General features: G+C 55.0%; 1 long non-coding RNA gene across 1 annotated transcript; it reads left to right on the top strand.

The window, feature by feature from the left end:
- Positions 1–52,144: 52,144 nt before the first annotated feature.
- On the top strand, positions 52,145–56,870 carry LOC140384947 (uncharacterized). Its single transcript, XR_011933238.1, has 3 exons — positions 52,145–52,260; positions 54,656–54,726; positions 56,563–56,870. It is a non-coding gene; the product is annotated as an uncharacterized lncRNA (long non-coding RNA).
- Positions 56,871–70,888: the final 14,018 nt, after the last annotated feature.

Here is a 70,888-nt window from a genome sequence, read left to right as displayed (position 1 = left end):
AAAGCTGTCCCAACCTACTTTCTGTTAGTCTTATGGTTCACACGGGTTAACACACAGAAATCAGGCTGAACATTATATTTGTTAAATCACATGCTGGAGGAATGCAATCCCGTCAGGGGTTTAAGAATCCTTATTAGGGATAAGGAAATGGGGGCAAAGAATCCTGAGAAATGGGTGCATGTGAAATTAACTTGACTCACACATGTCCATCAAGCTGCAGGACTCCAACTAGGTTTAGTTCATTGATAGAATGTCCTGACATTAGTTAAAGGCATTGTGGTAGTACCAGGTATTGCGGTACCTGAGAGGCTGATGACCATTGGTTAGACCCAGGAGTCTACCATTGGCTGTATTACGTAGCTCCGCCCTGAAGGCGGGGTATAAGAGATGGTGCCGTCCCAGCAGCCTTGACTTTCTGTACCGAAGCTGCTGGGGAAAAGGTTCTAGTAGATTAAAGCCTTCAGTTATTGGACCAGCCGTGCCCTGGTTGGATGTGTGGGGCGGGGCCCGGTGATTCCCCCACAGTGCATTGGGCTGGAGGGGGGGGGGTCAAGGGGGACTTCGTCTTGAGTGAAATTTATTGCGCATCAGGCATTTCAGGCCATCCATAATGTTTAATGCCAATTTAAAAACCTCTCGCGGGTGAGGTGGAGCAGAGCAAATTTGCTTCTTATTTATGTTGAGGCAGCTGATTGTTTATCAGACCATAAGACGCAGGAACAGAATTAGGCCACTCGGCCCATCGAGTCTGCTGCGCCATTCAATGGGATCATGGCTGAGCTGATCGAATCCTCAGCTCCACTTTCCCGCCTTATCCCCATAACCCTCGATTCCCTCACTGATTAAAAATCTGTCTGTCTCAGCCTTGAACAGACTTAACGACCCAGCCTCTACAGCTCTCTGCGGTAAGAATTCCACAGATTCACTCCCCTCAGAGAGGAAATTCCTCCTCATCCCTGTCTTAAATGGACAACCCCTTACTCTGAGATTGTGCCCTCTGGTCCTAGACTCTCCCACAAGAGGAAACATCCTCTCAGCATCGACCCTGACAACCCCCTGAGAATTTCATGGGCGCAATTTGACTAATAGCGAGCATATTTAGCAGCGTTTGCCAGTGCTCACAGCGCCGATAAGCTCAGCACCATTAAACGACACTCGGGTTCGATAGGGGGCCGCAGCGGGGAATACGTGGCCATGGCCATTTCCAGTGAGGAGCTCCGCTCGCCCAAATTCCCCAGTGTAGCGAGAGATTGGGCGCCATTTTAAATTGGCATCCCGATCTCTGGAGCCCTCAATGTGGCCCTTGACCCCCCCCCCCAGCCCAATGCACTGTGGGGGAATCACCGGGCCCCGCCTCACACATCCAACCAGAGCACGGCTGGTCCAATAACCACCGTGCAAAAACCAGGCTGGCACTTCCAGGGTGCCTAGGTGGCACCAGCAGTGCCAGGGCACCACCCTGCCCAAAGGGCTAGCACCTGGGGTCCTCCGATCTCCTGGGAGACCCCGGCGAGTGCCTTTCTGTCTAGTCCCCGTTTGTGGAGATCGGTAGTGAGCGGCGCTCGCCCAACATCTCCTCGGGGATAGATCCCAACGCCTCAGGTATCTCGGGAAACTGCATATTAGAGTGAGACTAGCTGCCTCGCTTCAATATGCAGATTTGCCAAAAGGTGATCCCGCCCATAATGGCCAGGATTATCATCGCAACGTTGCGAGCCCGGTAGTTCTTGGGAGTGGGGTCTCCTGGCTTCTATCAGCCATTCTGCGGCGTGGCAAGCTGCTTTCGGGCTCAGCATGGGTGTTCGATCGTACCTATATGTCTCAAAATGTCACCTCTCATTCTCCTAAACCCCATTGAGTACAGGCCAATCTATTCAACCCCTCATGAGAAAATCCCTCCATACCGGGTCGTGATCCTTCTCTGGGCTGCCTCCAGAATACCAGAATATCCTTCCTTAGATAAGGAATCAAAACCGATTCCAGTATTCCAGGTGTGGTCTAATTAGTGCCTTGTATAATATTAGCAGGACTCCCTATTTTTATACTCCATTGCCTTTGAAATAAAGGCCAACATTCCATTTGCCTCCCCTATTACCCGCTGAACTTGCATGCTAGCTTTTTGTGATATATTTTTAGAGACAATTGAACACATTTTCCATTGCTGGTTCTTTGAACATCAGTAATTATTTCAACAAAATCCTTCCAGACAATCTTTTTTAATTTGCCAAACTTGACTTCACACAGCGTCACCCACAAATTCAGGACATCCCAACATGCTTGACAATCAATTTTGTGTTTCTGAAGTACAGTCACTTTTATAATAAGAACATAAGAATTAGAAGCAGGAGTAGGCCATCTGGCCCCTCGAGCCTGCTCCGCCATTCAATGAGATCATGGCTGATCTTTTGTAGACTCAGCTCCACTTTCCGGCCCGAACACCATAACCCTTAATCCCTTTATTCTTCAAAAAACTATCTATCTTTATCTTAAAAACATTTAATGAAGGAGCCTCTACTGCTTCACTGGGCAAGGAATTCCATAGATTCACAACCCTTTGGGAGAAGAAGTTCCTCCTAAACTCAGTCCTAAATCTACTTCCCCTTATTTTGAGGCTATGCCCCCTAGTTCTGCTTTCACCCGCCAGTGGAAACAACCTGCCCGCATCTATCCTATCTATTCCCTTCATAATTTTAAATGTTTCTATAAGTTCCCCCCTCATCCTTCTAAATTCCAACGCATATAGTCCCAGTCTACTCAACCTCTCCTCGTAATCCAACCCCTTCAGCTCTGGGATTAACCTAGTGAATCTCCTCTGCACACCCTCCAGCGTCAGTACGTCCTTTCTCAAGTAAGGAGACCAAAACTGAACACACTACTCCAGGTGTGGCCTCACTAACACCTTATACAATTGCAGCAGAACCTCCCTAGTCCTAAACTCCATCCCTCTAGCAATGAAGGACAAAATTCCATTCGCCTTCTTAATGTGGGAAACACAGCAGCCAATCTGCACAAAGCAAGCCTCTACTATCAGCAAAGTGACAGTGAGAAGACAACTTTTCTTCTATTAATGTTGTTTGGGAGATAAACATTGATCAGGACATTGGGAAGAACTTCCCTGTTCCTAGGAGGAATAGTCAAATGTGACCATCTGTATCTCGCTGAGAGCCAGTGGCAGCGTCCCCAGTTGCCTCATCAAAAGGACACCCGCCTGGCAATACTCGCTGGAAGGTCACTCAGGATCTTGTGCTGAAGTCTTTGGAATGGAACTCAAACCCACAAGCTTCATGGCTCAAAATCAAGTGGGCCGCCAACTGATGCATCATGAAGGGACATTTAATTAGCTGCAGGCTTTATGTTTCGTAAGTGGCACAACAGCCACATGACTGGTGTAAAGAAGAACTGGCTGCTGCCTTGCTCTCCATGCCCAGGAACAGCCTGTTTTACAGGCAGGCTTCTTACCCAAGCAAGTCAAATAAGATCCATCAGCGAGGGAGATGGAGGTTCTTCGTTCTTTAGCTCATGTCACTGAAACCAGGTGCGATGGAAAGGCAAATCTCTTTAGTTAGAATTAGTGAAACTGCCAATTTTAAAGGGAGTTGAAGCAGTTTATTCCTGTTGCGGGGGAAGGAAATTAGAGCACAAGTGGTGACCAGACAAGTTGCCAGGGTAGGCAGCTGGAAACAAACTCCTCTGAAGGAAAGGACCTCGGAAGGAAAGGACCAGCACCTGGTGAATACTTTCAGATTTTGAAGTCAACCATTCAAGGGGTGACCTCAGGATGTGCTTCAAAGAACAAAGAACAAAGAAAAGTACAGCATAGGAACAGGCCCTTCAGCCCTCCAAGCCCGTGCCGACCATGCTGCCCGACTAAACTACAATCTTCTACACTTCCTGGGTCCGTATCCCTCTATTCCCATCCTATTCATGTATTTGTCAAGTTGCCACTTAAACGACACTATCGTCCCTGCTTCCACCACCTCCTCCGGCAGCGAGTCCCAGGCACTCTGTGTAAAAAACTTGCCTCGTACATCTCCTCTAAACCTTGCCCCTCGCACCTTAAACCTATGCCCCCTAGTAATTGACCCCTCTACCCTGGGAAAAAGCCTCTGACTATCCACTCTGTCTATGCCCCTCATAATTTTGTAGACCTCTATCAGGTCTCCCCTCAACCTCCTTTGTTCCAGTGAGAATAAACCAAGTTTATTCAACCGTTTTATTCCTCACGCATACTGTCGTGAAAATCTGAGGAGGGGTGGGGTGTGTGTGTGTGTGTGTGTGTTGGGGGGGGGTCACTTATCTGTTTCTGTCGCTGAACGGTGTATCCAACTGGTTTTCCCTCTCTCTCAGTTCTGATCAAGAGCCAATCGGACTCGAAACGTTCACTCTGTTTCTCTCCACCAGACAATGCCAGACCAGCTGAGTTTTTTTCCAGCATTCTCTGTTTGTAGCGGAAAGGAGTTAGTTTTTTTGGTATTAATCACTGGAGCTGGAAGCTAAATGAGGGAGTGACTCATCAGAAGCTCCCGATGAGAAACAGGTTCTTCAATCCGCCTGGACAGTGAGGAGCTACGAGGAGTCAGGTGGCTGAGGTAGAAAGAGGGACGAGGTCTTGAAAGCAAATTTTAGGGACCTTGGTCCGACGTTAATTAGCAGGATCTCAGAGTTAATCTTCAGGTGACTAACAGTGCTTGTGAATATAGGAATAGGAGGTTGGAGCTGATGAATGTGTAGCTGGAGAGATGGTGTACGAGGGGGGTATTCAGGTCCCTGGGGCATTGGGACTGGTGGGAGCTGTACAAGCCAGATGGTTTGCACCTCAATGGGGGCAGGACCAATATCCTTGCTGGGAGGTTTGCTAGTTCTGCTGGGGAGGGTTTGAACTAGTTTGGCAAGGGGATGGGGAGCTGACGGTTGACACAGTAGGGGCAAGATTAGAAATAATAATGGGAGGCACAAAATCAGAGTGAATCTGGAACAGATAGGAAATGAAAGCGAGAAGATCATACAATCCCTACAGTGCAGAATGAGGCCATTCGGCCCATCGAGTCCGCACGCCCTCCAAAAGAGGACCCTACCTAGGCCCACTCCTCCGTCCTATCCCTGTAACCCTACCTAGCATTTGGACACTAAGGGACACTTTAGCATGACCAATCCACCTAACCTTCACAGCTTTGGACTGTGGGAGGAAACCGGAGCACCCGGAGGAAACCCACGCAGACACGGGGAGAATGTGCAGACTCCGCACAGCCAGTCGTCCAAGGTCGGAATCGAACCCGGGTCACTGGCGCTGTGAGGCAGCAGTACTGACCACAATGCCACTGCGTGGCCCCAAAATAAAAAGAGAGTTCAGCACGTTCAAGGGTAAATGTGGCAACAGTTCCATTGGCTGCTCTCCTCTTGAGAACCGAGTGGTGGTGGTTTAACCTGAGGGTCACCACACCACAGGTGAGGGGCAATGTTGAGAAGGTGGGGCCTTCATGGATAACCTCAGCCGGTACGGGGATTGAACCCACACTGCTGGCATCGCTCTGCATCACAAACCAGCTCCAGCCAACTGAGCTCTGAAACCCACATGCTAAATATTTGAATGCAAGGAGCAAAGCAAATAAAGTGGACAAACCGAGGGCACAGATATAAATGTAGCTGTATGGTATCATAGCTATTAAAGATATACTGCTTAAAGAGGGACAGGAAAGGCAGCTCAACATTCCTGCTTGCCCGGTTTTCGGGCGAGGTGGAGAGAGGGATTGAAAGGGACGGGTGCGGCATCTTTGGTCAGAGAAGCAATTACAACTGTGAGGGGGGATGATCTGCGGGAAGGACCAGCAATTGAGGCCATATGGATTGAGTTTAGGAACAAAAAGGGGGACAGTCACACTACTGGGTGTGAGCTATAGACCAAGTAAACCATAGAGCAGTCAGCGGGAGATAGACAAACAAATACGTTGACACCTCTCTGAGAGGCGCAAAAACAATTGGATAGTCATAGTAGGGGATTTTAATCACCGCAATATTAACAGGGATAGTGAAAGGAATGGAAGAAACAGAATTTAGAAAATGAAGCTGGGCAGGTGGAAGAAGCGAAAGTGGGGGAGCATTTGGGCGACGGTGATCATAATTCAGTTTTAACATAATTATGGAAAGGGGCAAGGTTGGAGCAGGAGTTAAAGATCTAAATTGTGGTAAACCTAGTTTTCCAAAGCTGAGGAATGATTTGATAAAAGTGGGCTGGAAACAGTTACTTGAAGGTAAATCGTTGTAGAGCACTGGGAGACATTCAAAGGGGAGATTCAAGGGTAAACACGTTCCCACAAAGGAAAAGGGTGGGACAGCCCCATGTTCAGGCAGAGAAGAAAAGTGGAACACAGACGCCAAGAACTCAATAGTACAGAAAGCCAAGGGGAGGAGAGAAAGTGGACGGGTGCAAACAAAAAGGAAATTAGAAAAGCAAAGCGAAGGCATGAAATATATTGGCAAACAAAATCAAGGAGAACCCAAAGATATTTCAGCAATACATTAAGAGTGAGAGGAAAACTAAGGAAAGAGTAGGGCCAAAAATGACCGAAAGGTATCCTATGTGTGGAGACAAAGGATGCGGGTATGGTTCTTAATGAACACTTTGTATCTGCCTTCACAAAAGGAGGGGACATCAGGTGTTCTTGAGTTAAACAAAGGTAATTACGTTGACATGAGGACAGATTTGGCCCTCGGGGGCTGGGCAGGATGACTAAAAGGTCGGACAATTGATGAGCATTGGGAGTTGTTTAAGGAGATATTCAATTTATCCCAACTAAACTACATTCCAGTGAGGAAGAAAGATTGCAAGAGGGGAAAAAACATTCATGGCTAAGCAAGGAGGCTAAAGTTAACATAAAGACAAAAACAAAAACATAACATATTACAAAGGCCAGTGGCAGGGTGTAAAATTGGCAAACCTTTAAAGCTCAACAAAGAGTTACTAAAAAAATAATGAAAGAAGCAAAAGGTAAATTATGAAAGAAAAATAGTGCAAAATATAAAAAAGGAAAACAAAAACTTCTATAAGTATATACAAGGGAAGAGAGGAGCTAAAGTGAATGTTGGTCCCTTGGCGGATGAGACTGGGGAGTCAATAATGGGGAACACAGAAATGGCGGAGACGCTAAATCAATATTTTGCCTCAGTTTCACAGTGGAGGCTGTACCATCCCAATAGTAACGGGAAATGCAGAGGTAATAGAAAGGGAGGAACTTAGAAATCGATAGGGATAAAGTACAAAACAAACTATTGGGATTGAAGACAGACAAGTCCCCAGGGCCAGAGGGCCTACATCCTTGGGTCTTAATGGAAGTGGCAGCAGAGAGAGTGGATCCATTGGCTATAATATTCCAAAATTTCCTGGATTTGGGAAAGGATCCAGTGGATTGAAAAAAATGCTAATTTATTCAAAAAGGGAGGGAGGCACAACCTAGGAAATTACAGATCAGTTAGTTTAACATCTGTCATTGGGAAATGGTTAGAATCCATTATTAAGGAAGTTTATAACAGGACATCTAGAAAGTCAAATGTAATCCATCAGAGTCAGCATGTTTTTATGAAAGGTAAATATTGGTTGACTAATTTGCTGAAAGTTCTTTGAAGATGTAACAAGCCAAGTGGATAATGGACATCTTGTAGATGTAATGTATCTGGACTTCCAGAAGGCATTTGACGAGGTGTTGCACAAATGATTAATACACAAGGTAAGAACACATGGGATTAGGGGTAACTTATTAGCTTGGAAAGAAGCTGACGTACAGAAGACAGAGAGTCGGGATAAATGGACCTTTTTTAGGCAGGCAAAATGGGTTATCACAGGGTTCGTTCCTCGGATCGAGCGATTTACAATATACATGAATGACTTGGATGTAGGGATAGAAAGTACGATTGCCAAATTTGCAGATGACACTTAAATAGGTGGATCAGTAAATTGCAATGAGGAAATAAGAAATTTACAAATGGATACAGGTACGTTAGGTGAGTGGGACAAAATTTAGTAGATGGAGTTTAACGTGGATAAGTGTGAAGTTATTCATTTTGGTCGGAAAAATGGAAAGGCAACTTATTATTTAAATGTTGTAAAACTTCAGAGTGCTTCAGTGCCAAGGGATCAGGGTGTCCTTGTGCATGGATCGCAGAAAACTAGCAGGTACAGCAGGTAATGAGGAAGGAAAATGGGATTTTGGCCTTTATACCGAAAGGGATATAGTATTATGGGCAGCATGGTAGCACAGTGGTTAGCACAGTTGCTTCACAGCTCCAGGGTCCCAGGTTCGATTCCCGGCTTGGGTCACTGTCTGTGCAGAGTCTGCATGTTCTTCCCGTGTCTGCGTGGGTTTCCTCCGGCTGCTCCGGTTTCCTCCCACAGCCCAAAGCTGTGCTGGTCAGGTGGATTGGTCATGCTAAATTGCTCTTAGTGTCCAAAATGGTTGGGTGGGGTTACTGGGTTACGGGGATAGAGTAGAGGTGTGGTCTGAGGTGGGGTGCTCTTTCCAAGGTCTGTTGCAGACTCGATGGGCTGAATGACCTCCTTCTGCACTGTAAATTCTATGAATTCTGTGATTAAAAATAGGGAAGTGTTGCTGTAACTGTACAAGGCATTGGTGAGGCCGCATCAAGAGTATTGTGCACAGTTTTGGTCCCCTTACTTGAGGTGGGATGTAGTTGCATTAGGGCCAGTTCTGAGGAGGGTCACGAAGATTAATTCCAGAGATGAGGGGCTTGTTTTATGAGGAGAGATTGAGTAGTTTAGGCCTATACTCTCTCGAGTTTAGAAGAATGAGGGGAGAGCTAATTGAGGTATACAAGATGATAAAAGGTGTGAATAAAGTAGACCTGGAGTGGTTGCTTCCTCTTGTGGGGCAATCTAGAACGAGAGGTCATAGTGTCAGGATAAGGGGTAGCAGATTTAAAACGGAGATCCAGAGAAATTACTTCTTTCAAAGGATCATGAATCTGTGGAATTCACTGCCCTATAATGAAGTGGATGTTGGGAATTTGAATAAATTTAAGGAGGAGGGAGACTGATTTTGAATTAATAATGGTTTGAAGGGTTACGGAGAACGGGTAGAAAAGTGGAGTTAAGGCCGAGAGAAGCTCAGCCATGATCCTATTGACTGGCAGAATGGGCTGCATGGGCCGACCTGCGTAACCCTGCTCCTCGTTCTGATGTTCTTAAAAATTAATGGAATCAATTCTGAGGGACCTGCTTTCTAAACCATAAAAGGTTCCTGTAGCCCAGTGATTAGCACTGTTGCTTCACAGCACTAGGGTCCCAGGTTCGATTCCCGGCTTGGGTGGCCGTGCGGAGTCTGCACGGTCTCCCGTTTCTGCATGGGTTTGCTCCGCTTTGGATTTGGATTTGTTTATAGTCTACAAAATTATGAGGGGCATAGACAGAGTGGATAGTCAGAGGCTTTTCCCCAGGGTAGAGGGGTCAATTACTAGGGGGCATAGGTTTAAGGTGCGAGGGGCAAGGTTCAGAGGAGATGTACGAGGCAAGTTTTTGAAAAATGAAATGAAAATCGCTTATTGTCACGAGTAGGCTTCAAATGAAGTTACTGTGAAAAGCCCCTAGTCGCCACATTCCGGCGCCTGTTCGGGGCGGCTGGTACGGGAATCGAACCATGTTCAGGGAGGCTGGTACGGGAATTGAATCGTGCTGCTGGCCTGCCATGGTCTGCTTTAAAAGCCAGCTCTTTAGCCCAGCGAGCTAAACCAGCCCCGTTTTTTACGCAGAGGGTAGTGGGTGCCTGGAACTCGCTGCCGGAGGAGGTGGTGGAAGCAGGGACGATAGGGACATTTAAGGGGCATCTTGACAAATACATGAATAGGATGGGAATAGAGGGATACGGACCCAGGAAGTGTAAAAGATTGCAGTTTAGTTGGGCAGCATTATCGGCACGGGCTTGGAGGGCCGAAGGGCCTGTTCCTGTGCTGTACATTTCTTTGTTCTTTGTATGAATTAACCAAGGGCAGTCAGCATGAATTTGTTACGGGAAAGTCATGTCTGGCTAATTTGATTACATTTTTCAAGGACGTAATAAGGAGGGTTGATGAGGGTGGTGCAATTGATGTGGCCTACATGGATTTTTGCTACAATTTTGACAGGGTTCCACATGGCAGGTTTAAGATGTCACGTGGCCCGGGGAATCTGACACACTGGATACAAAATTGGTTCAGTGGCAGAAAAGAAAAGGCAATTGTTGATGGGTGTTTTTGAGTGCGGAAGGCTGTTTCCAGGGGGGTCGGACAGGGCTCAGTACTGGGTCTCCTGCTCTTTGTTGCATGTATTAACAATTTGGATGTAAATGTTGGGGAAATGGTCAAGAGGTTTGCAGGCGGCACAGAAACTGGCCTCGTTGTTGATAGCGGGAAGGATAAATGTTGATTGCAGGAAGATTTCAATGGGCTGGTCAGGTGGCAAATGGATGGCATGGTGACACAGTCATTGGCACTGCTGTCTCACAGTGCCAGGATTCAATTCTGGCCTTGGGTGACTGTGGTGAATGTGCTTCAGTTTCCTTCCACAGTCTCCAGATGTGCAGGTTAGGTGGATTGGCCAGTATTAATGTGCAGAGGTTACGGGGATAGGGCGGGGGAATGGGCCGAGGTAGTCGGAGGGTGGGTGCAGACGTGATGGACCCACTGGCTGACTCATTCTGCGCTGTAGGGATTTGATTCAATGTAATTCAACCCAGAGAATTGTGAGGTGATGCATTTGGGAAGGCTAAACAAGGTAATTTGTTCCACCAATAAATGGGAGGTAACTGAGAAGAATTGGGCAAGTGAGGGACCTTGGAGTTGATGTTTACAGATTCCTGAAGGTAGCAGGATAGGTCGATAAGGCGATTAAGAAGGAAAATGGAATCCTTTCATTTACTAGCCAAGGCTCAGGATATCAGAGTAGGAAGGTTACGCTGGAAATATATAAAACACTAGTTAGTTCACAACTTGAGTATTCTGTGCAGTTCTGGTCACCTCATTACACAGCAAGGGTGTAATTGCAGCAGGAAGGATACAGCGGAGATTTATAAGGATGTTGCTGGGATTGAAAAATTGCAGCTGTGAGGAAAGATTGGATTTGTTCTCCTTGGAACATAGGAGGCTGAGGGGAGGTTTGATTGAGATGTGCAACATTGTGAGGGGCCTGGAGGAAGTGGATGTGAATGGCCTATTTACCTTCACAGTGAGATGTCAGAGAATCATGGAACTTACCGTGCAGAAGGAGGCCATTTGACCCATCGAGTCTGCACCTGCTCTTGGAGAGGGCACCCAAACCCACGACTCCACGCTATCCTCGTAACACCTAACCTTTTTTGGGACACTAAGGGCAATTTATCACGGCCAATCCACCTAACCTGCACATCTTTAGACTGTGGGAGGAAACCGGAGCGCCCGGAGGAAACCCACGCACACACTGGGAGAACGTGCAGACTCCGCACAGACAGCGACCCAAGCCGGGAATCAAACCTTGGACCCTGGAGCTGTGAATCAACTGTGCTAACCACTGTGCTACCATGCAGCCCCGTCAGTAATGAAGGGGGAATAGATTTAAAGTGATTGGTATAAAGATTAGAGGGGAAGATGAGGAAAGATTTTTTTCACCCAGAGGTTCGTGGGAGTCTGGAACTTGCTGCCTGAAAGAGTAACAGAGGCAGGAACCCTCAGCTCATTGAAAAGGTGTCTGGATGGGCCCGTCACATACTGGGAGCTCTGCAGCTACGGACCAAATGTTGAACAGTAGGATGAAGCTGCGTGGCTCAATTTTTGGCCAACAGATGTGATGGGCCAATGGCCTTTTCTGTGGCGTAAACCTTCCAAGCCTCTGCTTCTTGGCCAAGCACACAGTGCTTCGGTCTCCCCTCTACCATGTTTCGTGATTGATTAAACTGTAATCATTGCTATTGACATCCTATTGCTTTGTATGCGTTGAAGTGCTTTCGCACAAATACACGAATCACTGTCAGGTCATGTTAATGATTTTATGAAGAAGCCCTTGTAATATTGTTACGACAGCAGCTGTTGACTGCCTTGCCTCATTATCAGACCACAGTGAAACAAATTGGACTAAAGTTGACAAGGCGAAAAAAAATAGCCCTTAATGATGATCCTTCTGGTACAAAAGCGACAGAAGCAGCTGTTTTCATTCTTTTAGTTGGCAGTGCTTTTTGCTTGATAATGTCACCTTTCACTCACAGTGCAGATATATCCTTTTCGTTCGGGCGAACCATCCATGACATATGGGCATAAAGAGGAGATTCCCCAAATATATACACTTCCATCGGTCCCAATCCACAAGAGAGCCCTCCTGAAACTCAATTGTCTTGAAATTCAGGAGAGTTCATTTTTGGGGCAGGCTTGATGGAGGATTGGGGAAGAAAATGAGGAGTGAATGAGTTCTGAGGCTCCCTGGATTTTAACCCTTGTACCTGAGAGCACCGCAGCTTGTTGGTGACGGCAGGAGAACAATTCGGGCAGCACTCAGCTAAGTGGGTCTGGCAGACAGCGATGAAGTGGGTGAGGCAAGATGGAGGTCAGGATCGGGTTGGATTGAGGGGTGGGGGGTGGGGGGGGGGGGGGGGGGGGGAACTTGAATTGTGGGTCCAGGGGGAGAGAGATTGGGAGCGAGGAGAAGATTTGGGGAACTGGGAACTTGGAGTTAGAAGTGTAATAGCTGTTATATTATTACTTGGGAGTAATATAAGTTACTCATTCGTTTATGCCGAGTTAAACTTAACTTTGATGATGAATACTCAAAGTCTTCCACTGATGACAAATTATTCATTGAGTAACTAATTAATTTACTTGTGATTCATTTCTTTAATACTTTTACTCGTAGTCAAATTAAACAAGATTGATTTAGATTAACAATGAATATAATACTCTACACTCTGTGCTTACTACACGTCTGTTCTCTAGCTACAACACACACGAAGAGAGCGGGATAACAGCTTGAGCTTGTTTATATACTCCCTGTTAGTGTTGCCCTCTAGTGATCTTCTGACTGTACTGACTGCACTGTGGTCAGTGGTCACTACAGTAACCAGCATGTGACATAGGGTGTGGGGTGATTGCTTTTCCCCTGCTCCTTGAGGAGTATTGGATCCCCCCGCTAGGGGGTGGGGGGGTTAGCTTACCCGTACTTCTATAAAAGGTTGGGCAGCAGACAGGAGAGAGAGTACCCAGTGAGGCTCTACTGTTACTCACGTATATAACTGTTGTAATACAAATGTTGTTTACTTTTACTGACTTTGGACTCCCCGAGCCTTGTTCAAAGAGGCACCACCAAATGGCAGTGGAGGTTAAACGTAGATGGAGGTTAAACGTAGATACGGGAAGAACAATCTTCAACCCGGTAGTCTCATTGCTAATTTTCCTTTGTTGTAGCTGATCCCAAGGACTGATTGGCCAGAGAGCAGTACACTGTGGTTGCCCTCCCAGGTGCTGTGAAAGATCCTGGGGCATTATTCTGAAGTAGAACAAGGGAGATCTCCCCAATATCTTGATGAATATTATGCATTAAATCAATATCATTAAAACAAATGATCGGGTGGTTGTCGTATTGCTGTTCGTTGGAGTGTGCTGTGGATAAACTGGCTGCGATTTCCTCCTCAACACAACATTGATGACACCCCAAATGTGGCTGCAGGAGGCTTTGTGGCGGAATGGGCAGCATCCGTACAGCTGGACATGAAGCTTCAGGTTTGAGTCCAACTCCACGACTGGTTGGCCAGGGAAGGGACATTCAACGTGGTTCAAAAAGGCTGATAATCGTCTCTGAAATCCTTCCCCCGCTGCTCCCAGAAGGGCAAATAAAACACAGCATTGCTTTGAAGATGTGCTGAAAATAAAAGTGGCTGCAAAGTGCTGAAGGACATCCGGGTGTAATGAAAGGCACCACGCAAATGCAAGGCTTCCTTTCTATTGATTGAAAAAAGTAGACATGTTATCGAAGCCTTTCATATTGCATTTTTCAGGACAGCTCGCAAGATACTACCAGCCAGAAGGGGCGATAAATAATGCACGTGTCTCTTTCCATGCAGTATAAATTGTTGTTCCCTTTTACCACCGGTGGATGTAAGGTGAAAAGCTTTGATAGCATGGGCGGGATTCTCCGGCGGTGTCCGTCTCGGACGGGATTCTCCAGCCGTGTCCATCTCGGGCGGGATTCTCCGGCCGTGTCCGTCTCGGGCAGGATTCTCCGGCCGTGTCCGTCTCGGGCGGGATTCTCCGGCCGTGTCCGTCTCGGGCGGGATTCTCCGGCCGTGTCCGTCTCGGGCGGGATTCTCCGGCCGTGTCCGTCTAGGGCGGGATTCTCCGGCCGTGTCCGTCTCGGGCGGGATTCTCCGGCCGTGTCCGTCTCGGGCGGGATTCTCCGGCCGTGTCCGTCTCGGACGGGATTCTCCGGCTGTGTCCGTCTCGGGCGGGATTCTCCGGCCGTGTCCGTCTCGGACGGGATTCTCCGGCCGTGTCCGTCTCGGACGGGATTCTCTGGCTGCGTCCGCCTCAGGCAGGATTCTCCAGCCGTGTCCATCTCGGGCGGGATTCTCCGGCCGTGTCCGCCTCGGGCGGGATTCTCCGGCCGTGTCCGTCTCGGGCAGGATTCTCCGGCCGGGTCCGTCTCGGACAGGATTCTCCGGCCGTGTCCGCCTCGGACGGGATTCTCCGGCCGTGTCCGTCTCGGACAGGATTCTCCGGCCGTGTCCGTCTCGGGCGGGATTCTCCGGCCGTGTCCGTCTCGGGCGGGATTCTCCGGCCGTGTCCGTCTCGGGCGGGATTCTCCGGCCGTGTCCGTCTCGGGCGGGATTCTCCGGCCGGATCCGTCTCGGGCGGGATTCTCCGGCCGGATCCGTCTCGGACAGGATTCTCCGGCCGTGTCCGTCTCGGGCAGGATTCTCCGGCCGTGTCCGTCTCGGACAGGATTCTCCGGCCGTGTCCGTCTCGGGCGGGATTCTCCGGCCGTGTCCACCTCGGACAGGATTCTCCGGCCGTGTCCGTCTCGGGCGGGATTCTCCGGCCGTGTCCACCTCGGACAGGATTCTCCGGCCGTGTCCGTCTCGGACAGGATTCTCCGGCCGTGTCCGTCTCGGGCGGGATTCACCGGCCGTGTCCGTCTCGGGCGGGATTCTCCGGCCGTGTCCGTCTCGGACAGGATTCTCCGGCCGTGTCCGTCTCGGACAGGATTCTCCGGCCGTGTCCGTCTCGGGCGGGATTCACCGGCCGTGTCCGTCTCGGGCGGGATTCTCCGGCCGTGTCCGTCTCGGACAGGATTCTCCGGCCGTGTCCGTCTCGGGCGGGATTCTCCGGCCGTGTCCGTCTCGGACAGGATTCACCGGCCGTGTCCGTCTCGGGCGGGATTCTCCGGCCGTGTCCGTCTCGGGCGGGATTCTCCGGCCGTGTCCGTCTCGGGCGGAATTCTCCGGCCGTGTCCGTCTCGGGCGGGATTCTCCGGCCGTGTCCGTCTCGGGCGGGATTCACCGGCCGTGTCCGTCTCGGGCGGGATTCACCGGCCGTGTCCGTCTCGGGCGGGATTCTCCGGCCGTGTCCGTCTCGGACAGGATTCTCCGGCCGTGTCCGTCTCGGGCGGGATTCTCCGGCCCTGTCCACCTCGGACAGGATTCTCCGGCCGTGTCCGTCTCGGGCAGGATTCTCCGGCCGTGTCCACCTCGGGCGGGATTCTCCGGCCGTGTCCGTCTCGGGCGGGATTCTCCGGCCGTGTCCGTCTCGGGCGGGATTCTCTGGCCGTGTCCGCCTCAGACGGTATTCTCCGGCCGTGTCCACCTCCGGCGGGATTCACCGGCCGTGTCCGTCCCGGGCGGGATTCTCTGGCAGTGTCCGTCTCGGATGGGATTCTCCGGCCGTGTCCACCTCGGGCAGGATTCTCCGGCCGTGTCCGTCTCGGACGGGATTCTCTGGCCGTGTCTGCCTCGGACAGGATTCTCCGGCCGTGTCCACCTCGGGCGGGATTCACCGGCCGTGTCCGTCCCGGGCGGGATTCTCCGGCCGTGTCCACTTAGGGCGGGATTCTCCGGCCGTGTCCACTTCGGGCGGGATTCTCCGGCCGTGTCCGTCTCGGGCAGGATTCTCCGGCCGTGTCCGCCTCGGACGGGATTCTCCGGCCGTGTCCGTCTCAGGCAGGATTCTCCGGCCGTGTCCACTTCGGGCGGGTTTTTCCGGCCGTGTCCGTCTCGGGCGGGATTCTCCGGCCGTGTCCGGCTCGGGCGGGATTCTCCGGCCGTGTCCGCCCCGGGCGGGATTCTCCGGCCGTGTCCGCCCTGGGCGGGATTCTCTGGCCGTGTCCGCCTCGGATGGGATTCTCCGGCCGTGTCCGCCCCGGGCGGGATTCTCCGGCCGTGTCCGCCCTGGGCGGGATTCTCCGGCCATGTCCGTCTCGGGCGGGATTCTCCGGCCGTGTCCGTCTCGGATGGGATTCTCCGGCCGTGTCCGTCTCGGGCAGGATTCTCCGGCCGTGTCCGTCTCGGACGGGATTCTCCGGCCGTGTCCACATCGGACAGGATTCTCCGGCCGTGTCCGCCTCGGACGGGATTCTCCGGCCGTGTCCGTCTCCAGTGGGATTCTCCGACCGTGTCCGTCTCGGTCGGGATTCTCCGGCCGTGTCCGGCTTGGGCGGGATCCTCCAGCCGTGTCCGTCTCGGACGGGATTCTCCGGCTGTGTCCGTCTCGGACGGGATTCTCCGGCCGTATCCGTCTCGGGCAGGATTCTCCGGCCGTGTCCGTCTCTGACAGGATTCTCCGGCCGTGTCCGTCTCGGACGAGATTCTCTGGCCGTGTCCGTCTCGGACAGGATTCTCCGGCCGTGTCCGTCTCGGACAGGATTCTCCAGCCGTGTCCGTCTCGGGCGGGATTCTCCAGCCGTGTCCGTCTCGGGCGGGATTCTCCGGCCGTGTCCACCTCGGGCGGGATTCATTGGCCGTGTCCACCTCGGACGGGATTCTCCGGCCGTGTCCGTCTCAGACAGGATTCTCCGGCCGTGTCCACCTCGGGCGGGATTCTCCGGCCGTGTCCATCTCGGGCGGGATTCTCCAGCCGTGTCCGTCCCGGGCGGGATTCTCCGGCCGTGTCCGCCTCGGATGGGATTCTCCGGCCGTGTCCACCTCGGGCGGGATTCTCCGGCCGTGTCCACCTCGGGCAGGATTCTCCGGCCGTGTCCGTCTCGGACGGGATTCTCTGGCCGTGTCTGCCTCGGACAGGATTCTCCGGCCGTGTCCACCTCGGGCGGGATTCACCGGCCGTGTCCGTCCCGGGCGGGATTCTCCGGCCGTGTCCACTTAGGGCGGGATTCTCCGGCCGTGTCCACTTCGGGCGGGATTCTCCGGCCGTGTACGTCTCGGGCAGGATTCTCCGGCCGTGTCCGCCTCGGACGGGATTCTCCGGCCGTGTCCGTCTCAGGCAGGATTCTCCGGCCGTGTCCACTTCGGGCGGGTTTTTCCGGCCGTGTCCGTCTCGGGCGGGATTCTCCGGCCGTGTCCGCCCCGGGCGGGATTCTCCGGCCGTGTCCGCCCTGGGCGGGATTCTCCGGCCGTGTCCGCCTCGGATGGGATTCTCCGGCCATGTCCGTCTCGGGCGGGATTCTCCGGCCGTGTCCGTCTCGGATGGGATTCTCCGGCCGTGTCCGTCTCGGGCAGGATTCTCCGGCCGTGTCCGTCTCGGACGGGATTCTCCGGCCGTGTCCGCCTCGGACGGGATTCTCCGGCCGTGTCCGTCTCCAGTGGGATTCTCCGACCGTGTCCGTCTCGGTCGGGATTCTCCGGCCGTGTCCGGCTTGGGCGGGATCCTCCAGCCGTGTCCGTCTCGGACGGGATTCTCCGGCTGTGTCCGTCTCGGACGGGATTCTCCGGCCGTATCCGTCTCGGGCGGGATTCTCCGGCCGTGTCCGTCTCTGACAGGATTCTCCGGCCGTGTCCGTCTCGGACGGGATTCTCTGGCCGTGTCCGTCTCGGACAGGATTCTCCGGCCGTGTCCGTCTCGGGCGGGATTCTCCAGCCGTGTCCGTCTCGGGCGGGATTCTCCAGCCGTGTCCGTCTCGGGCGGGATTCTCCGGCCGTGTCCACCTCGGGCGGGATTCATTGGCCGTGTCCACCTCGGACGGGATTCTCCGGCCGTGTCCGTCTCAGACAGGATTCTCCGGCCGTGTCCACCTCGGACGGGATTCTCCGGCCGTGTCCGTCTCTGACAGGATTCTCCGGCCGTGTCCGTCTCGGACGGGATTCTCTGGCCGTGTCCGTCTCGGACAGGATTCTCCGGCCGTGTCCGTCTCGGGCGGGATTCTCCAGCCGTGTCCGTCTCGGGCGGGATTCTCCAGCCGTGTCCGTCTCGGGCGGGATTCTCCGGCCGTGTCCACCTCGGGCGGGATTCATTGGCCGTGTCCACCTCGGGCGGGATTCTCCGGCCGTGTCCATCTCGGGCGGGATTCTCCAGCCGTGTCCGTCCCGGGCGGGATTCTCCGGCCGTGTCCGCCTCGGATGGGATTCTCCGGCCGTGTCCACCTCGGGCGGGATTCACCGGCCGTGTCCGTCCCGGGCAGGATTCACCGGCCGTGTCAGTCTCAGACGGGATTCTCCGGCCGTGTCCGTCTCGGGCAGGATTCTCCGGCCGTATCCGTCTCGTGCAGGATTCTCCGACCGTGTCCGTCTCGGACGGGATTCTCCGGCCGTGTCCACATCGGACAGGATTCTCCGGCCGTGTCCGCCTCGGACGGGATTCTCCGGCCGTGTCCGTCTCCAGTGGGATTCTCCGACCGTGTCCGTCTCGGTCGGGATTCTCCGGCCGTGTCCGGCTTGGGCGGGATCCTCCAGCCGTGTCCGTCTCGGACGGGATTCTCCGGCTGTGTCCGTCTCGGACGGGATTCTCCGGCCGTGTCCGGCTTGGGCGGGATCCTCCAGCCGTGTCCGTCTCGGACGGGATTCTCCGGCCGTGTCCGTCTCAGGCAGGATTCTCCGGCCGTGTCCACTTCGGGCGGGTTTTTCCGGCCGTGTCCGTCTCGGGCGGGATTCTCCGGCCGTGTCCGCCCCGGGCGGGATTCTCCGGCCGTGTCCGCCTCGGATGGGATTCTCCGGCCATGTCCGTCTCGGGCGGGATTCTCCGGCCGTGTCCGTCTCGGATGGGATTCTCCGGCCGTGTCCGTCTCGGGCAGGATTCTCCGGCCGTGTCCGTCTCGGACGGGATTCTCCGGCCGTGTCCGCCTCGGACGGGATTCTCCGGCCGTGTCCGTCTCCAGTGGGATTCTCCGACCGTGTCCGTCTCGGTCGGGATTCTCCGGCCGTGTCCGGCTTGGGCGGGATCCTCCAGCCGTGTCCGTCTCGGACGGGATTCTCCGGCTGTGTCCGTCTCGGACGGGATTCTCCGGCCGTATCCGTCTCGGGCGGGATTCTCCGGCCGTGTCCGTCTCTGACAGGATTCTCCGGCCGTGTCCGTCTCGGACGGGATTCTCTGGCCGTGTCCGTCTCGGACAGGATTCTCCGGCCGTGTCCGTCTCGGGCGGGATTCTCCAGCCGTGTCCGTCTCGGGCGGGATTCTCCAGCCGTGTCCGTCTCGGGCGGGATTCTCCGGCCGTGTCCACCTCGGGCGGGATTCATTGGCCGTGTCCACCTCGGACGGGATTCTCCGGCCGTGTCCGTCTCAGACAGGATTCTCCGGCCGTGTCCACCTCGGGCGGGATTCTCCGGCCGTGTCCATCTCGGGCGGGATTCTCCAGCCGTGTCCGTCCCGGGCGGGATTCTCCGGCCGTGTCCGCCTCGGATGGGATTCTCCGGCCGTGTCCACCTCGGGCGGGATTCACCGGCCGTGTCCGTCCCGGGCGGGATTCTCCGGCCGTGTCAGTCTCAGACGGGATTCTCCGGCCGTGTCCGTCTCGGGCAGGATTCTCCGGCCGTATCCGTCTCGTGCAGGATTCTCCGACCGTGTCCGTCTCGGACGGGATTCTCCGGCCGTGTCCACATCGGACAGGATTCTCCGGCCGTGTCCGCCTCGGACGGGATTCTCCGGCCGTGTCCGTCTCCAGTGGGATTCTCCGACCGTGTCCGTCTCGGTCGGGATTCTCCGGCCGTGTCCGGCTTGGGCGGGATCCTCCAGCCGTGTCCGTCTCGGACGGGATTCTCCGGCTGTGTCCGTCTCGGACGGGATTCTCCGGCCGTGTCCGGCTTGGGCGGGATCCTCCAGCCGTGTCCGTCTCGGACGGGATTCTCCGGCCGTGTCCGTCTCGGTCGGGATTCTCCGGCCGTGTCCGGCTTGGGCGGGATCCTCCAGCCGTGTCCGTCTCGGACGGGATTCTCCAGCTGTGTCCGTCTCGGTCGGGATTCTCCGGCCGTGTCCGGCTTGGGCGGGATCCTCCAGCCGTGTCCGTCTCGGACGGGATTCTCCGGCCGTGTCCGTCTCGGACGGGATTCTCCGGCTGTGTCCGTCTCGGACGGGATTCTCCGGCCGTGTCCGTCTCAGGCGGGATTCTCCGGCCGTGTCCGCATCGGGCAGGATTCTCCGGCCGTGTCCATCTTGGGCAGGATTCTCCGGCCGTGTCCATCTTGGGCAGGATTCTCCGGCCGTGTCCGTCTCGGGCGGGATTCTCCGGCCGTGTCCGTCTCGGACGGGATTCTCCGGCCGTATCCGTCTCGGGCAGGATTCTCCGGCCCTGTCCATCTCGGGCAGGATTCTCCGGCCGTGTCCACCTCGAGTGGGATTCTCCGGCCGTGTCCGTCTCGGGCGGGATTCTCCGGCCGTGTCCACCTCGAGTGGGATTCTCCGGCCGTGTCCGTCTCGGGCAGGATTCTCCGGCCGTGTCCACCTCGAGTGGGATTCTCCGGCCGTGTCCGTCTCGGGCGGGATTCTCCGGCCGTGTCCGTCTCTGGCGGGATTCTCCGGCCGTGTCCACCTCGGACAGGATTCTCCGGCCGTGTCCGCCTCGGACGCGATTCTCCGGCCGTGTCCGTCTCCAGTGGGATTCTCCGACCGTGTCCGTCTCGGGCAGGTTCTCCGGCCGTATCCGTCTCGGGCAGGATTCTCCAGCCCTGTCCACCTCGGACAGGATTCTCCGGCCGTGTCCCCCTCGGACGGGATTCACCGGCCGTGTCCGTCTCCAGTGGGATTCTCCGACCGTGTCCGTCTCGGGCGGGATTCTCCGGCCGTGTCCGTCTCCAGTGGGATTCTCCGACCGTGTCCGTCTCGGGCGGGATTCTCCGGCCGTGTCCGTCTCCAGTGGGATTCTCCGACCGTGTCCGTCTCGGACGGGATTCTCCAGCCGTGTCCGTCTCGGACCGGATTCTCCGGCCGTATCCGTCTCAGGCGGGATTCTACGACCGTGTCTGGCTCGGGCAGGATTCTCCGGCCGTGTCCGTCTCGGACGGGATTCTCCGGCCGTGTCCGGCTTGGGCGGGATTCTCCAGCCGTGTCCGTCTCGGACGGGATTCTCCGGCTGTGTCCGCCTCGGACGGGATTCTCCGGCTGTGTCCGTCTCGGACGGGATTCTCCGGCCGTATCCGTCTCAGGCGGGATTCTCCGGCCGTGTCCGTCTAGGGTGGGATTCTCCGGCCGTGTCCGTCTCGGACGGGATTCTCCGGCTGTGTCCGTCTCAGACGGGATTCTCCGGCCGTGTCCGTCTCGGGCGGGATTCTCCGGCCGTGTCCACCTCGGACAGGATTCTCCGGCCGTGTCCGTCTCGGACGGGATTCTCCGGCCGGGTCCACCCCGGGCGGGATTCTCCGGCCGTGTCCGTCTCAGACAGGATTCTCCGGCCGTGTCCGTCTCGGGCGGGATTCTCCGGCCGTGTCCGTCTCGGGCGGGATTCTCCAGCCGTGTCCACCTCGGGCGGGATTCTCCGGCCGTGTCCGTCTCGGGCAGGATTCTCCGGCCGTGTCCGTCTCGGGCGGGATTCTTCTGCCGTGTCCATCACGGACGGGATTCTCCGGCCGTGTCCGCCTCGGACGGGATTTTCCGGCCGTGTCCACCTCGGGCGGGATACTCCGGCCGTGTCCATCCCGGGCAGGATTCTCCGGCCGTGTCCGTCTCGGGCGGGATTCTCCGGCCGTGTCCGCCTCGGACGGGATTCTCCGGCCGTGTCCACCTCGGGCGGGATACTCCGGCCGTGTCCATCCCGGGCAGGATTCTCCGGCCGTGTCCGTCTCGGGCGGGATTCTCTGGCCGTGTCCGCCTCGGATGGGATTCTCCGGCCGTGTCCACCTCGGGCGGGATACTCCGGCCGTGTCCGCCTCGGGCGGGATACTCCGGCCGTGTCCGTCTCGGGCGGGATTCTCCGGCCGTGTCCACCTCGGGCGGGATACTCCGGCCGTGTCCGTCTCCAGTGGGATTCTCCGACCGTGTCCGGCTCGGTCGGGATTCTCCGGCCGTGTCCGTCTCGGACGGGATTTTCCGGCCGTGTCAGGCTTGGGCGGGATTCTCCAGCCGTGTCCGTCTCAGACGGGATTTTCCGGCTGTGTCCGTCCCCGACGGGATTCTCCGGCCGTGTCCATCTCGGGCGGGATTCTTCAGCCGTGTCCGTCTCCAGTGGGATTCTCCGGCCGTGTCCGCCCTGGGCGGGATTCTCCGGCCGTGTCCGTCTCCAGTGGGATTCTCCGGCCATGTCCGTCTCGGGCGGGATTCTCCGGCCGTGTCCGGCTCGGGCGGGATTCTCCGGCCGTGTCCGTCTCGGGCGGGATTCTCCGGCCGTGTCCGTCTCGGGCGGGATTCTCCGGCCGTGTCCGTCTCGGGCGGGATTCTCCGGCCGTGTCCGTCTCCAGTGGGATTCTCCGGCCATGTCCGTCTCGGGCGGGATTCTCCGGCCGTGTCCGTCTCGGGCGTGATTCTCCGACCGTGTCCGTCTCGGGCGCGATTCTCCTGCCGTGTCCGTCTCCAGTGGGATTCTCCGACCGTGTCCGTCTCGGGCGGGATTCTCCGGCCGTGTCCGTCTCGGGCGGGATTCTCCGGCCGTGTCCGCATCGGACGGGATTCTCCGGCCGTGTCCACCTCGGGCGGGATACTCCGGCCGTGTCCATCCCGGGCAGGATTCTCCGGCCGTGTCCGTCTCGGGTGGGATTCTCCGGCCGTGTCCGCCTCGGACGGGATTCTCCGGCCGTGTCCATCCCGGGCAGGATTCTCCGGCCGTGTCCGACTCGGGCGGGATTCTCCGGCCGTGTCTGCCTCGGATGGGATTCTCCGGCCGTGTCCACCTCGGGCGGGATTCACCGGCCGTGTCCGTCTCGGACAGGATTCTCCGGCCGTGTCCACCTCGGGCGGGATACTCCGGCCGTGTCCGTCTCGGACAGGATTCTCCGGCCGTGTCCGTCTCGGACAGGATTCTCCGGCCGTGTCCGTCTCGGACAGGATTCTCCGGCCGTGTCCGTCTCGGACGGGATTCTCTGGCCGTGTCCGCCTCGGACGGGATTCTCCGGCCGTGTCCGTCTCGGACGGGATTCTCTGGCCGTGTCTGCCTCGGACGGGATTCTCCGGCCGTGTCCGCCCTGGGTGGGATTCTCCGGCCGTGTCTGTCTCGGGCGGGATTCTCCGGCCGTGTCCACCTCGGGCGGGATACTCCGGCCGTGTCCGTCTCCAGTGGGATTCTCCGACGGTGTCCGGCTCGGTCGGGATTCTCCGGCCGTGTCCGTCTCGGACGGGATTTTCCGGCCGTGTCAGGCTTGGGCGGGATTCTCCAGCCGTGTCCGTCTCGGACGGGATTTTCCGGCTGTGTCCGTCCCCGACGGGATTCTCCGGCCGTGTCCATCTCGGGCGGGATTCTCCAGCCGTGTCCGTCTCCAGTGGGATTCTCCGGCCGTGTCCGCCCTGGGCGGGATTCTCCGGCCGTGTCCGTCTCCAGCGGGATTCTCCGGCCATGTCCGTCTCGGGCGGGATTCTCCGGCCGTGTCCGTCTCGGGCGGGATTCTCCGGCCGTGTCCGTCTCGGGCGGGATTCTCCGGCCGTGTCCGTCTCGGGCGGGATTCTCCGGCCGTGTCCGTCTCGGGCAGGATTCTCCGGCCGTGTCCGTCTCGGGCGGGATTCTCCGGCCGTGTCCGTCTCGGGCGGAATTCTCCGGCCGTGTCCGTCTCAGGCAGGATTTTCCGTCCCTGTCCATCTCGGGCGAGATTCTCCGGCCGTGTCCACCTCAAGTGGGATTCTCCGGCCGTGTCCACCTCGGGCAGGATTCTCCGGCTGTGTCCACCTCGAGTGGGATTCTCCGGCCGTGTCCGTCTTGGGCAGGATTCTCCGGCCGTGTCCGTCTCGGGCGGGATTCTCCTGCCGTATCCGTCTCGGGCAGGATTCTCCGGCCCTGTCCATCTCGGGCAGGATTCTCCGGCCGTGTCCGTCTCGGGCGGGATTTTCCGGCTGTGTCCGTCCCCGACGGGATTCTCCGGCCGTGTCCATCTCGGGCGGGATTCTCCAGCCGTGTCCGTCTCCAGTGGGATTCTCCGGCCGTGTCCGCCCTGGGCGGGATTCTCCGGCCGTGTCCGTCTCCAGTGGGATTCTCCGGCCATGTCCGTCTCGGGCGGGATTCTCCGGCCGTGTCCGGCTCGGGCGGGATTCTCCGGCCGTGTCCACCTCGGGCGGGATTCTCCGGCCGTGTCCGTCTCGGACAGGATTCTCCGGCCGTGTCCACCTCGGGCGGGATACTCCGGCCGTGTCCGTCTCGGGCGGGATTCATTGGCCGTGTCCGTCTCGGACAGGATTCTCCGGCCGTGTCCGTCTCGGACAGGATTCTCCGGCCGTGTCCGTCTCGGACGGGATTCTCTGGCCGTGTCCGCCTCGGACGGGATTCTCCGGCCGTGTCCGTCTCGGACGGGATTCTCTGGCCGTGTCCGCCTCGGACGGGATTCTCCGGCCGTGTCCGCCCTGGGTGGGATTCTCCGGCCGTGTCCGTCTCGGGCGGGATTCTCCGGCCGTGTCCACCTCGGGCGGGATACTCCGGCCATGTCCGTCTCCAGTGGGATTCTCCGGCCGTGTCCGTCTCGGGCAGGATTCTCCGGCCGTGTCCGTCTCGGGCGGGATTCTTCTGCCGTGTCCATCACGGACGGGATTCTCCGGCCGTGTCCGCCTCGGACGGGATTCTCCGGCCGTGTCCACCTCGGGCGGGATACTCCGGCCGTGTCCATCCCGGGCAGGATTCTCCGGCCGTGTCCGTCTCGGGCGGGATTCTCCGGCCGTGTCCGCCTCGGACGGGATTCTCCGGCCGTGTCCACCTCGGGCGGGATACTCCGGCCGTGTCCATCCCGGGCAGGATTCTCCGGCCGTGTCCGTCTCGGGCGGGATTCTCTGGCCGTGTCCGCCTCGGATGGGATTCTCCGGCCGTGTCCACCTCGGGCGGGATTCTCCGGCAGTGTCCGTCTCGGGCAGGATTCTCCGGCCGTGTCCGTCTCGGACGGGATTCTCTGGCCGTGTCCGCCTCGGACGGGATTCTCCGGCCGTGTCCGCCCTGGGTGGGATACTCCGGCCGTGTCCGTCTCGGGCGGGATTCTCCGGCCGTGTCCACCTCGGGCGGGATACTCCGGCCGTGTCCGTCTCCAGTGGGATTCTCCGACCGTGTCCGGCTCGGTCGGGATTCTCCGGCCGTGTCCGTCTCGGACGGGATTTTCCGGCCGTGTCAGGCTTGGGCGGGATTCTCCAGCCGTTTCCGTCTCAGACGGGATTTTCCGGCTGTGTCCGTCCCCGACGGGATTCTCCGGCCGTGTCCATCTCGGGCGGGATTCTCCAGACGTGTCCGTCTCCAGTGGGATTCTCCGGCCGTGTCCGCCCTGGGCGGGATTCTCCGGCCGTGTCCGTCTCCAGTGGGATTCTCCGGCCATGTCCGTCTCGGGCGGGATTCTCCGGCCGTGTCCGGCTCGGGCGGGATTCTCCGGCCGTGTTCGTCTCGGGCGGGATTCTCCGGCCGTGTCCGTCTCGGGCGGGATTCTCCGGCCGTGTCCGTCTCGGGCGGGATTCTCCGGCCGTGTCCGTCTCCAGTGGGATTCTCCGGCCATGTCCGTCTCGGGCGGGATTCTCCGGCCGTGTCCGTCTCGGGCGTGATTCTCCGACCGTGTCCGTCTCGGGCGGGATTCTCCTGCCGTGTCCGTCTCCAGTGGGATTCTCCGACCGTGTCCGTCTCGGGCGGGATTCTCCGGCCGTGTCCGTCTCGGGCGGGATTCTCCGGCCGTGTCCGCCTCGGACGGGATTCTCCGGCCGTGTCCACCTCGGGCGGGATACTCCGGCCGTGTCCATCCCGGGCAGGATTCTCCGGCCGTGTCCGTCTCGGGCGGGATTCTCCGGCCGTGTCCGCCTCGGACGGGATTCTCCGGCCGTGTCCACCTCGGACAGGATTCTCCGGCCGTGTCCGTCTCGGGCGGGATTCTCCGGCCGTGTCTGCCTCGGGCGGGATTCACCGGCCGTGTCCGTCTCGGACAGGATTCTCCGGCCGTGTCCACCTCGGGCGGGATTCTCCGGCCGTGTCCGTCTCGGGCGGGATTCTCCGGCCGTGTCCATCCCGGGCAGGATTCTCCGGCCGTGTCCGTCTCGGGCGGGATTCTCCGGCCGTGTCCGGCTCGGGCGGGATTCTCCGGCCGTGTCCACCTCGGGCGGGATTCACCGGCCGTGTCCGTCTCGGACAGGATTCTCCGGCCGTGTCCACCTCGGGCGGGATACTCCGGCCGTGTCCGTCTCGGGCGGGATTCATTGGCCGTGTCCGTCTCGGACAGGATTCTCCGGCCGTGTCCGTCTCGGACAGGATTCTCCGGCCGTGTCCGTCTCGGACGGGATTCTCTGGCCGTGTCCGCCTCGGACGGGATTCTCCGGCCGTGTCCGTCTCGGACGGGATTCTCTGGCCGTGTCTGCCTCGGACGGGATTCTCCGGCCGTGTCCGCCCTGGGTGGGATTCTCCGGCCGTGTCCGTCTCGGGCGGGATTCTCCGGCCGTGTCCACCTCGGGCGGGATACTCCGGCCGTGTCCGTCTCCAGTGGGATTCTCCGACCGTGTCCGGCTCGGTCGGGATTCTCCGGCCGTGTCCGTCTCGGACGGGATTTTCCGGCCGTGTCAGGCTTGGGCGGGATTCTCCAGCCGTGTCCGTCTCGGACGGGATTTTCCGGCTGTGTCCGTCCCCGACGGGATTCTCCGGCCGTGTCCATCTCGGGCGGGATTCTCCAGCCGTGTCCGTCTCCAGTGGGATTCTCCGGCCGTGTCCGCCCTGGGCGGGATTCTCCGGCCATGTCCGTCTCCAGTGGGATTCTCCGGCCATGTCCGTCTCGGGCGGGATTCTCCGGCCGTGTCCGGCTCGGGCGGGATTCTCCGGCCGTGTCCGTCTCGGGCGGGATTCTCCGGCCGTGTCCGTCTCGGGCGGGATTCTCCGGCCGTGTCCGTCTCGGGCAGGATTCTCCGGCCGTGTCCGTCTCGGGCGGGATTCTCCGGCCGTGTCTGTCTCGGGCGGGATTCTCCGGCCGTGTCCGTCTCAGGCAGGATTTTCCGGCCCTGTCCATCTCGGGCGGGATTCTCCGGCCGTGTCCACCTCGAGCGGGATTCTCCGGCCGTGTCCGTCTCCAGTGGGATTCTCCGGCCGTGTCCACCTCGGGCAGGATTCTCCGGCTGTGTCCACCTCGAGTGGGATTCTCCGGCCGTGTCCGTCTTGGGCAGGATTCTCCGGCCGTGTCCGTCTCGGGCGGGATTCTCCTGCCGTATCCGTCTCGGGCAGGATTCTCCGGCCCTGTCCATCTCGGGCAGGATTCTCCGGCCGTGTCCGTCTCGGGCGGGATTTTCCGGCTGTGTCCGTCCCCGACGGGATTCTCCGGCCGTGTCCATCTCGGGCGGGATTCTCCAGCCGTGTCCGTCTCCAGTGGGATTCTCCGGCCGTGTCCGCCCTGGGCGGGATTCTCCGGCCGTGTCCGTCTCCAGTGGGATTCTCCGGCCATGTCCGTCTCGGGCGGGATTCTCCGGCCGTGTCCGGCTCGGGCGGGATTCTCCGGCCGTGTCCACCTCAGGCGGGATTCTCCGGCCGTGTCCGTCTCGGACAGGATTCTCCGGCCGTGTCCACCTCGGGCGGGATACTCCGGCCGTGTCCGTCTCGGGCGGGATTCATTGGCCGTGTCCGTCTCGGACAGGATTCTCCGGCCGTGTCCGTCTCGGACAGGATTCTCCGGCCGTGTCCGTCTCGGACGGGATTCTCTGGCCGTGTCCCCCTCGGACGGGATTCTCCGGCCGTGTCCGTCTCGGACGGGATTCTCTGGCCGTGTCCGCCTCGGACGGGATTCTCCGGCCGTGTCCGTCTCGGACGGGATTCTCTGGCCGTGTCCGCCTCGGATGGGATTCTCCGGCCGTGTCCGCCCTGGGTGGGATTCTCCGGCCGTGTCCGTCTCGGGCGGGATTCTCCGGCCGTGTCCACCTCGGGCGGGATACTCCGGCCGTGTCCGTCTCCAGTGGGATTCTCCGACCGTGTCCGGCTCGGTCGGGATTCTCCGGCCGTGTCCGTCTCGGACGGGATTTTCCGGCTGTGTCCGTCCCCGACGGGATTCTCCGGCCGTGTCCATCTCGGGCGGGATTCTCCAGCCGTGTCCGTCTCCAGTGGGATTCTCCGGCCGTGTCCGCCCTGGGCGGGATTCTCTGGCCGTGTCCGTCTCCAGTGGATTCTCCGGCCATGTCCGTCTCGGGCGGGATTCTCCGGCCGTGTCCGGCTCGGGCGGGATTCTCCGGCCGTGTCCGTCTCGGGCGGGATTCTCCGGCCGTGTCCGTCTCGGGCGGGATTCTCCGGCCGTGTCCGTCTCGGGCAGGATTCTCCGGCCGTGTCCGTCTCGGGCGGGATTCTCCGGCCGTGTCCGTCTCGGGCGGGATTCTCCGGCCGTGTCCGTCTCGGACAGGATTCTCCGGCCCTGTCCATCTCGGGCGGGATTCTCCGGCCGTGTCCACCTCGGGCGGGATTCTCCGGCCGTGTCCACCTCGGGCGGGATTCTCCGGCCGTGTCCGTCTCGGACAGGATTCTCCGGCCGTGTCCACCTCGGGCGGGATACTCCGGCCGTGTCCGTCTCGGGCGGGATTCATTGGCCGTGTCCGTCTCGGACAGGATTCTCCGGCCGTGTCCGTCTCGGACAGGATTCTCCGGCCGTGTCCGTCTCGGTCGGGATTCTCTGGCCGTGGCCGCCTCGGACGGGATTCTCCGGCCGTGTCCGTCTCGGACGGGATTCTCTGGCCGTGTCCGCCTCGGACGGGATTCTCTGGCCGTGTCCGCCTCGGACGGGATTCTCCGGCCGTGTCCGTCTCGGGCGGGATTCTCCGGCCGTGTCCGTCTCGGACGGGATTCTCCGGCCGTGTCCACCTCGGTCGGGATTCTCCGGCCGTGTCCGTCTCGGACGGGATTTTCCGGCCGTGTCAGGCTTGGGCGGGATTCTCCAGCCGTGTCCGTCTCGGACGGGATTTTCCGGCTGTGTCCGTCCCCGACGGGATTCTCCGGCCGTGTCCATCTCGGGCGGGATTCTCCAGCCGTGTCCGTCTCCAGTGGGATTCTCCGGCCGTGTCCGCCCTTGGCGGGATTCTCCGGCCGTGTCCGTCTCCAGTGGGATTCTCCGGCCATGTCCGTCTCGGGCGGGATTCTCCGGCCATGTCCGTCTCGGGCGGGATTCTCCGGCCGTGTCCGGCTCGGGCGGGATTCTCCGGCCGTGTCCGTCTCGGGCGGGATTCTCCGGCCGTGTCCGTCTCGGGCGGGATTCTCCGGCCGTGTCCGTCTCGGGCAGGATTCTCCGGCCGTGTCCGTCTCGGGCGGGATTCTCCGGCCGTGTCCGTCTCGGGCGGGATTCTCCGGCCGTGTCCGTCTCAGGCAGGATTCTCCGGCCCTGTCCATCTCGGGCAGGATTCTCCGGCCGTGTCCGTCTCCAGTGGGATTCTCCGGCCCTGTCCATCTCGGGCAGGATTCTCCGGCCGTGTCCGTCTCCAGTGGGATTCTCCGGCCGTGTCCATCTCGGGCAGGATTCTCCGGCCCTGTCCATCTCGGGCAGGATTCTCCGGCCGTGTCCGTCTCGGGCGGGATTTTCCGGCTGTGTCCGTCCCCGACGGGATTCTCCGGCCGTGTCCGTCTCCAGTGGGATTCTCCGGCCCTGTCCATCTCGGGCAGGATTCTCCGGCCGTGTCCGTCTCGGGCAGGATTCTCCGGCCGTGTCCATCTCGGGCAGGATTCTCCGGCCGTGTCCGTCTCGGGCGGGATTCTCCAGCCGTGTCCGTCTCCAGTGGGATTCTCCGGCCGTGTCCGCCCTGGGCGGGATTCTCCGGCCGTGTCCGTCTCCAGTGGGATTCTCCGGCCATGTCCTTCTCAGACGGGATTCTCCGGCAGTGTCCGGCTCGGGTGGGATTCTCCGGCCGTGTCCGTCTCGGGCGGGATTCTCTGGCCGTGTCCGTCTCGGGCGGGATTCTCCGGCCGTGTCCGTCTCGGGCAGGATTCTCCGGCCGTGTCCGTCTCGGGCGGGATTCTCCGGCCGTGTCCGTCTCGGACGGGATTCTCCGGCCCTGTCCATCTCGGGCGGGATTCTCCGGCCGTGTCCACCTCGAGCGGGATTCTCCGGCCGTGTCCGTCTCCAGTGGGATTCTCCGGCCGTGTCCACCTCGGGCAGGATTCTCCGGCCGTGTCCACCTCGAGTGGGATTCTCCGGCCGTGTCCGTCTTGGGCAGGATTCTCCGGCCGTGTCCGTCTCGGGCGGGATTCTCCGGCCGTATCCGTCTCGGGCAGGATTCTCCGGCCGTGTCCGTCTCCAGTGGGATTCTCCGGCCGTGTCCGTCTCGGGCGAGATTCTCCGGCCGTGTCCGTCTCGGGCAGGATTCTCCGGCCGTGTCCGTCTCGGGCGGGATTCTCCGGCCGTGTCCGTCTCGGGCGGGATTCTCCGGCCGTGTCCACCTCGAGCGGGATTCTCCAACCGTGTCCGTCCCGGGCGGGATTCTCCGGCCGTGTCCGTCTCGGGCGGGATTCTCCGGCCGTGTCCGTCTCGGGCGGGATTCTCCGGCCGTGTCCGTCTCGGGCGGGATTCTCCAACCGTGTCCGTCCCGGGCGGGATTCTCCGGCCGTGTCCGTCTCGGGCGGGATTCTCCAACCGTGTCCGTCCCGGGCGGGATTCTCCGGCCGTGTCCGCCTCAGGCAGGATTCTCCAGCCGTGTCCGTCTCGGGCGGGATTCTCCGGCCGTGTCCGCCTCGGACGGGATTCTCCGGCCGTGTCCACCTCGGGCGGGATTCTCCGGCCGTGTCCGTCTCAGCCGGCATTCTCCGGCCGTGTCCACCTCGGACAGGATTCTCCGGCCGTGTCCGTCTCGGGCGGCATTCTCCGGCCGTGTCCGTCTCGGACAGGATTCTCCGGCCGTGTCCGTCTCGGGCGGGATTCTCCGGCCGTGTCCGTCTCGGGCGGGATTCTCCGGCCGTGTCCGCATCGGGCACGATTCTCCGGCCGTGTCCGTCTCCAGTGGGATTCTCCGGCCATGTCCGTCTCGGGCGGGATTCTCCGGCCGTGTCCGTCTCGGGCGGGATTCTCCTGCCGTGTCCGTCTCCAGTGGGATTCTCCGACCGTGTCCGTCTCGGGCGGGATTCTCCGGCCGTGTCCGTCTCGGGCGGGATTCTCCGGCCGTGTCCGCCTCGGACGGGATTCTCCGGCCGTGTCCACCTCGGGCGGGATACTCCGGCCGTGTCCATCCCGGGCAGGATTCTCCGGCCGTGTCCGTCTCGGGCGGGATTCTCCGGCCATGTCCGTCTCGGGCGGGATTCTCCTGCCGTGTCCGTCTCCAGTGGGATTCTCCGACCGTGTCCGTCTCGGGCGGGATTCTCCTGCCGTGTCCGTCTCCAGTGGGATTCTCCGACCGTGTCCGTCTCGGGCGGGATTCTCCGGCCGTGTCCGTCTCGGGCGGGATTCTCCTGCCATGTCCGTCTCGGGCGGGATTCTCCGGCCATGTCCGTCTCGGGCGGGATTCTCCGGCCATGTCCGTCTCGGGCGGGATTCTCCTGCCATGTCCGTCTCGGGCGGGATTCTCCGACCGTGTCCGTCTCGGGCGGGATTCTCCTGCCGTGTCCGTCTCCAGTGGGATTCTCCGACCGTGTCCGTCTCGGGCGGGATTCTCCGGCCGTGTCCGTCTCGGGCGGGATTCTCCGGCCGTGTCCGCCTCGGACGGGATTCTCCGGCCGTGTCCACCTCGGGCGGGATACTCCGGCCGTGTCCATCCCGGGCAGGATTCTCCGGCCGTGTCCGTCTCGGGCGGGATTCTCCGGCCGTGTCCGCCTCGGACGGGATTCTCCGGCCGTGTCCACCTCGGACAGGATTCTCCGGCCGTGTCCGTCTCGGGCGGGATTCTCCGGCCGTGTCTGCCTCGGGCGGGATTCACCGGCCGTGTCCGTCTCGGACAGGATTCTCCGGCCGTGTCCACCTCGGGCGGGATTCTCCGGCCGTGTCCGTCTCGGGCGGGATTCTCTGGCCGTGTCTGCCTCGGGCGGGATTCACCGGCCGTGTCCGTCTCGGACAGGATTCTCCGGCCGTGTCCACCTCGGGCGGGATACTCCGGCCGTGTCCATCCCGGGCAGGATTCTCCGGCCGTGTCCGTCTCGGGCGGGATTCTCCGGCCGTGTCCGGCTCGGGCGGGATTCTCCGGCCGTGTCCACCTCGGGCGGGATTCACCGGCCGTGTCCGTCTCGGACAGGATTCTCCGGCCGTGTCCACCTCGGGCGGGATACTCCGGCCGTGTCCGTCTCGGGCGGGATTCATTGGCCGTGTCCGTCTCGGACAGGATTCTCCGGCCGTGTCCGTCTCGGACAGGATTCTCCGGCCGTGTCCGTCTCGGACGGGATTCTCTGGCCGTGTCCGCCTCGGACGGGATTCTCCGGCCGTGTCCGTCTCGGACGGGATTCTCTGGCCGTGTCCGCCTCGGACGGGATTCTCCGGCCGTGTCCGTCTCGGACGGGATTCTCCGGCCGTGTCCGCCCTGGGTGGGATTCTCCGGCCGTGTCCGTCTCGGGCGGGATTCTCCGGCCGTGTCCACCTCGGGCGGGATACTCCGGCCGTGTCCGTCTCCAGTGGGATTCTCCGACCGTGTCCGGCTCGGTCGGGATTCTCCGGCCGTGTCCGTCTCGGACGGGATTTTCCGGCCGTGTCAGGCTTGGGCGGGATTCTCCAGCCGTGTCCGTCTCGGACGGGATTTTCCGGCTGTGTCCGTCCCCGACGGGATTCTCCGGCCGTGTCCATCTCGGGCGGGATTCTCCAGCCGTGTCCGTCTCCAGTGGGATTCTCCGGCCGTGTCCGCCCTGGGCGGGATTCTCCGGCCGTGTCCGTCTCCAGTGGGATTCTCCGGCCATGTCCGTCTCCAGTGGGATTCTCCGGCCATGTCCGTCTCCAGTGGGATTCTCCGGCCATGTCCGTCTCGGGCGGGATTCTCCGGCCGTGTCCGGCTCGGGCGGGATTCTCCGGCCGTGTCCGTCTCGGGCGGGATTCTCCGGCCGTGTCCGTCTCGGGCGGGATTCTCCGGCCGTGTCCGTCTCGGGCAGGATTCTCCGGCCGTGTCCGTCTCGGGCGGGATTCTCCGGCCGTGTCTGTCTCGGGCGGGATTCTCCGGCCGTGTCCGTCTCAGGCAGGATTTTCCGGCCCTGTCCATCTCGGGCGGGATTCTCCGGCCGTGTCCACCTCGAGCGGGATTCTCCGGCCGTGTCCGTCTCCAGTGGGATTCTCCGGCCGTGTCCACCTCGGGCAGGATTCTCCGGCTGTGTCCACCTCGAGTGGGATTCTCCGGCCGTGTCCGTCTTGGGCAGGATTCTCCGGCCGTGTCCGTCTCGGGCGGGATTCTCCGGCCGTGTCCGTCTCGGGCGGGATTTTCCGGCTGTGTCCGTCCCCGACGGGATTCTCCGGCCGTGTCCATCTCGGGCGGGATTCTCCAGCCGTGTCCGTCTCCAGTGGGATTCTCCGGCCGTGTCCGCCCTGGGCGGGATTCTCCGGCCGTGTCCGTCTCCAGTGGGATTCTCCGGCCGTGTCCGTCTCGGACGGGATTCTCCGGCCATGTCCGTCTCGGGCGGGATTCTCCGGCCGTGTCCGGCTCGGGCGGGATTCTCCGGCCGTGTCCACCTCAGGCGGGATTCTCCGGCCGTGTCCGTCTCGGACAGGATTCTCCGGCCGTGTCCACCTCGGGCGGGATACTCCGGCCGTGTCCGTCTCGGGCGGGATTCATTGGCCGTGTCCGTCTCGGACAGGATTCTCCGGCCGTGTCCGTCTCGGACAGGATTCTCCGGCCGTGTCCGTCTCGGACGGGATTCTCCGGCCGTGTCCGTCTCGGACGGGATTCTCTGGCCGTGTCCGTCTCGGACGGGATTTTCCGGCCGTGTCAGGCTTGGGCGGGATTCTCCAGCCGTGTCCGTCTCGGACGGGATTTTCCGGCTGTGTCCGTCCCCGACGGGATTCTCCGGCCGTGTCCATCTCGGGCGGGATTCTCCAGCCGTGTCCGTCTCCAGTGGGATTCTCCGGCCGTGTCCGCCCTGGGCGGGATTCTCTGGCCGTGTCCGTCTCCAGTGGATTCTCCGGCCATGTCCGTCTCGGGCGGGATTCTCCGGCCGTGTCCGGCTCGGGCGGGATTCTCCGGCCGTGTCCGTCTCGGGCGGGATTCTCCGGCCGTGTCCGTCTCGGGCGGGATTCTCCGGCCGTGTCCGTCTCGGGCGGGATTCTCCGGCCGTGTCCGTCTCGGGCGGGATTCTCCGGCCGTGTCCGTCTCGGGCGGGATTCTCCGGCCGTATCCATCTCGGGCGGGATTCTCCGGCCGTGTCCGTCTCAGGCAGGATTCTCCGGCCGTGTCCGTCTCGGGCGGGATTCTCCGGCCGTGTCCGGCTCGGGCGGGATTCTCCGGCCGTGTCCACCTCGGGCGGGATTCTCCGGCCGTGTCCGTCTCGGACAGGATTCTCCGGCCGTGTCCACCTCGGGCGGGATACTCCGGCCGTGTCCGTCTCGGGCGGGATTCATTGGCCGTGTCCGCCTCGGACGGGATTCTCCGGCCGTGTCCGTCTCGGACAGGATTCTCCGGCCGTGTCCGTCTCGGTCGGGATTCTCTGGCCGTGGCCGCCTCGGACGGGATTCTCCGGCCGTGTCCGTCTCGGACGGGATTCTCTGGCCGTGTCAGGCTTGGGCGGGATTCTCCGGCCGTGTCCGTCTCGGACGGGATTTTCCGGCCGTGTCAGGCTTGGGCGGGATTCTCCAGCCGTGTCCGTCTCGGACGGGATTTTCCGGCTGTGTCCGTCCCCGACGGGATTCTCCGGCCGTGTCCATCTCGGGCGGGATTCTCCAGCCGTGTCCGTCTCCAGTGGGATTCTCCGGCCGTGTCCGCCCTTGGCGGGATTCTCCGGCCGTGTCCGTCTCCAGTGGGATTCTCCGGCCATGTCCGTCTCGGGCGGGATTCTCCGGCCGTGTCCGGCTCGGGCGGGATTCTCCGACCGTGTCCGTCTCGGACAGGATTCTCCGGCCGTGTCCGTCTCGGGCGGGATTCTCCGGCCGTGTCCGTCTCGGGCGGGATTCTCCGGCCGTGTCCGTCTCGGGCAGGATTCTCCGGCCGTGTCCGTCTCGGGCGGGATTCTCCGGCCGTGTCCGTCTTGGGCGGGATTCTCCGGCCCTGTCCATCTCGGGCAGGATTCTCCGGCCGTGTCCGTCTCCAGTGGGATTCTCCGGCCGTGTCCACCTCGGGCAGGATTCTCCGGCTGTGTCCACCTCGAGTGGGATTCTCCGGCCGTGTCCGTCTTGGGCGGGATTCTCCGGCCCTGTCCATCTCGGGCAGGATTCTCCGGCCCTGTCCATCTCGGGCAGGATTCTCCGGCCGTGTCCGTCTCGGGCGGGATTTTCCGGCTGTGTCCGTCCCCGACGGGATTCTCCGGCCGTGTCCGTCTTGGGCGGGATTCTCCGGCCCTGTCCATCTCGGGCGGGATTCTCCGGCCGTGTCCGCCCTGGGCGGGATTCTCCGGCCGTGTCCGTCTCCAGTGGGATTCTCCGGCCATGTCCTTCTCGGGCGGGATTCTCCGGCCGTGTCCGGCTCGGGTGGGATTCTCCGGCCGTGTCCGTCTCGGGCGGGATTCTCTGGCCGTGTCCGTCTCGGGCGGGATTCTCCGGCCGTGTCCGTCTCGGGCAGGATTCTCCGGCCGTGTCCGTCTCGGGCGGGATTCTCCGGCCGTGTCCGTCTCGGACGGGATTCTCCGGCCGTGTCCGTCTCGGGCTGGATTCTCCGGCCGTGTCCACCTCGAGTGGGATTCTCCGGCCGTGTCCACCTCGGGCAGGATTCTCCGGCCGTGTCCACCTCGAGTGGGATTCTCCGGCCGTGTCCGTCTTGGGCAGGATTCTCCGGCCGTGTCCGTCTCGGGCGGGATTCTCCGGCCGTATCCGTCTCGGGCAGGATTCTCCGGCCGTGTCCGTCTCGGGCGGGATTCTCCGGCCGTATCCGTCTCGGGCGGGATTCTCCGGCCGTGTCCGTCTCGGGCAGGATTCTCCGGCCCTGTCCATCTCGGGCAGGATTCTCCGGCCGTGTCCACCTCGAGTGGGATTCTCCGGCCGTGTCCGTCTTGGGCAGGATTCTCCGGCCGTGTCCGTCTCGGGCAGGATTCTCCGGCCCTGTCCATCTCGGGCAGGATTCTCCGGCCGTGTCCGTCTCGGGCAGGATTCTCCGGCCGTGTCCACCTCGGGCGGGATTCTCCGGCCGTGTCCGTCTCGGGCAGGATTCTCCGGCCGTGTCCGTCTCCAGTGGGATTCTCCGGCCGTGTCCGTCTCGGGCGAGATTCTCCGGCCGTGTCCGTCTCGGGCAGGATTCTCCGGCCGTGTCCGTCTCGGGCGGGATTCTCCGGCCGTGTCCGTCTCGGGCGGGATTCTCCGGCCGTGTCCGTCTCGGGCAGGATTCTCCGGCCGTGTCCGCCTCGGGCGGGATTCTCCGGCCGTGTCCGTCTCGGGCGGGATTCTCCGGCCGTGTCCGTCTCGGGCGGGATTCTCCGGCCGTGTCCGTCTCGGGCAGGATTCTCCAGCCGTGTCCGTCTCGGGCGGGATTCTCCGGCCGTGTCCGCCTCGGACGGGATTCTCCGGCCGTGTCCACCTCGGGCGGGATTCTCCGGCCGTGTCCGTCTCAGCCGGCATTCTCCGGCCGTGTCCACCTCGGACAGGATTCTCCGGCCGTGTCCGTCTCGGACAGGATTCTCCGGCCGTGTCCGTCTCGGGCGGGATTCTCCGGCCGTGTCCGTCTCGGGCGGGATTCTCCGGCCGTGTCCGCATCGGGCACGATTCTCCGGCCGTGTCCGGCTCGGGCAGTATTCTCCGGCCGTGTCCGTCTCGGACGGGATTCTCCGGCTGCGTCTGCCTCGGGCACGATTCTCCGGCCGTGTCCGCCCCGGGCGGGATTCTCCGGCCGTGTCCGTCTCGGGCTGAATTCTCCGGCCGTGTCCGTCTCGGACGGGATTCTCCGGCCGTGTCCGTCTCAGGCGGGATTCTCCGGCCGTGTCCGCATCGGGCAGGATTCTCCGGCCGTGTCCATCTTGGGCAGGATTCTCCGGCCGTGTCCATCTTGGGCAGGATTCTCCGGCCCTGTCCATCTCGGGCAGGATTCTCCGGCCCTGTCCACCTCGGGCAGGATTCTCCGGCCGTGTCCACCTCGAGTGGGATTCTCCGGCCGTGTCCGTCTTGGGCAGGATTCTCCGGCCGTGTCCGTCTCGGGCGGGATTCTCCGGCCGTATCCGTCTCGGGCAGGATTCTCCGGCCCTGTCCATCTCGGGCAGGATTCTCCGGCCGTGTCCGTCTCGGGCGGGATTCTCCGGCCGTATCCGTCTCGGGCAGGATTCTCCGGCCCTGTCCATCTCGGGCAGGATTCTCCGGCCGTGTCCAGCTCGGGCGGGATTCTCCGGCCGTGTCCGTCTCGGGCAGGATTCTCCGGCCGTGTCCACCTCGGGCGGGATTCTCCGGCCGTGTCCGTCTCGGGCAGGATTCTCCGGCCGTGTCCACCTCGGACAGGATTCTCCGGCCGTGTCCACCTCGGGCGGGATTCTCCGGCCGTGTCCGCCTCGGGCGTGATTCTCCGGCCGTGTCCGTCTCCAGTGGGATTCTCCGGCCGTGTCCGCCGCGGACAGGATTCTCCAGCCGTGTCCACCTTGGGTGGGATTCTCCGGCCGTGTCCGTCTCGTGTCGGATTCACCTGGAGACCGGACAATGCCGCCTGAGGTCAATGGACTTTTCCATTGTCCGCAGCTCGCCCGTGGCGTCCTGGGGTGCGGGGGGGGGGGGTGGGGGGGCGCGGGGGGAATCCAGCCCAATGTCTCAGCAACACTAAAGTTTTTGCCCTTTCAGCTCTGTTCTGAGTTGACCAGGAAGTGTTAATTTGTAAAGATTCCCTTCGCAAAGTCAGTTGGATTCTCCGTTTCAGCGGCAAACAGCCAATGCCAGCCGGGCATGTGTGGTCTTTTACGACCAAAAAATCGTCGCCGTCCCCTCACCGATTCCGGGAGCGGTGCAGCGGTCACCCCATACATCAAGGCGCTGGCTGTGCACGGACCTGACCAGCCATCCGCGACCCCACAGCCCTCGCGGAAACCCCCCCCGGCCAGCAACACAGATCCCGGCTGAGTGTGGGAGCGTGGACACACGGCTGAGACCACACGTGTCCCACTCTGTCGGAAACTCGGCCCATCGGGGTGGAGCAACGCAGGAGGGGCGGCCGGTGACGCGCCGATGCCATTGCAACGGCACGCGACGCGCAACGTGATGATGCCACTTCCGAGGGGGCGGAGCATGGCTGACCGGCGTCAAACCGGCGCCGGGCCTGATTTCGGCATTGGGCAATGGAGTACCCCGCCCATGGTCTCAGCTTCCCAAAGTGGCTGTTCCCAACTCCAGATACTTGGTGGGTGTTTCTGCGACATGACTCCAGCTGCTGGATGGTTGCTCTGACTGCTTCGGTGAGTCAAATGATTTGGAGCAGTGTTCAATGTCTCCTGTTACAGCTGTCTGAATTCCGACTGTGCCACACTGCCACAGCATCAAGGACTTCCAGGTTTGAAGGACCATTATTGTTTAAACTCTGTACTTTGATACCTTCAAAAGAGATTGATGGATGTATAAAGAATCCAAACAATTGTATGAATATGCTTTCATTTTAAAACTTTATTCGTATTCACATGAAATTATTTTCTCCAGATAGTCTGATTTTGTAGTTTGTTGTTTCTAACGATTAATTCCATATTGGACCCCAGTTAGGGAAATCTGGAGCCTAAATGCGGAAAATCCCAAACCCGTGACCTCGACTATCTAGAAGGACAAGGGCAGCACGCACCATCTTCAGATGGAAATATATCAGCATTCCTTCAATGTTACAGGGTCAAAGTCCTGGAACTCTCTCCCAAACAGCACTGTGGGTCTCCTTGCACCACACGCACTGCAGTGGTTCAAGGCCGAAGCTCGCACCACCATCTCAAGAACAACTAGGGTGGCCAATAAATGCCGGCCTCGCCAATGAGACTCCGCCCTGTCATAATATACACCAGTATATTATGGTGCAGACACACACACACACTGATGGACATGCAGTGGGACCAATCAGCATACACAACACCGCAGCCAATCACCAGTGAGAGCACACGCACTATAAAGACAGGGGACAGGAGAGTTCCTGCTCATTCTAGTAGCAGCCAGCTCGGAGCACAGAGCTCACAGCCTGCAACACAGACATTCACCATGTGCTGAGTGCATCGACTGGTTGGGACTAGGCAAGGGTCAACAGTTAAAGCTGGTATCGCATTTACCCACAGTTCAAGTATGTTAATATAGTTAACCTTATAATAAAATAGAGTTGCACCACTTCCAGTGTTGGTGACCTGTTTGTGATCCAGAACACCCAACACATCATGGTACAAGGAGTGGTTGCATACTAGCACTTCTGAGACCCACCTGCAACTAATCAGCATTCCGGCATCCTGAAGTATGGAGAACATCAGCCCCCCGCCACCGCTCCGCATCGCCGGCAATCTCGGGGTCGATTGGAAGATTTTTAAACAGCGTTTCCAGCTCTTCCTCGAAGCCACGGACAGTGCGAATGCCTCGGACACCAGGAAGATTGCTCTGCTCCTCTCCACGGCCGGGCAACACGCCATCCACATCTTCAACTCCCTCACATTCGCAGACGACGAGGACAAGACAAAGTACAAGACGGTTCTCCTCAAATTCGCCAACCACTTCAGCATAGAGGTCGATGAAAGCTTCGAAAGATATCTGTTCCAGCAGCGCTTGCAGGGTAAGGACGAGCCTTTCCAATCTTTTTTAACACATCTCCGCATCCTTGCGCAGTCCTGCGGCTACGGGCCCACCTCCGACTCCATGATACGCGACCAGATCGTACTTGGTGTTCTGTCGGACCCCCTGCGTCAGCAGCTCCTCAAAATTAAGCAACTCACCCTAGCGACTGCCATTGAGACCCGTGTCCTACATGAAAATGCCACCAGTACGGGAAAGGCAAATGAACTTAGAGCTTGGATTAGTACTTGGAATTATGATGTTGTTGCCATTACAGAGACCTGGTTGAGGGAAGGGCAGGATTGGCAGCTAAAAGTTCCAGGATTTAGATGTTTCAGGCAGGATAGAGGGGGATGTAAACGGGGTGGCGGAGTTGCGCTACTGGTTAGGGAGGATATCACAGCTGTACTACGGGAGGATACCTCAGAGGGCAGTGAGGCTATATGGGTAGAGATCAGGAATAAGAAGGGTGCAGTCACAATGTTGGGGGTTTACTACAGGCCTCCCAACAGCCAGCGGGAGATAGAGGAGCAGATAGGTAGACAGATTTTGGAAAAGAGTAAAAACAACAGGGTTGTGGTGATGGGAGACTTCAACTTCCCCAATATTGACTGGGACTCACTTAGTGCCAGGGGCTTGGACTGGGCGGAGTTTGTAAGGAGCATCCAGGAGGGCTTCTTAAAACAATATGTAGATAGTCCAACTGGGGAAGGGGCGGTACTGGACCTGGTATTGGGGAATGAGCCCGGCCAGGTGGTAGATGTTGCAGTAGGGGAGCAGTTCGGGAACAGTGAGAAGAAGAAGAAGAAAGAAAGAAAATCGCTTATTGTCACAAGTAGGCTTCAAATGAAGTTACTGTGAAAAGCCCCTAGTCGCCACATTCCGGCGCCTGTTCAGGGAGGCTGTTACGGGAATCGAACCGTGCTGCTGGCCTGCCTTGGTCTGCTTTCAAAGCCAGCGATTTAGCCCTGTGCTAAACAGCCCCAGTGACCACAATTCAGTAAGTTTTAAAGTGCTGGTGGACAAGGATAAGAGTGGTCCTAGGGTGAATGTGCTAAATTGGGGGAAGGCTAATTAGAACAATATTAGGCGGGAACTGAAGAACATAGATTGGGGGCGGATGTTTGAGGGCAAATCAACATCTGACATGTGGGAGGCTTTCAAGTGTCAGTTGAAAGGAATTCAGGACCGGCATGTTCCTGTGAGGAAGAAGGATAAATACAGCAATTTTCAGGAACCTTGGATAACGAGAGATATTGTAGGCCTCGTCAAAAAGAAAAAGGAGGCATTTGTCAGGGTTAAAAGGCTGGGAACAGACGAAGCCTGTGTGGAATATAAGGAAAGTAGGAAGGAACTTAAGCAAGGAGTCAGGAGGGCTAGAAGGGGTCACGAAAAGTCATTGGCAAATAGGGTTAAGGAAAATCCCAAGGCTTTTTACACGTACATAAAAAGCAAGAGGGTAGCCAGGGAAAGGGTTGGCCCACTGAAGGATAGGCAAGGGAATCTATGTGTGGAGCCAGACGAAATGGGCCGAATGGCCTCCTTCTGCACTGTAAATTCTATGAAATGGGCGAGGTACTAAATGAATACTTTGCATCAGTATTCACCAAAGAGAAGGAATTGGCAGATGTTGAGTCTGGAGAAGGGTGTGTAGATAGCCTGGGTCACATTGAGATCCAAAAAGACGAGGTGTTGGGCGTCTTAAAAAATATTAAGGTAGATAAGTCCCCAGGGCCTGATGGGATCTACCCCAGAATACTGAAGGAGGCTGGAGAGGAAATTGCTGAGGCCTTGACAGAAATCTTTGGATCCTCACTGTCTTCAGGTGATGTCCCGGAGGACTGGAGAATAGCCAATGTTGTTCCTCTGATTAAGGAAGGATAATCCAGGGAACTACAGGCCGGTGAGCCTTACTTCAGTGGTAGGGAAATTACTGGAGAGAATTCTTCGAGACAGGATCTACTCCCATTTGGAAGCAAATGGACGTATTAGTGAGAGGCAGTATGGTTTTGTGAAGGGGAGGTCGTGTCTCACTAACTTCATAGAGTTTTCCGAGGAGGTCACAAAGATGATTGATGCAGGTTGGGCAGTGGATGGTGTCTATATGGACTTCAGTAAGGCCTTTGACAAGGTCCCTCATGGTAGACTAGTACAAAAGGTGAAGTCACACGGGATCGGGGGTGAGCTGGCAAGGTGGATACAGAACTGGCTAGGTCATAGAAGGCAGAGAGTAGCAATGGAAGGATGCTTGTCTAATTGGAGGACTGTGACCAGTGGTGTTCCATAAGGATCAGTGCTGGGACCTTTGCTCTTTGTAGTATATATAAATGATTTGGAGGAAAATGTAGCTGGTCTGATTAGTAAGTTTGTAGACAACACAAAGGTTAGTGGAATTGCGGATAGCGGTGAGGACTGTCAGAGGATACAGCTGGATTTAGATTGTTTGGAGACTTGGGCGGAAAGATGGCAGATGGAGTTTAATCCGGACAAATGTGAGGTAATGCATTTTGGAAGGTCTAATGCAGGTAGGGAATATACAGTGAATGGTAGAACCCTCAAGAGTATTGAAAGTCAGAGAGATCTAGGAGTACAGGTCTACAGGTCACTGAAAGGGGCAACACAGGTGGAGAAGGTAGTCAAGAAGGCATAAGGCATGCTTGCCTTCATTGGCCGGGGCATTGAGTATAAGAATTGGCAAGTCATGTTGCAGCTGTATAGAGCATTAGTTAGGCCACACTTGGAGTATAGTGTTCAATTCTGGTCGCCACACTACCAGAAGGATGTGGAGGCTTTAGAGAGGGTGCAGAAGAGATTTACCAGAATGTTGCCTGGTATGGAGGGCATTAGCTATGAGGAGCGGTTGAATAAACTCGGTTTGTTCTCACTGGAACGAAGGAGGTTGAGGGGCGACCTGATAGAGGTCTACAAAATTATGAGGGGCATAGACAGAGTGGATAGTCAGAGGCTTTTCCCCAGGGTAGAGGGGTCAATTACTAGGGGGCATAGGTTTAAAGTGAGAGGGGCAAGGTTTAGAGTAGATGTACGAGGCACGTTTTTTACGCAGAGGGTAGTGGGTGCCTGGAACTCGCTACCGGAGGAGGTGGTGGAAGCAGGGACGATAGTGACATTTAAGGGGCATCTTGACAAATACATGAATAGGATGGGAATACAGGGATACGGACCCAGGAAGTGTAGAAGATTGTAGTTTAGTCGGGCAGCATGGTCGGCACGGGCTTGGAGGGCCGAAGGGCCTATTCCTGTGCTGTACATTTCTTTGTTCTTTGTTCAGCCAGTACTCCCACATACAGGCGGCTGAAACGGCGCGGCAAGGTCCCCACGAAGCAGAACGGGTCCAAACAATTGAAAACCTCCAGGGCTGCAGCCTGGATGAGGGCGGCCATTTCGCGCGCTTTTCGCGGCCTCCCGCGCTTGTACGCGCCAAACGAGGGGACGGTGACGTCGAGGAACGTGATGTGCAGGCGCGCACCACGCTGGACCGCACCGTGCATGCGCGGTGGCGCAACGAGCGTACTAACGTCACAACGTGCATCAACTATGGCTCCGCCCATTTAAAGTGGTAACGTCCTGCAAAATCGCAACAATGCCTACAATGTGGCAGACTTGGCCACTATGCTGCCTGCTGTCAAGCAGCTCAGCCTGCCAATTCGCATCGCTTCAGCCAGCCTCGCAGGAACGTTCGGGCAATTCAACCCACGTTCACCGAGTCCGATTCTGACTTCCCGCAGACCAGTGACACCGAGGACCCGAGGGAGCCTTTTTGAGTCGCTGTTAGAACAAAGAACAGGCTGTCCCTGACTCTAAACCACCAGCCGCTGTCGGTGCACAGCATTGATCCAGACGACGAGTGGTGTGCCACCCTGACGGTCAACCGATCCCAGATACGATTCCGCCTGGACACTGGCGTTTCCGCTAATCTCCTAGTGTGGTCAGACTTTCAGACCCTTGGGGTTAAACCAACCATTCTTCCGTCGACCTGCCAACTAGTGGACTACAATGGCAACGTCATTCCTGCTACCGGTTCATGCCAACTCGAAGTGACGCACAACTCGCGAAAAGCCATCCTTCCCTTTGAGATCATGGGCTCCTCGAAGGACTCTGCTAGGCGCACAGGCATGCAAACTCATAAACCTCGTTCAACAAGTACACTCTCTCTCTCCAGATGACACGTCTGCCTTCCAGGATGCAGACTTCAGGGCGCAATTCAATGCCATCATCGACCAGCACTGCGACGTTTTCGAAGGCATGGGCACGCTTCCATACACTTACAAAATCCTGCTCAAACAAGACTCCACGCCTGTGGTGCATGCACCTCGCAGAGTCCCAGCACCCCTCAATGACCGCCTCAAGCAGCAGCTGCAGGACCTCCAGGACCAAGGAGTGCTCTCCAGAGTGACGGAACCAACCGACTGGGTCAGTTCCATGGTGTGCGTAAAGAAGCCCTCCGGCGAGCTCCGGATCTACATTGACCCAAAGGATCTGAATCGCAACATAATGAGGGAGCATTACCCTATCCCCAAGCACGAGGAGATCACGTGCGAGATGGCTCGGGCCAACATCTTCACCAAACTTGACGCCTCAAAAGGATTCTGGCAAATTCAACCAGACAGGTCCAGCAGAAAGCTGTGTACCTTTAATACCCCGTTTGGCAGATACTGCTACAACAGGATGCCGTTTGGGATTATATCGGCATCAGAAGTATTCCACCGGATCATGGAGCAAATGATGGAGGGCATTGAGGGTGTGCACGTCTATGTTGACGACATCATCATTTGGTCCACCACCCCACAGGAGCATATCAGTCGCCTCCAGCGCGTTTTCAAACGAATACGGGACCAAGGTCTTCACCTCAACAGAGCCAAATGTTCCTTCGGCCAGACGGAACTCAAGTTCCTCGGGGACCACATCTCCCGGTTGGGTGTGTGGCCGGATGCGGACAAGGTGGCAGCCATCACGGCCATGCAGAAGCCAGCGGATAAGAAGGCGGCCCTCCGATTTTTGGGCATGGTCAACTTCCTGGGGAAGTTCATCCCCAACCTCGCCTCCCACACCACAGCTCTCCGGAACCTGGTCAGGAAGACGACAGACTTCTAATGGCTTCCCGCCCACGAGCGCGAATGGGAGGAGCTTAAGACCAAGCTTACCACGGCCCCGGTATTGGCATTTTTTGATCCCACGAAGGAACCAAAAATTTCAACGGATGCCAGCCAATCCGGCATTGGGGCGGTGCTCCTGCAACGCGATGAGGCCTCATCATGGGCCCCCGTTGCATATGCGTCACATGCCATGACCCCCACGGAACAGCGCTAAGCACAGATCGAAAAGGAGTGCCTGGGCCTGTTGACTGGGGTCGACAAATTTCATGATTACGTGTACGGCCTCCCCCAATTCACTGTCGAGCCCGACCATCGCCCGCTGGTCAACATTATACAAAAAGACCTGAATGATATGACCCCCTCGCCTCCAGCGCATTCTGCTTAAACTCCGGTGGTATGATTTCCAGCTCCTATACACTCCGGGCAAGGACCTGACCATAGCCGACGCTCTGTCCAGGGCAGTCAACACCCCGTGTGACCCAGAGAGGTTCGTCTGCCAGGTTGACGCCCATGCGGCCATCACGGCCTCCAATCTGCCGGCCACGGATGAACGCCTTATCCACATTCGCCGTGAGACTGGGGTTGACCCCCTACTACAGCGTGTCATGCGCCACATGACGGACGGGTGGCTCAAGGGCCAATGCCCACAGTTCTACAATATCAGAGACGATCTGGCAGTAGTCGATGGTGTCCTCCTGAAGCTGGGCCGCATCGTGATCCTGCACAGCATGCACCAGCTCGTTTTGGAACAGCTACACGGTAGGGCCATCTTGGCGTGGAGAAGTGCCGATGGAGGGCCTGAGAGGCTGTGTACTGGCCCGGCATCAATGAGGACATCACCAACACAGTGCTCAACTGCCCCACCAGTCAACGGTTCCAGCCGGCCTTACCACGGGAGGCCCTACAGCCCCATGAGTTGGTCACGTCCCCTTGGTCTAAGGTAGGCGTTGACCTGTTCCATGCGCTCGACAAGGTCTATGTTCTGATTGTAGACTATTTTTCAAACTACCCAGAGGTCGTACGCCTGCACGACATCATATCATCGGCGGTCATCCGTGCCTGCAAGGAGACCTTTGCTCGTCACGGCATCCCACTCACTGTGATGTCGGACAATGGCCCCTGCTTCGCGAGCCAGGAATGGTCCAACTTTGCCAGCAGGTACAACTTTGTGCATGTGACATCCAGTCCCCTGTACCCCCAATCCAATGGCAAAGCGGAGAAGGGCGTCCACATCGCCAAACGGCTCCTCTGCAAGGCTGTCGATGCAGGATCCGACTTCTACCTCGCCTTGCTGGCCTATCGTTCGGCCCCACTCTCCACGGGCCTGTCGCCAGCCCAGCTGCTCATGGGTCGCACCCTGAGAACCACGGTGCCGTCCATTCACGTCCCAGACCTCGACCACGTTCCGGTCCTGACCACGTTCCGGTCCCTGCGGATGCAACAGTCTCGTGCACAACACAAGGCGATGCCACCACCATCTCAAGAACAACTAGGGTGGCCAATAAATGCCGGCCTCGCCAATGAGACTCCGCCCTGTCATAATATACACCAGTATATTATGGTGCAGACACACACACACACACTGATGGACATGCAGTGGGACCAATCAGCATACACAACACCGCAGCCAATCACCAGTGAGAGCACACGCACTATAAAGACAGGGGACAGGAGAGTTCCTGCTCATTCTAGTAGCAGCCAGCTCGGAGCACAGAGCTCACAGCCTGCAACGCAGACATTCACCATGTGCTGAGTGCATCGACTGGTTAGGACTAGGCAAGGGTCAACAGTTAAAGCTGGTCTTGCATTTACCCACAGTTCAAGTATGTTAATATAGTTAACCTTATAATAAAATACAGTTGCACCACTTCCAGTGTTGGTGACCTGTTTGTGATCCAGAACACCCAACACATCACACCCCATGAATGAATAAACAAAACAACAACAACAAAAAAAGACACTGAAGAGCAGACCATGCATTCTGTGGTAAAAGCATTGACTAATAAAAATGGTGGTGGTGGGACCTCCCGATCACCCCATTGAGCAGTGAGATCAGTGGGACATCCAGAGAAACACTGTAGAAATGAAATGAAATGAAAAATGAAATGAAATGGTGATTTTTCAACCAGGAAGTTATTCTGCAGGAAACTGTTTATTTCCCTCAGTAGTTACGTCAGAAGCTCAGGACCAACTTGTTTGAAACATGCTTCATCAGTGAGACCGTTGATCATTGTTATAGATCATGGTGCTGTGCCCACAAAGGACTGACATGGTCGGAATCATTGAGAAACTCAGTGCTTTTATTACTGTCAATATTGACCTGAACTTGTCCAGATGCACACATATGAATAGCCTGTAGTTTTTCTCCATTGGCCTAAAAAAATGATCAATATATCGATTTAGAAATAAATTATGTGGCAAGTGCCGACCATTAAGCTAATGCTGCCTGCGTTAATTATTCTGGCCTCACAGACATTTCTCCTCATTGATCTTTCCAATGCCTAAGTTCAAATAGAGATTGTCCATTCCATCATACAATGAGGATCAGTATGACTAAATTCTGTTGCTACATCAAACGCGCAAACTCTTCTTACAACTCTAATTATCATGGATGATAACAAACTAAGAGGACTGGCTTTTAAGTGTAAATTTCAGTTAACCTGCATTGAACAACAGTAACTATTTGTATTTATATAATGGCTTTAATATAATAAAATCTTCCAAGGGACATTGGAACATCCGGTTTCCTCCAAAGATGTGCGGGTTAGGTGGGGTTATGGAGTTGCGGGAATGGGGCAGGGGAGAGGGCCTGGGCAGGAGGGTCGGCACGGCCTCGATGGGCTGAATGGCCTCCTTCTGCACTGTAGGGAATCTATTATACGATTAACATAGATACATAGATACATAGAAGATAGGAACCGGAGGAGGCCTTTTGGCCTTTCGATCCTGCTCCGCCATTCATCACAATCATGGCTGATCATCCAACTCAATAGCCTAATCCTGCTTTCTCCCCATAGCCTTTGATCCCATTCTCCCCAAGTGCTCTATCCAGCCACCTCTTGAATATATTCAAAGTTTTAGCATCAACTACTTCCTGTGGTAATGAATTCCATAGGCTCACCACTCTTTGTGTGAAGAAATGTCTCCTCATCTCTGTCCAAAATGGTTTACCCTGAATCCTCAGGCTGTGACCCCTGGTTGTGGACACACCCATCATTGGTAACATCTTCCCTGCATCTACCCTGTCTAGTCCTGTTAGAATTTTATAAATCTCTATGAGATCCCCCCTCATTCTTCTGAACTCCAGCGAGAACAATCCCAACCTAGTCAATCTCTCCTCGTATGACAGTCTCGCCATCCCTGGAATCAGTCTGGTAAACCTTCGCTGCTTTCCCTCGGGAGCAAGAACATCCTTCCTCAGAGAAGGAGACCAAAACTGCACACAATACTCCAGGTGTGGCCTCACCAAGGCACTGTACGATTGCTGCAACACATCCCTGCTTCTCTACTCGAAACCTTTTGCAATGAAGGCCAACATACCATTAGCCTTCTTTACCGCCTGATGCACCTGCATGCTTACCTTCAGCGACTGGTGCACAAGGACACCCAGGTCCCGCTGCACACTCCCCTCTCCTAATTTACAGCCATTCAGGTAGTAATCTGCCTTCCTATTTTTGCTTCTGAAATGAATAACCTCACACTTAACCAACTTATACTGCATCTGCCATTGGTTTGCCCACTCGCCCAGATCACCCTCCCACCTAATTTGGTATCATCTGCAAACTTTGAGATGTTACATTTTGTTCCCTCATCCAAATCATTGATATATATTGTGAATAGCTGGGGTGCCAGCACCGATCCCTGCGGTACCCCACTAGTTACTGCCAGCCAATTTGAAAAGGACTCATTAATCCCTACTCTCTGCCAACCAGTTTTCTATCCACCTCAATACATTTGCCCTAATCCTATGCGCTTTAATTTTGCACAATAATCTCTTATGCGGGATTTTGTCAAACGCCGTCTGAAGGTCCAAATATACATCGACTGGCTCCCCCTTGTCGACTGTACTGGTTACATCATGCATGATTTTCCCTTCATAAATCCATGCTGACTCTGACGGATCCTGCCACTGCTTTCTAAATGTTCCACTATCAAGTCCTTGATAATGGATTCAAGCATTTTCCCCGCTACCGATGTTAGGTTTACTGGTCTATAATTCCCTACTTTCACTCTATCTCCCTTTTTGAATATTGGAGTGACGTGAGCTACTCTCCAATCTGCAGGGACAGTTCCAGAGTCTATAGAATCCCGGAAGATGACCACCAATGCATCCACTATTTACAGAGACACCTCCTTAAGCTCTCTGGGATGCAGATTCTCAGGCCCTGGGGATTTATCTGCCTTCAATCCCATCAGTTTTCCCAGCACCATTTCTCTACTAATGTTGATCTCCCTCAGTTCTTCCCTCTCACTAAACCTTTCCTCCAACATTTCTGGGATCTGATTTGTCTCCTCATTTGTGAAGACAGAACCAAGGTATGTATTTAATTGCTCAGCCATTTCTTTGTCCCTTATTATGCATTCCCCTGTTTCTGTCTTCAGTGGGCCTACGTTTCTCTTTACCAATCTCTTTCTCCTCACATATCTGTAGAAACTCTTAGTGTCAGTCTTTATGTTCCCTGCAAGCTTCCTTTCGTACTGTACTTTCCCCTTCTTAATCAATCCCTTCGTCCTTCTTTGCTGAATTCTAAACTGCCCCCAATCCTCCGACCTATTATTTTTCTTGACCAATCTGTATGCTTCTTCCTTGGATCGGATACTATTTCTAATTTCCTTTATAAGCCATGGATTGGCCCTCTTAGCCCCTTTGCTTTTGTGCCAGACAGTAATGAACAGTTGCTGCAGTTCCCCCATGCGTTCCTTGAATGTTTGCCATTGTCTATCCACTGTCATCCCTTTAAGTAACTCTCCCCAATCTATCAAGGACAACTCACGCCTCATATCCTCATAGTTCCCTTTATTAAGATTCATCACCCTAGTCTCCGAATCAACTACTTCACTATCCATCTTGATAAAAAATTCTACATGTTATGGTCGCTCATCCCCACGGGTTCTCGCACAGCCAGATTGGCAATAATTCCCTTCTCATTCCACAGTGCCCAGTCTAAGATGGCCTGCTCTCTAGTTGGTTCTTCCACATATTGGTCAAGAAAACTATCCCGTACACACTCCAGGAATTCCTCCTCTACGGCATTGTGGCTAATTTGATTTGCCCAATCTATGTGAAGATTAAAATCACCCATGATCATCGATATTCCCTTATTACATGCAGGCAGGTATCCAATGGCATCTCCATTTTGAGGCACCCTTGCATTTCCGACCTGGCTTAGCAGCACCCCCCTCTCCCGGTGGGACTGCCACTCATCCAATGCTGCATACCCTCCTATAGGGTCTCCCTCTTTGGAAATCCACCCACCATCATCAATTAGACAGCAAATGATCCACTGCTGTCTTAATTTCCGCCTGCAGTCAGATTCCCCCTGTTGGCCGACTACTGATCCAGGTGGCGTGGGACCCGGAAATAGTCCCAACCCACAATTATATACACCTGTCAGATTCTGCTTCATGTCTGGGCAATCCATTCCCCCGCAATTGCTTGTACAGGTTTTCTTATATTCTGCCCTTCAATTCCCGCACGTCTGTCACCATAGCAACAGTGGGTCAAATGTTGGAAAAAACATCCATTATTTGTAAATGTGGAGACCTAACGCGTTTAGCATGTGGAATATAGTTGAGGTGAATAGTACAGATGGATTTAAGGGTAAGATAAACAAGCACATGAGGGACCGTTGCAATGTTAGACTTAGATGAGGAAAATTGGAAGAAAATTCTTATTTGGAGCATAAACACTGGCATGGGAGGGGTGCACCAATTAGGCTGTTTCTGTGACGTACATCATGTGTAATCCAATGTAAAAGCGGGCGATTCCCCGTGGTATCCTGGCAAATGCCCATCCTTCAACAGACGTCACCAAATGCAGAATATCCAGCCTTGTCTGTGGGAGCTTGCTGTGCACAACTCCTCCGTTGTGGGTCCTCCATTGCAACAGCGGCCGCACTTCAATAGTGTCATTGGCTCCAAATGCTTTGAGAGGTACCGAATACATGACGGCGTTATATAAATGCAAGTCCTTCCTTTTCGATGGTACACATATATGCGCATAAGAACACTCATCTGCAAACAGATGTACACAATACTGGCCCACAAGACCGCACACACATAGACACACGCACGTAAACACACACGCATACTCATAGAATCTACTCATAGAATCTACAGTGCTGAAGGAGGCCATTCGGCCCATCGAGTCTGCACCGGCCCTTGGAAAGAGCACCCTACTTAAACCCACACCTCCACCCAATCCCCGTAACCCAGTAACCCCACCTAACCTTTTTGCACACGAAGGGGCAATTTATCATTGCCAATCCACCTAACCTGCACACCTTTGGACTGTGGGAGGAAACCGGAGCACCCGGAAGAAACCCACGCAGACACGGGGAGAACGTGCAGACTCCGCACAGACAGTGACCCAAGCCGGGAATCGAACCTGGGACCCTGGAGCTGTGAAGCAACTGCGCTAACCACGGTGCTAGCGTGCCGCCCCCTTAGACACACACACACACACACACATATATATATCAAATACACACAGGCCACCCTCCCACATAAAACACACTCGGACAAACACAAAAGCCTCTACACATCCACCAGTGGCCCTCATACAGGAAAAGGTCAATCATCCCAGAATGCCTCATAGATCACCCAGAATACATGCCGTCATTCTCTTCAAAAGCACACCTCGGCATTTCTTGAACAATTCAGACTACACATTTCGCACAGCGTGCCTTGGTAGCTCATTCTGTAAGTCTATTATGCTGCCGGTGAGTATGTTATACCTAACTTAACTTTTCTTTTCTCCAAAGCTCCTGAAGTTTAACTCGTGTTCTTTGCCATTCTCAGTCCTCACCATTGTCAGCAATTTATCAATTCCTTTCATAACCTTGCAGCTTTTAATTAGGTCACCTTGGTCTCCTGTTGAAAATGAGCCCGACTCCTTTAATCTTTCCTCATAACTGAAATTCCAGATACCAGCGGTGTGAAATATTTGATGTCAGTGCCTACGTGGAATTTCACTGCCCAATATATTAGTCAAGGCAGAAATATTATGAAAGCAAAGCGGATAACATCGCCGCGCAAAAAAACTGAACAAAGGGAGACATTTTACGGATTTATATTCCGATATCACAGAAAGCAACTCTACACCATTAGGGGTTCAACATAACCACTGATATCTTTATGAAAACCCTCAAAGAGATAGAACTGAAATATAAATATAACATCGCCTGCCCCTTTCAAGTAACAGATAATCCGATTGTTTGAAACAAAAATGACTCAATTGATCCATGCTGTGAACAAAGGTGGCACCCAAAGTGGCGGAAGTAAATGGTTCTTTAATCGCCTGTGTGGTTAGGACAAGCAAAAGCAACACTGCAAATCCGTCAAACTTCCGGAACATTATTGAACCTTATCAACTAATTAACAACAGGATTAAAAAAAGGCTTCAATGGGCAAAGGTGACCTTATATGATGCCACAAACTAGATTAACCTTTTCACGGCATTTAGAGCAATGGGGAAATGTACAACAGCTGCAGGCACATTTTGTTTGTTGCAAGTAAGGATTGGTCTGATTTTGGCTAAAAAGTCCTTCACTGAACAACCAGCAGCCTCGCGGTGAAAGACTTTCTGGAAATGTTGTTTTGCTTTGCACTTTGCCCCACCAAATTACCCCCTCCCCTGAAGCCACTGGCTCCTATCCAGCTACAGTAGCCCAGCAATCACTATTTTTGTATGTGCCTTGACAGTACCAGTACGGAGGTTGCCCACAAGGGGCGCACAGCCAAGCATAATCTTGTCATCGGCCAACACTCCCACACAGATCCTTCCAAAAGCAATTCCTGGATAGAAATCAGGAGCAGAAATCTTGGCTGGTTTCTCCCTTACCACCCCAATGATATTAAAGGGACTTACTTGACCTTGAAATTAAATTTCGACCCCGTATCCACATGGTTACCAAGACACCTAGGCCTGAATTTCCACAATATAGAGGGCATCTCTGGTTTATCCAAAATGCCTTTGAGTCGCGAAATCTCACACTGGAACCCAGCACCCAACATCTTTGCCAGGTGGCGGGTTGAGAGAAGTTTGGGGAAATGGGGTGGGTTATGCTTTGCACATTGGTGTTTCCGAGAGGCAGCTTCACATGTTACAGTCCAGCTGCTTTCAAAGAGGTCCAATTTTCACTCGTAGGCTGTCCAAAACAAGACTTGTGCAGTTTTGACCTATCAGAAGAATGTCTAAAGTTAGTGGAATTCTTTGGAGAGATAGAATACCCTTTTGGATAAGTCCAGAGACAAGTTTGGGAGAGGTTAGGTGTCTGGTTGGGAGAGTTAAGTTGCTTTTGAGATTGTTAAAAATAAACATGAATATGCGTAAAATAGGGATAAACTCTTTGGAATTGTCACGCTGTCAAAGGAGCTGTCAATTGGGCTTGAGTTTCTCACAAGCTTCGGGATCACGATGTTGGGACCAAATGGAAATCCCAAGCTCGCTCTCACCAGCAATGTGTCCCATAGCGCAATCATCCGAAAGTGACCTGGTCAGAATCAGCATGGATTTACAAAAGTAAAATAATATTTGACAAATCTACTGGAATTCTTCACGGATGTAACCAATAGAGTTGACAAGGGGAAGCCAGTTGATATGGTTTATTTGGACTTTCAGAAAGGTTTTGACAAAGTCTGCATCAGAAAGGTGGGCTTGGTTAGCTCACTTAGCTGGACAACTGGTTTGTGGTGCTAAACAAAGTCACCAGCGTGGGTTCAATTCCTGAACCAGCTGAGGTTATTCATGAAGGCCCCGTCTTCTCAACTTTGCCTCTCACCTGAGGTGTGGTGATCCTCAGGTTAAATCACTACCAACAGCTCTCCCCTCAAAGGGGAAAGCAGCCTATGGTCATCTGGGAGTGGTGACTTTACTTACTTACTTTACAAAAGAGATTTGCTTGTAAAATTAAAGTGCATGGGATTGGGGTAGTGCATTGAGATGGATAGAAAACTGGTTGGCAGCGAGGAAACAAAGAGTAGGAATAAATGGGTATTTTTTAAAATGGCAGGCAGTGACAAGTGGGGTACTGAATGTGCTATGATCCCAGCTATTCACAATATATGTTAACGATTTTGATGAGGGAACTAAATGTAATTTCTCCAAATTTGCAGATGACACAAAACTTGGTGGGAGGGTGAGCTGTGAGGAGGATGCAGAGATGTTTCAGTGGAATTTGGACAAGGTGAGTGAGTGCGCAAGTTAATGTCAGATGCAGTATGATGCGAATAATTGTGAGGTTATCCACTTTTGTAGAAAAAACAGGAAGGCTGATTATTATCTGAATGGCCGTAAATTAGGAGAGGGGAATGTGCAACGAGATTTGGGTATCCTCACTGAAGGTAAGCATGCAGATACAGCAGGCGGTAAAGAAGGCCAATAATATGTGGCCAACACAGCGAGAGGCTTCGAGTACAGGAGCAGGGATGTCTTGCTGCAATTATACAGGGGCCTTGGTGAGGCCACACCTGGAGTATTGTGGGCAGTTTTGGTCTCCTTATCTGAGGAAGGATGTTCTTGCTATTGAGGCAGTGCAGCAAAGGTTTACCAGGCTGATTCCTGGGTGGCGAGACTGACGTGTGAGGAGAGATTGAGTCAGTGAGGATTACATTAGCTGGAGTTCAGAAGAATGAGGGGGGATCTCATAGAAACCTATAAAATTCTAACAGGACTGGACAGGGTAGATGCAGCAAGGATGTTCCTGATGACGAGTTTGTCCAGAACCAGAAGTCACAGTCTGAGGATATGAAGTAGACCATTTCGGATTAAGCTGAGGAGAAATCTCTTCACCCAGAGAGTGGTGAGCCAGTGGAATTCGTTACCGCAGAAACCAGTTGGGGCCAAAGCATTGTATGTTTTCAAGAAGGAGTGAGATAAAGCACTTGGGCTACAGGTATCAAAGTATAAATGGGCAAAGTGGGAATAGGTTACTGAGTTGAATGATCAACCATGATCATATATAACATGCCGAACAGATTTGAAAGGACAAATAGCCCCTTTTGTTCCTATTTTCTACGTTTCCATGTTTCTATTCAACAGTTATAAATGCTGTTATGTGCATAATGCAAGCCATCCATGCGAGATTGTTACTTTAACCAATAGTTCCTGAATGGTCAGAGTTGTAAGATTCTCAAACATAGACAAAGGTGTCCCTGAACGGGAATGAAGGAGACATAATACGAACACGTATCATACTTATTTTGTCTCATTTTCATGCTTGAAGAATATTAATTATCTACAGAGAAGAATGTATTAAAATACCAGCAAACAAAGACCATACAAAGCAAAAGGTTCAAATTAGTTTCAATAATCATGAAATAGCACAAAGCGCGGAATGCAGTTTGTGGATAAAGTCTACTGCGTTACCTGAATGACGTTGATAGCATGTTCTTCATGCACTTTGACACAATGAGAGAGGGGTTCTAAAAAGAAAGAAAATTTGCACTTGCACATCACCTGACATGACCTTGAGAAATTGCAAAGCCCTTTCAGCTAATGAAGTACTTTTCTGAGGTCAAGTCACTGTTGTTAATTTTAAAATCCCCATTGACAGCCTTGAACCTCTCTGGCTTGATATTTTATGCCGTCGGGAAACCTTTAACAGTGGTGGATTCGACCCAATTCCCATTTCAACTCAGTAGATGTGGTCCACAGCACCTCAGAGGAGTCATGGATCATGGGGGAGCCCTAGTCATGCCGGGAACAGGAAAAACCATTCAATATTCTCTTCAAAAACGTTTTCTCTTCTTCCCTTCTTATGAAACTGTTAATCAGTCCATCTGATAATTGTATGCACAGTAGCAGTTGGAACAGATGGTCAGGCTTCTGTTTTTCCATGTAGCCTTGTTTTGAATGCTTGGCTGAACTCCAAGAATGGAAAATGCACTCAACTCAGGAGGCAACATTAACGCAGGTTGCAGGGGAATGATAGGTTTGTTTAATTTACATATCTTTTTCTGTGCCCCACATTTATTTGCGCAAGATTAATAATAATCTTAAAATTTATTATTGTTCCAAGTAGGCTTACATTAACACTGCGATGAAGTTACTGTGAAAATCCCCTAGTCGCCACATTCCGGCGCCCTTTCGGATACACTGAGGGAGAATTCAGAATGTCCAATTCACCTAACAAGCACGTCTTTCGGGAATTTGTGGGAGGAAATCAGAGCACCCGGAGGAAACCCACGCAGACACGGGGAGAACGTGCAGACTCCGCACAGACAGTGTCCCAAGCCGGGAATCGAACCTGGGGCCCTGGCGCCGTGAAGCAACAGTGCTAACCACTGTGCTACCAGAAGTGTGAAGTGATTAAAAGCTTTTTGTCATTGATACTAAGAATGGCTATGGTTGAACTGAGCCATTTTTCTCACAATAGATTTCCAAAGTCTCTTTACTTGTTGTGTCAATTTCATCGACATTTCAAAGACTTGCAAGACTTGGCGATGACCCATTGGCTCTGTACATGGTGAATACTGGGAGAGTTGGCATGGACAATGCTTGGGGGCAGCATGGGAGGGGCATGCAGCATATGAGGGGAGTGTGGGAAAGCAACGGTTTGAGGGTTTCACCATCACGGTTACAATTGGGTCAATGTCGCGGTAAATGGAGGCAGACCTGAAGCCGTAATGGATGTGGTGAAATGGTAAGGCCAGCAGGGTTTAACTCCTGCCTCCAGAGGTGGCAGGACTGACTCCATCCCGTCCCAGCCTTGCTGCAATGAAAATATAGCAGGCGGGGACCTCCTTCATGGAGACAGATTTGTGGAGTCAGGAAATTTTGTGACTCACGATTCCCGTCTCCCTCCCGTTTCCTTCACAAAACTCTGACCCTCTATCTCTGTAACCTCCCCCAACTGCTCAATCTTTCAGATCTCCTCCAATTGTGGCCTCTTGCGTATCCATAATCTTTGATTGATTGATTGATTTATTGTCACATGAGCTGAAGTACAGTGAAAAGTATTTTGCTGCGGCCAAGGGAACACGTACACAGTAGACAAAAAAAAAAGTCGACAAAGTACATCGACAAACAGTGATTGGTTACAGTGCGGAACAAGGGCCGAACAAAGCAAATACATGAGCAAGAGCAGCTTGTATAGTGTTCTTACAGGGAACAAATCAGTCCAAGGGAGAGTCGTTGAGGAGTCTAGTAGCTGTGGGGAAGAAACTGCTCCTATGTCTGGATGTGCGGGTCTTCAGACTTCTGTGTCTTCTGCCTGATGGAAGGGTCTGGAAGAGGGCAAAGCCTGGATGGGAGGGGTCTCTGACAATGCTGTCTGCCTTCCTGAGGCAGCGGGAGGTGTATACAGAATCAATGTGGGGGTGGCAAGCTTGTGTGATGCATTGGGCTGAGTTCACCACACTCTGCAGTTTCTTGCGATCTTGGGCCGAGCAGTAACCATGCCAGGCTGTGATGCAGCCGGATAGGATGCTCTCTATGGTACATCTGTAGAGGTTTTGGAGAGTCGATGCAGACATGCCGAATTTCGTTAGCTTCGGTTGGAAGTAGAGACGTTGTTGGGCTTTCTTGATTGTTGCATCAAGTGGACCAGGACAGACTGTTGGTGATGGTGACCCCCAGGAACTTAAAGTTATTGACCTTCTCCACTTCGGAGTCATTGATGTAGACAGAGGTGTGTGTCGTGCTACGCTTCCTGAAGTTGATGATCAGTTCCTTGGTTTGGCCGTCATTTAGAGAGAGGTTGTTTTCATGCAACCAAGTGATCTGTAGTCTGATTCGTCGTTGTTTGAGGTACGACCCACCACAGTCGTATCATCCGCAAACTTATAGATCGAATTGGAGTTGAATCCTACCACCCAGTCGTGTGTGTAGAGGGAGTACAGTAGAGGACTGAGCACACATCCTTGCGGGACTCCGGTGTTGAGGACTGGAGGAGTGGAGGAGGTGCTGTTGCCTATCCTGACAGATTGCGGTCTGTTAGTGAGGAAGTAAAGGATCCAGCTGCACAGGGAGAGGTCAAGTCCAAGATTGCAGAGTTTGACATAGACATAGACATAGAATTTACAGTGCGGAAGAAGACCATTCAACCCATCGAGTCTGCAATGGCCCTTGGAAAGAGCACCCTACTTAAGCCAACACCTCCACCCACACCCGAAACCCAGTAACCCCAGCCAACCCCCCTTTGGTCACTAAGGGCAATTTAGCATTGCCAATCCACCTAACCTGCACACCTTTGGACTGTGTGAGGAAACCAGAGCACCCGGAGGAAACCCACGCAGACACAGGAGAGCGTGCAGACTCTGAGCTGTGAAGCAACAGTGCTAACCACTGTGCCGCCCCTATTTGTGCTTATCCGTCTTGTCGGGATAATGGTGTTGAAGGCCGAGCTGTAGTCTAATCTTTAGGCAATGGCAGCCGTGCATTCATATACTCAGGCTCTGAGTTCTGGAATTGGTTTCCTAATCCTTTCCATCATTCTAGTTCATTGTCAACTGCAAGGAACCTGGGGATATCTCACAATGTTAAGGATGGTTTTAAAAGTGGAATTTAGAGTCAGAGAGGTCGACAGCACAGGAAAGGTTCTTTTGCCCATCACGTCTGCACCGGTCAAAAACAATCACCTGACTATTCTAATTCCATTTCCCAGCACTTGGTCCATAGCCTTGTCTGCCTGGGCATCGCGAGCGCACATCTAAATACTTCTTAAATGTTCTGAGGGTCTCTGCCTCCACCACCCTTTCAGGCAGCGAGTTCCAGACTCCCACCACTCTCTGGGTAAAAACTTTCTTTCTCACATCCCCTCTAAACCTCCTGCCCCTCACCTTAAATCTCTGCCCCCTGGTCATTGATCCCTCACCAAGGGGAAAAGTTTCTTCATGTCTACTCTATCTATGCCCCTCATAATTTTATACATCTCAATTATGTCCCCCCCACTCTGTCTCCTCTGCTCCAAGGAAAACAAGCCCAGTCTTCATCGCGAAAACTATTCAGCTCAGGCATTTGTTGTTTGATTGGAAATATGAGAGCCAATAGTGTGCAGGATCAATGCAATAACGGCCAGGTGGTCTGTTTTAGTCATTTTGATTGAGGGAAAAATATTGACTTGGATGCTACAGAGAACTATTCTGCCACAAAACTGTATGAATTCTTTTAGGACTAATGCCAAGTCATCCTTAATATCCACTCGAGAAAGCTTTATCGTTCGATATGTTATCCGAAGAACTACACCTTCAACAAAGCCGTCTTCCGTCAACACAGCATCTGTTTTCTTGAGATGCAGTTTAAAGTGAGAGCTTTGTTGCTCAGAGATAAGAGTCTGACTAACTGAATCAAGCTTGCATATTCCTGACAACATCAAACTGGACATCAAACTGGACCAGGTCAACTGGGGCAGAGAGAAAACCCAATTTCAAATCCCATGTATCCATCCTCCTGATTTCCCCTTTCTCTTGTCTCCAGTGAGCACTGTTGTACCTCTTCCAGCAGCATTCGTGATCCCTCAGAGTGACAATCCCATGGAATTCCATTGCTCAAGAATACCAGCAAGAGTGTGAAGAACAGGATAGTCTCAAGTGATTTGTAAGAGCCTCCTCCCGAGTAGGATCCTGGGAGCATTCTGGTGTAAGAGCCTTCTCCCGAGTAGAATAATGGGAGTATTCCGGTGTAAGAGCCTTCTCCCGAGTAGGATAATGGAAGTATTCTGGTGTAAGAGCCTTCTCCCGAGTAGGATAATGGGAGTATTCCATGTAAGAGCTTGCTCCCGAGAAGGATAATGGGAGTATTCCGGTGAAAGAGCTTCCTCCCGAGTAGGATACTGAGAGTATTCCGGTGTAAGAGTTTCTCCCGAGTAGGATAATGGGAGTATTCCGGTGAAAGAGCTTCCCCCCCGAGTAGGATACTGGGAGTATTCCGGTGTAAGAGCCTTCTCCCGAGTAGAATAATGGGAGTATTCCGGTGTAAGAGCCTCCTCCCGAGTAAGGTACTGGGAGTATTCCGGTGTAAGAGCTTCCTCCTGAGTAGGATAATTGGAGTATTCCGTGTAGGATCCTCCTCCCGAGTAGAATAATGGGAGTATTCCGGTGTAAGAGCCTCCTCCCGAGTAGGATAATGGGAGTATGCCGGTGTAAGAGCCTTCTCCCGAATTGGATACTTGGAGTATTCCGGTGTAAGAGCCTCCTCACGAGTAGGATAATGGGAGTGTTCCGGTTTAAGAGCCTCCTCCCGAGTAGGATAATGGGAGAATTCCGTGTAAGAGCCTTCTCCCGAGTAGGATAATGGGAGTAATCCGGTTGAAGAGCCTCCTCCCGAGTAGGATAATGGGAGTATTCCGTGTAAGAGCCTTCTCCCGAGTAGGAATACTGGGATTATTCCGGTGTAAGAGCCTTCTCCCGAGTAGGATAATGGGAGTATTCTGGTGTAAGAGCATTCTCCCGAGTAGGATAATGGGAGTATTCCGGTGTAAGGGGTGAACTGGCAAGGTGGATACAGAACTGGCTAGGCCATAGAAGGCAGAGCGTAGCAATGGAGGGATGCTTTTCTAATTGGAGGGCTGTGACCAGTGGTGTTCCACAGGGATCAGTGTTGGGACCTTTGCTGTTTGTAGTATATATAAATGATTTGGAGGAAAATGTAACTGGTCTGATTAGTAAGTTTGCAGACGACACAAAGGTTGGTGGAATTGCGGATAGCGATGAGGACTGTCAGAGGATACAGCAGGATTTAGATTGTCTGGAGACTTGGGCGGAGAGATGGCAGATGGAGTTTGATCCGGACAAATGTGAGGTAATGCATTTTGGAAGGGCTAATGCAGGTAGGGAATATACAGTGAATGGTAGAACCCTCAAGAGTATTGAAAGTCAAAGAGATCTAGGAGTACAGGTCCACAGGTCATTGAAAGGGGCAACACAGGTGGAGAAGGTAGTCAAGAAGGCATACGTCATGCTTGCCTTCATTGGCCGGGGCATTGAGTATAAGAATTGGCAAGTCATGTTGCAGCTGTATAGAACCTTAGTTAGGCCACACTTGGAGTATAGTGTTCAATTCTGGTCGCCACACTACCAGAAGGATGTGGAGGCTTTAGAGAGGGTGCAGAAGAGATTTACCAGAATGTTGCCTGGTATGGAGGGCATAAGCTATGAGGAGCGATTGAATAAACTCGGTTTGTTCTCACTGGAACGAAGGAGGTTGAGGGGCGACCTGATAGAGGTATACAAAATTATGAGGGGCATAGACAGAGTGGATAGTCAGAGGCTTTTCCCCAGGGTAGAGGGGTCAATTACTAGGGGGCATAGGTTTAAGGTGAGAGGGGCAAGGTTTAGAGTAGATGCACGAGGCAAGTTTTTTACGCAGAGGGTAGTGGGTGCCTGGAACTCACTACCGGAGGAGGTAGTGGAAGCAGGGACGATAGGGACATTTAAGGGGCATCTTGACAAATATATGAATAGGATGGGAATAGAAGGATACGGACCCAGGAGGTGTAGAAGATTGTAGTTTAGTCGGGCAGTATGGTCGGCACGGGCTTGGAGGGCCGAAGGGCCTGTTCCTGTGCTGTACATTTCTTTGTTCTTTGTTGTTCTTTGTAAGAGCCTTCTCCCGAGTAGGATACTTGGAGGATTCCGGTGTAAGAGCCTCCTCCCGAGTAGGATAATGGGAGTATTCCGGTGTAAGAGCCTTCTCCCGAGTAGGATACTTGGAGTATTCCTGTGTAAGAGCCTTCTCCCGAGTAGGACAATGGGAGTATTCCGGTGTAAGAGCCTCCTCCCGAGTAGGGTAATGGGAGAATTCCGGTGTAAGAGCCTTCTCCGGAGTAGAATATTGGAGGTATTCCGGTGTAAGAGCTTCCTCCCGGGTAGGATAATGGGAGAATTCCGGTGTAAGAGCTTGCTCCCGAGTAGGATAATGGGAGTATTCCGTGTAAGAGACTTCTCCCGAGTAGGATACTGGGATTATTCCGGTGGAAGAGCCTTCTCCCGAGTAGGATAATGGGAGTATTCCGGTGTAAGAGCCTTCTCCCGAGTAGGATACTGGGATTATTCCGGTGTAAGAGCCTTCTCCCGAGTAGGATACTGGGATTATTCCGGTGTAAGAGCTTGCTCCCGAGTAGGATACTGGGATTATTCCGGTGTAAGAGCCTTCTCCCGAGTAGGATAATGGGAGTATTCCGGTGTAAGAGCCTTCTCCCGAGTAGGATACTGGGATTATTCCGGTGTAAGAGCTTGCTCCCGAGTAGGATACTGGGATTATTCCGGTGTAAGAGCCTTCTCCCGAATAGGATAATGGGAGTATTCCGGTGAAAGAGCCTTCTCCCGAGTAGGATACTGGGATTATTCCGGTGTAAGAGCCTTCTCCCGAGTAGGATAATGGGAGTATTCCGGTTTAAGAGCCTCCACCGGAGTAGGATCATGGGGGTATTCTGGCATAAGAGCTTCCTCCCGAGTAGGATAATGGGAGTAGTCAGTGTAAGAGCCTTCTCCCGAGTAGGATACTGGGATTATTCCGGTGTAAGAGCATTCTCCCGAGTAGGATAATGGGAGTATTCCGGTGTTAGAGCTTCCTCCCGAGTAGGATACTTGGAGTATTGCGGTGTAAGTGCCTCCTCCCGAGTAGGATAATGGGAGTATTCCGTGTAAGAGCCTCCTCTCGAGTGGGATACTTGGAGTATTCCGGTGTAAGAGCCTTCTCCCGAGTAGAATACTCGGAGTATTCCGGTCTAAGAGCCTCCTCCTGAGTAGGATAATGGGAGAATTCCATGTAAGAGCCTTCTCCCGAGTAGGATACTTGGAGTATTCCGGTGTAAGTGCTTCCTCCCGAGCAGGATAATGGGAGTATTCCGGTGTAAGAGCTTCCTCCCGAGTAGGATAATGGGAGTATTCCATTAAGGAGCCTCCTCCCGAGTAGGAAATTGGGAGTATTCTGGTGTAAGAACTTCCTCCGAGTAGGATAATGGGAGTATTCCGAGTTCGAGCCTTCTCCCGAGAAGAATAATGTGAGTATTCCGGTGTAAGAGCCTCCTCCCGAGTAGGATAATGGGAGTATTCCGGTGTAAGAGCCTCCTCCCGAGTAGGGTACTGGGAGTATTGCGGTGTAAGAGCTTCCTCCCGAGTAGGATAATTGGAGTATTCCGTGTAGGATCCTCCTCCCGAGTAGAATAATGGGAGTATTCCGGTGTAAGAGCCTCCTCCCGAGTAGGATAATGGGAGTATTCCGGTGTAAGAGCCTTCTCCCAAATTGGATACTTGGAGTATTCCGGTGTAAGAGCCTCCTCCCGAGTAGGATAATGGGAGTGTTCCGGTTTAAGAGCCTCCTCCCGAGTAGGATAATGGGAGAATTCCGTGTAAGAGCCTTCTCCCGAGTAGGATAATGGGAGCAATCCGGTTGAAGAGACTCCTCCCGAGTAGGATAATGGGAGTATTCCGTGTAAGAGCCTTCATCCGAGTAGGAATACTGGGATTATTCCGGTGTAAGAGCCTTCTCCCGAGTAGGATAATGGGAGTATTCCGGTGTAAGAGCATTCTCCCGAGTAGGATAATGGGAGTATGCCGGTGTAAGAGCCTTCTCCCGAGTAGGATACTTGGAGTATTCCGGTGTAAGAGCCTCCTCCCGAGTAGGATAATGGGAGTATTCCGGTGTAAGAGCCTCCTCCCGAGTAGGACAATGGGAGTATTCCGGTGTAAGAGCCTCCTCCCGAGTAGGGTAATGGAAGAATTCCGGTGTAAGAGCCTTCTCCCGAGTAGAATATTGGGGGTATTCCGGTGTAAGAGCTTCCTCCCGGGTAGGATAATGGGAGAATTCCGATGTAAGAGCTTGCTCCCGAGTAGGATAATGGGAGTATTCCGGTGTAAAAGCCTTCTCCCGAGTAGGATACTGGGATTATTCCTGTGTAAGAGCTTGCTCCCGAGTAGGATACTGGGATTATTCCGGTGTAAGAGCCTTCTCCCAAGTAGGATAATGGGAGTATTCCGGTGTAAGAGCCTTCTCCCGAGTAGGATACTGGGATTATTCCGGTGTAAGAGCCTTCTACCGAGTAGGATAATGGGAGTATTCCGGTTTAAGCGCCTCCTCCCGAGTAGGATCATGGGAATATTCCGGTGCAGGAGGTTCCTCCTGAGTAGGATAATGGGAGTATTCCGGTGTAAGATCCTCCTCCCGAGTAGGATAATGGGGGTATTCTGGCATAAGAGCTTCCTCCCGAGTAGGATAATGGGAGTATTCAGTGTAAGAGCCTTCTCCCGAGTAGGATACTGGGATTATTCCGGTGTAAGAGCCTTCTCCCGAGTAGGATAATGGGAGTATTCCGGTGCTAGAGCTTCCTCCCGAGTGGGATACTTGGAGTATTCCGGTGTAAGAGCCTTCTCCCGAGTAGGATACTCGGAGTATTCCGGTCTAAGAGCCTCCTCCTGAGTAGGATAATGGGAGAATTCCATGTAAGAGCCTTCTCCCGAGTAGGATACTTGGAGTATTCCGGTGTAAGAGCTTCCTCCCGAGTAGGATAATGGGAGTATTCTGGTGTAAGAACTTCCTCCCGAGTAGGATAATGGGTGTATTCCGAGTTTGAGCCTTCTCCCGAGAAGAATAATGGGAGTATTCCGTGTAAGAGCCTTCTCCCGAGTAGGATAATGGGACTATTCCGGTGTAAGAGCCTCCTCCCGAGTAGGATAATGGGAGTAATCCGGTGTAAGAGCCTCCTCCCGAGTAGGATAATGGGAGTATTCCGCTCTAAGATCCTTCTCCCGAATAGAATAATCTGAGTATTCCGTCTAAGAGCCTCCTCCCGAGTAGGATAATGGGAGTATTCGGCAGCACGGTAGCCTTGTGGATAGCACAATTGCTTCACAGCTCCAGGGTCCCAGGTTCGATTCCGGCTTGGGTCACTGTTTGTGCGGAGTCTGCACGTCCTCCCCGTGTGTGCGTGGGTTTCCTCCGGGTGCTCCGGTTTCCTCCCACAGTCCAAAGATGTGCAGGTTAGGTGGATTGGCCATGATAAATTGCCCTTAGTGTCCAAAATTGCCCTTAGTGTTGGGTGGGGTTACTGGGTTATGGGGATAGGGTGGAGATGTTGACTTTGGGTAGGGTGCTCTTTCCAAGAGCCGGTGCAGACTCGATGGGCTGAATGGCCTCCTTCTGCACTGTAAATTCTATGATCTATGATCTATGATTCCGGTGTAAGATCCTTCTCCCGAGTAGAATAATGTGAGTATTCCGTGTTAGAGCTTGCTCCCGAGAAGGATAATGGGACTAATCCGGTGTAAGAGCCTCCTCCCGAGCAGGATAATGGACGTATACCGGTGTAAGAGCCTCCTCCCGAGCAGGATAATGGGAGTATTCCGGTGCAAGAGCCTCCTCCCGAGTAGGGTAATGGGAGTATTCCGGTGTAAGATCCTTCTCCCGAGTAGAATAATGGGAGTATTCCGTGTAAGAGCTTCCGCCCGAGTAGGTTAAAGGAAGTATTCCGGTGTAAGATCCTTCTCCCGAGTAGAATAATGTGAGTAGTCCGAGTAAGAGCCTCCTCCCAAGTAGGATAATGGGAGTATTCCGGTGTAAGAGCCTCCTCCCTAGTAGGATAATGGGAGTATTCCGTGTAAGAGCCTCCTCCCGAGTAGGATAATGGGCGTATTCGGGTGTAAGAGCCTCCTCCCGACAAGGATACTTGGAGTATTCCTATGTAAGAGCCTTCTCCCGAGTAGGACAATGGGAGTATTCCGGTGTAAGAGCCTCCTCCCGAGTAGGGTAATGGGAGAATTCCGGTGACAGAGCCTTCTCCCGAGTAGGATAATGGGAGTATTCCGGTGTAAGAGCCTAATCCCGACTAGGATACTGGGATTATTCTGGTGTAAGAGCCTCCTCCCGAGTAGGATAATGGGAGTATTCCGGTGTAAGAGCCTCCTCCCGAGTAGGATAATGGGAGTATTCCGTGTAAGAGCCTCCTCTCGACAAGGATACTTGGAGTATTCCTGTGTAAGAGCCTTCTCCCGAGTAGGATAATTGGAGTATTCCGGTGTAAGAGCCTTCTCCCGAGTTGGATACTTGGAGTATTCCTGTGTAAGAGCGTTCTCCCGAGTAGGACAATGGGTGTATTCCGGTGTAAGAGCCTCCTCCCGAGTAGGGTAATGGGAGTATTCCGGTGTAAGAGCCTTCTCCCGAGTAGGATATTAGGAGTATTCCGGTGCAAGAGCCTTCTCCCGAGTAGGACAATGGGAGTATTCCGGTGTAAGAGCCTCCTCCCGAGTAGGGTAATGGGAGAATTTCGGTGTCAGAGCCTTCTCCCGAGTAGAATATTGCGGGTATTCCGGTGTAAGAGCTTCCTCCCGGGTAGGATAATGGGAGAATTCCGGTGTAAGAGCTTGCTCCCGAGTAGGATAATGGGAGTATTCCGTGTAAGAGACTTTTCCCAAGTAGGATACTGGGATTATTCCGGTGGAAGAGCCTTCTCCCGAGTAGGATAATGGGAGTATTCTGGTTTAAGAGCCTCCACCCGAGAAGGATAATGGGAGTATTCCGGTGTAAGATCCTTCTCCAGAGTAGAATAATGTGAGAATTCCGTGTTAGAGCTTGCTCCCGAGAAGGATAATGGGACTAATCCGGTGTAAGAGCCTCCTCCCGAGCAGGATAATGGACGTATACCGGTGTAAGAGCCTCCTCCCGAGCAGGATAATGGGAGTATTCCGGTGCAAGAGCCTCCTCCCGAGTAGGGTAATGGGAGTATTCCGGTGTAAGATCCTTCTCCCGAGTAGAATAATGGGAGTATTCCGTGTAAGAGCTTCCGCCCGAGTAGGATAAAGGAAGTATTCCGGTGCAAGATCCTTCTCCCGAGTAGAATAATGTGAGTAGTCCGAGTAAGAGCCTCCTCCCAAGTAGGATAATGGGAGTATTCCGGTGTAAGAGCCTCCTCCCGAGTAGGATAATGGGCGTATTCGGGTGTAAGAGCCTCCTCCCGAGTAGGATACTTGGAGTATTCCTATGTAAGAGCCTTCTCCCGAGTAGGATAATGGGAGTATTCCGGTGTAAGAGCCTTCTCCCGAGTAGGATACTTGGAGTATTCCTGTGTAAGAGCCTTCTCCCGAGTAGGACAATGGGAGTATTCCGGTGTAAGAGCCTCCTCCCGAGTAGGGTAATGGGAGTATTCCGGTGTAAGAGCCTTCTCCCGAGTAGGATACTAGGAGTATTCCGGTGCAAGAGCCTTCTCCCGAGTAGGACAACGAGAGTATTCCGGTGTAAGAGCCTCCTCCCGAGTAGGGTAATGGGAGGATTCCGGTGTCAGAGCCTTCTCCCGAGTAGGATAATGGGAGTATTCCGGTGTAAGAGCCTTCTGCCGATTAGGATACTGGGATTATTCTGGTGTAAGAGCCTACTCCCGAGTAGGATAATGGGAGTATTCCGGTTTAAGAGCCTCCTCCCAAGTAGGATATTGGGAGTATTCCGGTGTAAGAGCCTCCTCCCGAGTAGGATAATGGGAGTATTCCGGTGTAAGAGCCTCCTCCCGAGTAGGATAATGGGAGTATTCCGTGTAAGAGCCTCCTCCCGACAAGGATACTTGGAGTATTCCTGTGTAAGAGCCTTCTCCCGAGTAGGATAATGGGAGTATTCCGGTGTAAGAGCCTCCTCCCGAGTAGGGTAATGGGAGAATTCCGGTGTAAGAGCCTTCTCCCGAGTAGAATATTGGGGGTATTCCGGTGTAAGAGCTTCCTCCCGGGTAGGATAATGGGAGTATTCCGGTGTAAGAGCCTTCTCCCGAGTAGGATACTAGGAGTATTCCTGTGTAAGAGCCTTCTCCCGAGTAGGACAATGGGAGTATTCCGGTGTAAGAGCCTCCTCCCGAGTAGGGTAATGGGAGTATTCCGGTGTAAGAGCCTTCTCCCGAGTAGGATACTAGGAGTATTCCGGTGCAAGAGCCTACTCCCGAGTAGGACAACGAGAGTATTCCGGTGTAAGAGCCTCCTCCCGAGTAGGGTAATGGGAGGATTCTGGTGTCAGAGCCTTCTCCCGAGTACGATAATGGGAGTATTCCGGTGTAAGAGCCTTCTCCCGATTAGGATACTGGGATTATTCTGGTGTAAGAGCCTACTCCCGAGTAGGATAATGGGAGTATTCCGGTTTAAGAGCCTCCTCCCAAGTAGGATATTGGGAGTATTCCGGTGTAAGAGCCTCCTCCCGAGTAGGATAATGGGAGTATTCCGGTGTAAGAGCCTCCTCCCGAGTAGGATAATGGGAGTATTCCGTGTAAGAGCCTCCTCCCGAGTAGGATAATGGGAGTATTCCGGTGTAAGAGCCTCCTCCCGAGTAGGATAATGGGAGTATTCCGTGTAAGAGCCTCCTCCCGACAAGGATACTTGGAGTATTCCTGTGTAAGAGCCTTCTCCCGAGTAGGATAATGGGAGTATTCCGGTGTAAGAGCCTCCTCCCGAGTAGGGTAATGGGAGAATTCCGGTGTAAGAGCCTTCTCCCGAGTAGAATATTGGGGGTATTCCGGTGTAAGAGCTTCCTCCCGGGTAGGATAATGGGAGAATTCCGGTGTAAGAGCTTGCTCCCGAGTAGGATAATGGGAGTATTCCGTGTAAGACACTTCTCCCAAGTAGGATACTGGGATTAGTCCGGTGGAAGAGCCTTCTCCCGAGTAGGATAATGGGAGTAGTCCGGTGTAAGAGCCTTCTCCCGAGTAGGATAATGGGACTATTCCGGTCTAAGAGCCTCCTCCCGAGTAGGATAATGGGAGTAATCCGGTGTAAGAGCCTCCTCCCGAGTAGGATAATGGGAGTATTCCGCTGTAAGATCCTTCTCCCGAATAGAATAATGTGAGTATTCCGTCTAAGAGCCTACTCCCGAGTAGGATAATGGGAGTATTCCGGTGTAAGATCCTTCTCCCGAGTAGAATAATGTGAGTATTCCGTGTTAGAGCTTGCTCCCGAGAAGGATAATGGGACTAATCCGGTGTAAGAGCCTCCTCCCGAGCAGGATAATGGACGTACACCGGTGTAAGAGCCTCCTCCCGAGCAGGATAATGGGAGTATTCCGGTGCAAGAGCCTCCTCCCGAGTAGGATAATGGGAGTATTCCGGTGTAAGATCCTTCTCCCGAGTAGAATAATGGGAGTATTTCGTGTAAGAGCTTCCGCCCGAGTAGGATAATGGGAGTATTCCGGTGTAAGAGCCTCCTCCCTAGTAGGATAATGGGAGTATTCCGTGTAAGAGCCTCCTCCCGAGTAGGATAATGGGCGTATTCGGGTGTAAGAGCCTCCTCCCGACAAGGATACTTGGAGTATTCCTATGTAAGAGCCTTCTCCCGAGTAGGACAATGGGAGTATTCCGGTGTAAGAGCCTCCTCCCGAGTCGGATAATGGGAGTATTCCGGTGTAAGAGCCTCCTCCCTAGTAGGATAATGGGAGTATTCCGTGTAAGAGCCTCCTCCCGAGTAGGATAATGGGCGTATTCGGGTGTAAGAGCCTCCTCCCGACAAGGATACTTGGAGTATTCCAATGTAAGAGCCTTCTCCCGAGCAGGATAATGGACGTATACCGGTGTAAGAGCCTCCTCCCGAGCAGGATAATGGGAGTATTCCGGTGCAAGAGCCTCCTCCCGAGTAGGATAATGGGAGTATTCCGGTGTAAGATCCTTCTCCCGAGTAGAATAATGGGAGTATTTCGTGTAAGAGCTTCCGCCCGAGTAGGATAATGGGAGTATTCCGGTGTAAGAGCCTCCTCCCTAGTAGGATAATGGGAGTATTCCGTGTAAGAGCCTCCTCCCGAGAAGGATAATGGGCGTATTCGGGTGTAAGAGCCTCCTCCCGACAAGGATACTTGGAGTATTCCTATGTAAGAGCCTTCTCCCGAGTAGGACAATGGGAGTATTCCGGTGTAAGAGCCTCCTCCCGAGTAGGGTAATGGGAGAATTCCGGTGTCAGAGCCTTCTCCCGAGTAGGATAATGGGAGTATTCCGGTGTAAGAGCCTTCTCCCGACTAGGATACTGGGATTATTCTGGTGTAAGAGCCTACTCCCGAGTAGGATAATGGGAGTATTCCGGTTTAAGAGCCTCCTCCCGAGTAGGATAATGGGAGTATTCCGGTGTAAGAGCCTCCTCCCGAGTAGGATAATGGGAGTATTCCGTGTAAGAGCCTCCTCCCGACAAGGATACTTGGAGTATTCCTGTGTAAGAGCCTTCTCCCGAGTAGGATACTGGTATTAGTCCGGTGGAAGAGCCTTCTCCCGAGTAGGATAATGGGAGTATTCCGGTGTAAGAGCCTTCTCCCGAGTAGGATACTGGGATTATTCCCGTGTAAAAGCCTTCTCCCGAGTAGGATACTGGGTTTATTCCTGTGTAAGTGCTTGCTCCTTAGTAGGATACTGGGATTATTCCGGTGTAAGAGCCTTCTCCCGAGTAGGATAATGGGAGTATTCCGGT

The sequence above is a fragment of the Scyliorhinus torazame genome, chromosome 10, assembly GCF_047496885.1.
Source record: "Scyliorhinus torazame isolate Kashiwa2021f chromosome 10, sScyTor2.1, whole genome shotgun sequence".
NCBI lineage: Eukaryota > Metazoa > Chordata > Chondrichthyes > Carcharhiniformes > Scyliorhinidae > Scyliorhinus > Scyliorhinus torazame.
Note: the sequence above shows the minus strand (reverse complement) of the source record. Positions and strands in the feature narration are given on the sequence as shown.